This window comes from Linepithema humile, chromosome 2 (genome assembly GCF_040581485.1).
Source record: "Linepithema humile isolate Giens D197 chromosome 2, Lhum_UNIL_v1.0, whole genome shotgun sequence".
In the NCBI taxonomy this organism is placed as follows: Eukaryota; Metazoa; Arthropoda; class Insecta; order Hymenoptera; family Formicidae; genus Linepithema; species Linepithema humile.
The window spans coordinates 14,509,802-14,581,890 of record NC_090129.1 but is presented as its reverse complement, the minus strand read 5'-3'; the positions used below and the strand labels follow the sequence as shown (position 1 = coordinate 14,581,890).

The 72,089-nt window shown below is 37.5% G+C and overlaps 9 protein-coding genes across 9 annotated transcripts; 3 read left to right on the top strand and 6 right to left on the bottom strand.

The window, feature by feature from the left end:
- Positions 1 to 5,229: 5,229 nt before the first annotated feature.
- LOC136997734 (uncharacterized) lies at positions 5,230 to 6,147 on the bottom strand. Its single transcript, XM_067348843.1, has one exon. The coding sequence runs from the start codon at positions 6,010 to 6,012 to the stop codon at positions 5,230 to 5,232; it is 783 nt and encodes a 260-aa protein (XP_067204944.1). The 5' UTR covers positions 6,013 to 6,147.
- On the bottom strand, positions 6,075 to 7,737 carry LOC136997872 (uncharacterized). Its single transcript, XM_067349270.1, has 2 exons — positions 6,203 to 7,737; positions 6,075 to 6,159 (listed from the first exon to the last, which is right to left on the bottom strand). Exons 1-2 carry the CDS (start codon positions 7,735 to 7,737, stop codon positions 6,075 to 6,077), a joined length of 1,620 nt encoding a protein of 539 aa, XP_067205371.1.
- Positions 7,738 to 7,865: 128 nt separating this feature from the next.
- LOC136997733 (uncharacterized) lies at positions 7,866 to 9,296 on the bottom strand. The gene has a single exon (XM_067348842.1). It carries the CDS (start codon positions 8,931 to 8,933, stop codon positions 7,866 to 7,868), a length of 1,068 nt encoding a protein of 355 aa, XP_067204943.1. The 5' UTR covers positions 8,934 to 9,296.
- Positions 9,297 to 36,272: 26,976 nt separating this feature from the next.
- LOC136997871 (uncharacterized) lies at positions 36,273 to 37,580 on the top strand. The gene has a single exon (XM_067349269.1). The coding sequence runs from the start codon at positions 36,273 to 36,275 to the stop codon at positions 37,578 to 37,580; it is 1,308 nt and encodes a 435-aa protein (XP_067205370.1).
- Positions 37,581 to 43,176: 5,596 nt separating this feature from the next.
- Positions 43,177 to 43,899, top strand: LOC136997870 (uncharacterized). Its single transcript, XM_067349267.1, has one exon. The coding sequence runs from the start codon at positions 43,177 to 43,179 to the stop codon at positions 43,897 to 43,899; it is 723 nt and encodes a 240-aa protein (XP_067205368.1).
- A 5,145-nt stretch (positions 43,900 to 49,044) lies between these two features.
- LOC136997779 (uncharacterized) lies at positions 49,045 to 57,598 on the bottom strand. Its single transcript, XM_067349054.1, has one exon. It carries the CDS (start codon positions 56,843 to 56,845, stop codon positions 49,070 to 49,072), a length of 7,776 nt encoding a protein of 2,591 aa, XP_067205155.1. The 5' UTR covers positions 56,846 to 57,598; the 3' UTR covers positions 49,045 to 49,069.
- Positions 57,599 to 58,141: 543 nt separating this feature from the next.
- On the top strand, positions 58,142 to 59,216 carry LOC136997869 (as-peptide 126-like). Its single transcript, XM_067349266.1, has 3 exons — positions 58,142 to 58,146; positions 58,296 to 58,727; positions 58,826 to 59,216. The coding sequence occupies exons 1-3, from the start codon at positions 58,142 to 58,144 to the stop codon at positions 58,923 to 58,925; spliced, it is 537 nt and encodes a 178-aa protein (XP_067205367.1). The 3' UTR covers positions 58,926 to 59,216.
- Positions 59,217 to 59,575: 359 nt separating this feature from the next.
- On the bottom strand, positions 59,576 to 65,081 carry LOC136997786 (gephyrin-like). The gene is made up of 8 exons (XM_067349076.1): positions 61,557 to 65,081; positions 61,203 to 61,484; positions 61,065 to 61,140; positions 60,878 to 60,983; positions 60,505 to 60,780; positions 60,206 to 60,339; positions 59,916 to 60,106; positions 59,576 to 59,833 (listed from the first exon to the last, which is right to left on the bottom strand). Exons 1-8 carry the CDS (start codon positions 61,653 to 61,655, stop codon positions 59,576 to 59,578), a joined length of 1,422 nt encoding a protein of 473 aa, XP_067205177.1. The 5' UTR covers positions 61,656 to 65,081.
- Positions 65,082 to 71,245: 6,164 nt separating this feature from the next.
- On the bottom strand, positions 71,246 to 71,968 carry LOC136997868 (uncharacterized). Its single transcript, XM_067349265.1, has one exon. The coding sequence runs from the start codon at positions 71,966 to 71,968 to the stop codon at positions 71,246 to 71,248; it is 723 nt and encodes a 240-aa protein (XP_067205366.1).
- Between the last annotated feature and the right edge of the window lie 121 nt (positions 71,969 to 72,089).

Sequence of the window (72,089 nt, the reverse complement as noted above, 5' to 3'; positions counted from 1 at the left end):
TGGTATTAACGTTGGGACGAAGTGACAATGGATAATCTTGCTCTTCACTTTTTCCTCGTTTTTGCAGTATCGCGCGTTTCAGATAAGAAGCAATGGCGTCCAATTCGTACGATCCTTCGGGAATTGTAATTTCTTCGTCATTGTCGTCGAAATAAAATTTATTGTTCGCTACCGTCACGTTCGGAATCGTGTTGTAGGTCTCCGGAATCGTGGTTAGGCCGAGCTCGTAGTCCCCATCGCTCAAGTCTATCGGTGGAAAATAATCCACCGTGAGAACGCTGCTTTTACCGCTTAGAGTGAGCGTCAGCGACATTGCCGAGATTCCATCGACGACTGATGTCGATCGATGGCGGATCGATTTTTATATCTATTTTCTGGAGGAACAGGAGGCACAATTGTCCGCAGATCGTTTGATCGTACGTCTGGTAGACCGTGCGATTGTACGTTATCGTTGTATCGGTGTCTCCGAGGTAGCGTGTAAGCTCCTTCGGCGGTTGCAAATTGCCAAAGCTGTCAAAGTATACGGCGCGATCGCCTCTCTTGGCGTACGCCACCCAATGCGTGCCCGGCCCGTCGACATCGTCCAAATTCACGATACCGCTCTCATTTTTATGTATCTTGTCGGGTAAAGCGTTACGCATGTAGACACCTCGGAAATACGGTATTCGCATACGCTTCGCTATTCGTGACAACTGTAGATTGGTGGTGGCATCCGTGGGCATCTCTATCGTTTTTTCGACGTTTTTTTTTTTCTCTTCAATCCTTTGCCCCCTTGTACGGAGCGAGATAAATCCTCCGTCCTTCCATTGCTTTATTGTGACGTTTCGTCTCTTCGAGTTGTCGTCGCGCGGCCTTAGAGTCGTTCACCGCCTTTGCAACACCCGCCGCTCCACCGGCAAGCGAACCGATGACTCCCAAGAGCGGTAACAACGGTAACATACCACCGCGTTTCGCCGTCGGAAGCGTTCTCTTCTTGGTCTTCTTCTTCTTTCTCTTTGTCATACCCATCCCCAATTTCGTCTTTGCTTTCATAGCAGCCCATACGGCGGTAGCAGCAGCCCTCTCACCGAGAGTCGCGTCCGCAGCGGTGATCCGCACCCGCGCTTTATCGGCGAGAACGCGATCGGCTGCGTGGCGGTCCGCTGATTCGCGGTTTTGCGAGTACGCGATGTCGTGATCGCGACACGCCGCGTCCAACGGATTGATACCTCGATCCCCTCGCGCGAGTCGTTTCCGCAGACGAGTCCCCGGCCCGCAAAATTGGTAGCCGGGTATATGCAGCTCCAACGGTAGTCGATTTATCACACTGTTCAGTAAACCGGCACCTTTGTATCGTTTCATAGAGCGCGAATTCTAACGTATCGCGTGTAAATCATATTTCCAACTGAGGTGTGTTTCGACAGCGCTCACCTATAAATAGGAGGCGCGTATCGATCATTAACCAGTAGAATATCAAAGTTTGTCGGACGACAAAGTACAATGAATAACCGGGATAATAAGAAGGAACGGAAGGAGGTAAATGTCGCAAACGTGTATCGCTAATCGTGTGTTTGAAACAATATTTTTTTTTTTTTCAGGATAATGTCCGAATCATGTATGGAAATAGAGATATTTTAGATCTAGCGACAAATATCCGAGCACCGCTCTTTCCGACATCCGATGCTGCGCACTCGTCGCGTAATAACAAGGATGAGAAAGAGTCTGGTAAAAAATGAAATTTGTACAACAACCGTACACGATCCGTGTGAAAAACATGGATGATAAGAGTGGGCAAGGGGTTTGTGAGAAGGCGTGCAGACACGGTAAAATGCTGCCAAACACGATACGCGGTATCATTTGCGGTCCCTCGAATTGCGGTAAAACTAATGTAATGATTAGTCTGCTGGAAAGTCCGAACGGTGTACGTTTCGAAAACGTGTACGTGTACTCGAAATCGTTGAATCAACCAAAGTATCGGTATCTCGAAAGATTGCTCGGATCGATCGATGAAATCGGCTACTTTACATTCTCGGACAACAACACAATTGTACCGCACAGCGAGGCGTTACCGAATTCCGTATTCGTCTTCGACGATATAGCGTGCGACAAGCAGAATGCGATACGCGAGTACTTTGCTATGGGTCGACATTCGAAGGTCGATTGTTTATATCTATGCCAAACGTATGCAAAAATACCGAAACATCTCGTGCGCGACAACGCGAATTTACTCGTAATATTCAAGCAGGATGGAACAAACCTTAAGCACGTCTACAACGATCATGTGAATACGGACATGACGTACGAAGATTTCGGTACATTGTGTCACGCATGTTGGCAGCACAAGTACGGATTTTTAGTGATAGACAAGGATAGTGCAATTAACGATGGACGTTACAGACGTGGTTTTAACGAGTTTGCGGTACCGCGGAATAGTTAGTTGTTCTCGAGACGTTGACGATGACGCTCGACACGAAAGATATCGACGAGAGGGAGAAGATCGCGAAGGAAATCGCTCGTACGAGCGAGTCGATTCGCAAGAAGCATCGGACGTTGAAGACGGGTAGAGTGGAGCAAGAGGAGCAATTGGAGAAACGGTTGAAACCGATCGTAGAGCCGTTGAAACGAATCGTCGAGAACATCAAGGGTGACGATGATTCGGTTGACGATCTCGAGATTAAAAACGAATCGGACATCAAACGAAAGCGAACAAGCTCTGAGAAGAAGAAGAAAATCAAGCGTACCTCGTTGACGACACCGATACAGACCCCATTGACGCCACCGATACAAGCCTCGACTCCGTTCCAGCCGCAAAAATTGGTGTTTGAAGCGCCGACATATTTACCGACCGAAAACGTGTTCGAAACCACGGACCCGTCTTTCGTAACATCCGTGAGACAGACGATGTAAACATCCGATGGTCGGGAAGCTCTGTACGGCCAAATGGGTCCGCTGGGTCAAGAGTACATCGGGGAGCTCTTGAGCGGTGACAAGAAGAGAGGGATCGACAACGTGTACGGTGTATACTTCAACGATGCGGGAACGTTTCTCGGAGACAAGGCCTTCGACATTGATAGAGACGACAATGTGATCGTGGACGGTGTGAAATACGCTGGCACACCCGGCCTGTTTGAATTAATATTCAAAAGACTTCCCGACGATACGCTGTGTACGGAGGCTGACAAACAAAAGTACAAGAGCATACTACTCGCTACTAACGCTCACAGACGCGGTCATAACGCGCATTTACCTGTTTTGGGAAACAAAGGATACAAATACAAACATATCATCACACCTCTGATATCTAAGAAAGGTGGAGGTGTTGCACATCTCGACAAGAGAGGTGCGGGTCGCATGTTACCCAAGTGTAACGTACCACACACCATGACTGTGACCGACAACGCGGTCGATTACGTGCACTGGGATGATCCGAACGAATTGGTGGATCGCCTTCGATTGCTGGACGCCTCCCGTCAGGCGGGAAACAACGCGCACGACAACGAGTTTCTCTCGATTATCGAGGAACTGCGCGAAGCTGGTCTGATTATAAATTGATCGTCGTTGTCATCGCTGTAGCCAGTATTGCTCGTGTGATGCTACAGGAATGTCTATCAACAAATTCGGACTACAGCTAGGAGGAGGAAGCGCCAGGGTGACGAGACAGAGCGGCGAAGTCTCGAAGAATTACGTGCGCGAGAATTGTCTCTGCAAGGATGGTGAGGTTTTCAACGCCAAGTCACGCGTGATTAGACATCTCGCCGACCCTGAAGCGGACACCGACGCTGTCAACAAGCTGCATCTGGATCATCACCTCAAGCTTATGAGCGATCGTGAGAATCGAAATCGTATGCTCTGTGAAAATTTTAAGCGAGCAGTACTTTCGAGACTCGAAGATTCGGAAAATACCGAGCGGACCTGGAAGAGAGACCACGACGATTACATCGAGACCAGATACGTGGCGTTGGAACGACAGATTCACGATCTGAGAGGTCTCCTCGACGAGAGTGTAGCGCGACTCGATGGAAAACTCGTCGATCGCGAGCGAGAGACGAAGAGTCTTGTCGAGCGAGAGATTCACAATCTTCGTAGAGCTGTGAGAAAAAATTTCATCGAATACTACGATGAGGCGATGAAGAAGAAACAGAACGAATCGCAATGAGCGAGAAGGAAGCGGTGAGCCTGGAGAGGAGATCGCTCGTGGACGAGCTCCACGCACCGGCGAGAAGAAACTTTACGCGTCGGTCAGTCGTCGTGAAAGGATACGATGATTTGTGGCAGGCTGACATTGTTGAGATGAGACCGTACTCGCGATCCAACGGCGGTTACAACTATATTCTAACCGTTATCGATGTGTTGAGCAAGTACGCGTGGGCTATGCCCTTAAAGACCAAAGGTGGAATTGAAACGTCCAAAGCATTTTCCGCGATATTTAGGGAGAGAATTCCGAAAAATTTGCAGACCGACCGTGGAAAAGAATTTTACAACAGAGATTTCCAAAATCTTGTCAAGAAACACGGCATCAATCATTATTCGACATACTCGGTTATGAAGGCTTCGGTGGTGGAACGATTCAATCGCACGTTAAAGAACGAAATGTGGAAGTTTTTCACGCTCACGGGATCGTACAGGTGGATCGACGATTTACCGCGATTGGTCTCGGAATACAACGGTCGTAAACATCGTACGATCGGTATGCGCCCGATCGATGTCACTCCCGAGATCGCAAAGGGACTCTTGAGCACCGTGTACGGTAATATAAAAATTGCCGCGCCGGCGAAATTCAGGGTGGGTGATCCGGTGCGCGTGAGCAAATTCAAAACTGTATTCGAGAAAGGATACACGCCGAATTGGTCGACGGAGGTGTTTAAGATCGCCACGGTGCAACGTACCAATCCTGTGACGTATCTGATTAAAGATTATCGCGGAGATCCGGTCGCGAGAGGCTTTTACAAGCACGAATTGCTCAAGACCGCACAACCCGACGTTTATCTCGTGGAGAAGGTGTTGCGCCGAAAGGACGACAAGGTGTTTGTAAAGTGGTTGGGATTCGACAATTCGCACAACTCTTGGATAAATAAAGACGATGTATTGTAATAAACTATGTATATTTTACATTGCATTATAATAAACTATTATACATTTATATACAATGATGTTCTTTATTACTACAACATGTTACAATATATATACATTTAAAACTAATAAAGACAATAATACATAAAATATTAAACTATATAAATTACTAAGCATTATTTACAATTGTATCTTGTAATGTCCCCATGGTAGAGTATCGGTGGATTCGGATACGACGTGTCGCTTATCATCGTACGGACTGAGCGCGAGCTTTGACTCCGACACGGTGTACACCTCGTGCATCTTTGAGCGGATGCACGATTGACGCCGTGTTAGCTCGATTTCGTCGTTGAGACACCGAGTGTAATCGTCGAACATTATAGTTCTGGCGACTACATTTTTCTTTACGCCTTTAACTTTTTTGACATCTTTTTGTCCGGTGACTCTCAACGCGTACATCTTCGCTCTCAGTCCGACAAATTCCGTCATGATCGCGCCGTTGTTCTCGTCTTTCATCAGACCGGGTACTTTCTTGTTGGCGCGCGGTATACCGTAAACGTTGTTCTCGGAGTAGTCGCTCGTGTCAAATTTTGAAATATCGCGTTTCATATCCCGATACGCGTCCTCGCATTGTAGAAAGTATATCAGACTGTCGGTATCGGTATACATAATTTTGCAATTGTCGCGGTAGAGAGGCGCCATGTACTCGTAGTGAAACTCGTACAAGCAGGTCTTGGATATGTCGAGGATGCACATACCCACGTAGATCGGCTTGTCGAATTTCACTTCGAGTTTTCGCAACTCTACGGCGACTAGATCCTCCGAGAACACGCTTCGGCTGTGGAAATTCGGTTTCGCGATCATAGCCTCCGCTCCGTACCGACCCTCCCACTGTGTAACGAGCCGTACATCCGTATGATTTCGCACATTCTCCATGGTTTTGCCGAAAACCGCGTTGTTCATCAATTTGTATAAATTTTTCTCGAATTCATTACTCGCGAGTGTCCGAAACTGTGTATTCAGTTCTATGTATCCGCGGAGCCATGGAGATTGCGCGAATTGCAGTACGCGGTGAATCTTTGCAATTCGCAGGCCATGTAGCACGCATTGCTGCAGATTACGGTAGTAAATGACATAACGCTGCTTATCGTACAGCGTTGCGAGTAACTTGACCTCCAGCTTGCCGGGCGGCTTATCGCGCGTCGGGCAGAACGGCAGGTCGGCGTGCGCGTCGTGAAGATTCACCGGATACTCGAGATCGACTTCCAGCACGTAACCGGTAGCCGAATCGGATGCAACGGACATTACGTCAAAGCTCGCGACATCATCGACCCATCGAAATTTGGCGTAGGGCAACGGTTGACACATTGCCCAGCCGTACAAGTTGTTTACATCATAGTACAATAGGTACGATGACGGTTCCGATGGATCATACGATGACATGTATTTGTTGTTGGCGGCGGCGTATCGGTTGGAGCATTGGCTGAGACCGCCGCGTATACCGCGCTCGACAAACAGCACCATATCAATGTCTGTGAGCAACTCGAACTTGATGCCCGTGTACTTCAACATAGCGTCCCACGTGTACCCCGGTAATGTGTAATACTGAGCGGGATCTAAACCGTAACTCTTTATACACGTGTTTCGGAAATTTTCGAAAATATCCGCCAACAAAAGAACGTCTGTTTTCAAATACAAATCGCTGTATTGACCTAGATCTTCGATCGAAAAGGTTTGCCAGACGTTTGTCGCGTGCGCGTAATCGCTCTCGGATACTGTTTCTCCGGTGAGCGAGCTGTAAAACGATTCGCGCGATGGTAGGCTTGTGTCCCGGAGCTTGTCGACGCTGTCGACGTACTCGTAGGGAAACACACCTTTCCGAGTAAGCAGATTGAAATGTTCCGCGGATAAATGGCTAAATTCCGATCGTGTAATTTTTAATTCGTCCGTTGTCAGATAAGATGCTAATTTTTCAAGACTTGTACTGAGAAATCTGAATGAATCGATAAATCGTAATTTCACGCAAATTTTGGAATTTTCATCCTCCGTATCTTTAACGTTTTTAGTGAATGAAATGTAACGTTCTTTCGTCAGCGGCAGTAAATCAATGTTGCCTTCGAAAGCATTGGCAACATCTTTGATGATGAAATGCGCGTCGTAACCGGATAAATTGTGAAATATCACCGGGATAACGTGGGAGTCTTTGTAATTTAAATTGCACGACGAGTGCGCGGGACCTCGATAACGCCCGGTAAGATGACAATGATCGCGCACCCGCGTATCATCCGGTGTAAACGGTTTCTCGCACACGTGACACGTCGCGGTGCTACGGAATTTTTCCGATTCCTCCGGCGTAAGATCCGCCATGGGGACGATGGTGGTGCGGATCGCTTTCACGCGGTGCGCCAAATTGTGCAGTTCATTGACGAGCCACGCCACGCAATCCTCACCGCGATACGACTTATACCCGGATAAAGAATTATCGTACGTGCAACTTACATAATATCCTACGCTAAACACATTGTGATGCTGATAGGCGTATGTGGTGCCGTCTTGTCCATCCTTCTTCTCGAGCGTACATTCGAGATCGGCGTATACAACAAACGGGAGCCGCTCCTTCCGGTTGTAATTGCGGAACGTCAGCCACTTGTCGTCCTCGCTGGGGAGAACGACGGCGCAATCGTTCATTTTCCCGCAATCGACGCTGTGGACTGACAACTTCTCCCGTGTATAAAAGTAGTGTAGACACCTGTAATAATTTATTTGATTAAAACTATGAATAAAAATATTGATTTATTTTATACGCATCTTTTTACTTACCGATCGCAAATGTACATTTTATGTGTGTGCTTGCTCAGTTGTGAGCTCACCAACCGCGACAGGTTCTTTATACACGCAAAGTGTGCATTGTTGTTTTTACACACGTAGAGCAGGTTGACGTGCTTCTCCTTTTTGTCGTCGGTGAGCCGCAGAGGGACGATTTTGGAGTCTTGGGTGGTAAAGACGTTGACGGAGATGGTGTTCAGTTTCTCGAATTTTGATATTTGCGGAAGCGTCACGGGGAACTCTATGCCGCACAGGTTGAGCACCGTCGAGTAATGTGGGTATTCTATCGTCCTTTCCGAATTTCTTTTCGTCGGATATAGAGCGGCGACGACTGCCCACGCGAAGCACGCATTATCATTTGATTTCACGTTGACCACCGCCTTTTTTAACATAATTTTCTGCGGTAACTCGATGTGGCATCCCGCGCGTAGAGGATTCAACTTGTTGACGTTGATTGTTAGGTTCAGGATACGTGACAACGCCCATCCGCTATCACGTTCCTGAAACTCCTCCAGAGATGCCTGTATGACGTCAACCACATGCTTCGTGTACCACTCGTTTAGATCAGATGTTGGATATATCTCTTGATTCTTCGTGGCGATGGTCTTCACGGCAGTCTTGTCGCCCGCGATGAATTCCCCGTTGAACGCGGTGTTAATCTTGACGCTGTTGTGTTCCATCATGACGCCCTGGATCCGTTCGATGACGGTATTTCTTATCTCTCCCAAAAATTCACGAGGATTGATGTATTCGTGATTGACAACCGCACCCGTCAGCACACGGTTCCTAAACGCCGTCTCGATCTCCTTCCACGTGTAGCCCTTCTTCTCGTATCCGCCGTATCCAGCACCGATGGGCACAAAACGCTCTTGAATGATCTTCCTCACACCCTCCAGACGCACAATTTGCGCCACCAGAGAGTTCACTACTCCGGTTCGTTGTCTCTTGCGACATTTTTCCCTCAGAGAATCGAGGTACTCGTCGCACTCGTAGTCCCATGGGAGAAACTCTCCCAACGTTTTGATATTCACTGCTCGTACGGTGAGATCGCGCTCCATTTTGAACAACTGTGACAATTTATATTTTTTCACGAGCTTTTTATACCCGCTCGTCGCACACGACACTAATTAAAAATATCGATGATGTCACGCAAATTGAAATCTGGCAACATGGCGCCTAAAAGTGGCTGCCTAAGGGCCTATGATTTAAAAATAGCGATGATGTCACGCTAAAACCTGCACGAACCTGCAAAGGATATAAACAATTCTCGGAACTATGAATCATTTTTGTATAAACAATCCTTATCTCTCTATGACTCATGCTTATATAAACAATTCTTATCTTATCTTTTACAGGAATTTATGTAATCCGATACCTTCTCCGCACCTCCCCCTCACCTCCCTCGTCACCCCCTCCACTCCAAAAGTGCTGACGCAGTGTAATCCGATACCCTTTGTATAAACAATCCTTATCTCTATATGACTCATGTTTATAAATTATAGCAATTTAATATGAATAAGTTTATTTTAATAAAACTTTTGAAATTGTTTATTTAAATGGTTCGCTACAACGGTGTAACTTGACTCGCGATAAGTCGGTACAATCGACGCGTTCTCTTATATTACTACAGCGGGATGATGATAAAAAAAAAAAACTTACATTTTAAATATAAAAATTTTTTATTTTAATATTCGCATACAAACATTTCCGACATTTCGTCGGTATCGACACAACACATCAACTGTATGATGCCTAAGTACTCGGCTTGCGTCTTACATTTTGGTAACAATTTTTCGACGCGATCCCGACCATACGTCTGATACAATTGTCGAATACACTTCTCCGGAAGCGGTAGATCGCTCAATAGGTATCTGCTTGCAACGTTCTGGTTTATGACCTTCCCGGTGAGTTCAACGAGACTCCTCGGCTGTCGCATCGTGGTGATCCTGAAACATTTTACAATACACCTAAATATCTACTCGCTGAATATTTCTCACTTTCTATTTTTAGAGATATTTTTCTTACCTAATTCGCACAGAGTGCAATCTTTAACGTATGGCGCGGGTCCGTCGATGTGGTCGCGCTGCCACGGCTGGTTGTAGTGCAACGAGCACCGACGGTAACCCTGCACTTCCGGGTCCACTTTTACGTGTTCCGGAAGTTTCTCTCACACTTGATCCACGAACCGAGCAAACTTGCTTAATAAAATCACCTTCGGCACAAATTCTAACTCCGCTGCTGTTAAATTGAGAATATCGCGTTCATCCGAGAGTGCGATGAACATTTCGACTGTTATACCACTCGTTCTTCGCGGGTCTTATATACCCTTATTGTATAAACATTGCGGTGATGCATTCCGACAACATGGCGCTCTACTTTGATGCGCAGAGAAAAACCAAAAGATGTAAACAGTTCTCGGAATCCTTATCTCTTCCAGGAATCCTTATCTCTCTATGACTCATGCTTATATAAACAATCCTTATCTTATCTTTTCCAGGAATTTATGTGATCCGATACCTTCCCCGCACCTCCCCCTCACCTCCCTCGTCACCCCCTCCACTCCAAAAGTGTTGACGCAGTGTAATCCGATACCCTTTGTATAAACAATCCTTATCTCTATATGACTCATGTTTATATAAACAATCCTTATCTTATCTCTTCCAGGAATCCTTATCTCTTCCAGGAATTTATGTAATCCGATACCTTCCCCTCTCCCCCGCACCTCCCTCGTCACCCCCTCCACGCCGAAATTACCCCCTCCCCTCCAAAACAATGACGTCATTACCCCCTCCTCTTCAAAACGATGACGTCATTACCCCCTCCCCTCCAAAACGATGACGTCATTACCCCCTTCCCTCCAAAACGATGACGTCATTACTCCCTCCCCCTCAACCTCTTCCCCCCCTTCACCCGCGCACCCCCTCAGATGCCTGAGTTAGAACCGGCATAGCTATACTACTTATACTATATAAGTAAATAAAAGTAATGCATTATTTCCATAACATTTGATTTATATTAATTCGAAATTACATAATAACTTTACGGGTTTTAGCTATAGCGAAATCATGAATAATATCTTCGTAATCTATTTCGAAACATAATTCTGCTTCTATACACAATAGAGCTATAGCATTTAGCCGATTGTTTCCCTGAATTGTCCTTAAATAGTTTTTAACTCGTCGCAATACAGAAAATGACCTTTCCCCCGAACAATTTGACACCATCATACAGAGATACATGGAAAATGCGATGTTAATATTTGGATAAAGAGTCACAAAATCCTATTCGCGAAAAAATTTACACAAATCTGAATTTGACATTTTTACCGTATTGACTGCACGCAAATGTGCAGTTAGATGCTGGCATTCAATATCTAGAGTATCTTCTAAATCAACGGAATAGTAAGACCTCAATTCACGTGCTTTTTCTGCTATTACTTCTAATTGCATGGTATGTAGCTTTGATAAGAATCCAAACCGATTATTTAAATTAACATAAGACTGATTTCGCTTCTCTAAATTAACTGAAAGACAATCTAAAATTGTGTAAAAAATATTGATCCGAAAATTATCGCTTCCGGACAATGAAGTTTCATCGTTGTCGGTACACTCGTCAAAAATTTTACGCTTTCGTTGTCTAAATGTGTCACGCCGATACGAATTTATTCCGCACTTATCAATAGCTTTCCTTTCATAAAAACTGAAAGACTTACGCATATCTTGGATAAACTCAATTAACGATTGATATAATTCTACAACAGTAGAAAGTTCAGTATTCGGTGATTGTAAAATTTTGTTAACAGTATTAAATCGAGCAAGAATATCATTCCAAAAAATAGCTATAAAACAGCTTTCTAAACAATTAAAAAATTTGTGAATACCCTTAGCTTCTGCGCGCGTTGATGGTTTTTCGCATACATTGTCAGAAATTAGAGCAGATAATATTTCTGGCCATGATTGACACAAACTTTTACATGCATCATATCGTGCTGACCACCTAGTTTGGGAAAGACTTTTTACTGTAGAGTTAGATTTCAAATGAGATGTAAGAATTTCCCATCTGTGTATAGATGCTGAAAAAAGGTATATAATTCTTGCACAACAGTAAAAAAGCGAACAGCTTCTGGGCAACATTCAGCAGCACATGTACCAACAAGGTTCAGAGAATGCGCAGAACATGGAACGTATTCAGCAAGAGGATTCACCTCTTTAATGCGTGCTTGAAGTCCTGCATACGCTCCAGACATATTGTTAGCATTGTCATAGGACTGTCCACGACAATTTTTAATATCCAATCCAAGTTCCTGGAGAGTGTTAAATACGGTTTTAGCCAAATCTTCTGATTTGTGGCCACAGTTCGGTATGAATTCGTAAATCGCTCCTTTACAGTGCCATCTTCGAATACATAACGAATTATAAAAGTCAGCTGATCAACATGTGACATGTCAGGACTTGAATCAACGCTTACTGAAAAATACTTTGCAGTATTTGCTTCAAGTGCAATTTTTTTTAATACTTTATTGGCCATTAATTGAATAAATTCTTCGCATACTGTTGATGAAAGATATGAAATAGATCCCTTGCCTTTATTCGCATGTGATTTTATATGTTGAGCAAGGAATGGATCGAATTCGGCAATTAATTCCAAAAGCATTATGTAATTTCCAGAATGGAGAGAACCCAAGCGTTCATCGGTTCCTCTAAAAGCTAAACCTCGACTAGCTAATGATTTAATTACTGCAACAATGCGTTTTAAAATGTTACGCCAATATTCGATCTCATTTTTGGTTTGATCTACCAAATGTGTATTTATTTGTTTTAGTTTGCTTCTTTCTAAAAATTTTATCATACTAGTCTTATGGCACATAGAATTCTCGTGCTCTTTCAGACATTGGTGGATATTCTTCCAGTCGTTATAACCGTCGGTTAATGGTGACTTTTGATCAAAAAGTTTGCAAGGACCGCATACAACAGCTAATAAAGTCTTTGAATATATTAACCAAGTTCGATGCTGAGTTTGACCATTTGCAAGAGTCCGCGTAAAAAGAAATTTTGACATATATCGATTTTTATTTGAGATAAGGCGCTTTGAAAAAGTAAAATCAGCGTTAATATTTTGTTCAAAACCACGCTTTAAAATTGTATCGATAGTAATGTCGTTAATCTTCCATTTAGCAGGATCGTCGCTAATTTGAAAATTGCTGACCTCATTACAAGAATCTTTAATATTAATTGATCTTGTCTCATTGCTTAGGTGTAAAACGGGTTTTTCTAGATGCTCAGAAGATGAAGATTTTTGGTAATGAATCAAAGGATCGGGATTTGGTACTTTTGATTCTTCGAATACAGGTGATAACGGTAACAAATCATGAGGATTTGGACAGTCTGGAAAAATGATTAAGAAATTATATACATTTATTTTTTTTTTAAATATGACAAAAGGGTACATTTTTTAAGTGAAAGTTTATTATTATTAATTATATAAAAAAATTATACAAAATTATATATAATATATTATATAAAATTAATAATTATAACGCGTTTAATTCGTTTAATTATAAAACAAAAAAAGTAATGTCATGTAAAACAAAGCAAGACATACATACAGTCACGATGTAGGCAGGAATGATTTTTCCAACAGATCGGAAACAATAATGAATTTTCTACTTTTAGGAAGAATACATGCGCGTGCCAATTATTCTGTTATATCTTTGAAAATATTAAGTTCAAATACTGGAATATATCTAATATAGTTAAAAATTTATAGTTTTTAAAATGCCAGAAAAGTATGTGTATAATAAATAAGAAAGGAAATTAAATTAATAATATCGGTTAAAATCGGCCAATCACGCCAAGGCTAATTTATATTTTAAAACGATTAACGAAATATATGTAATGCACAATAGTATTAGAAACAAAATTAGTAGAAATTCAGTTTGAGTTACCGTTTGGAGTAAGTAATGTTAGACTTGAATTTTCACTTGTTCTTGCAAAACTGTTATTCTCAATCTCTTGATCTATATTCGTTTTTATATTCGTTGTACTATTCGAAAAAAAATACTCCAACTTTGGAGTTTTAGCAAGGACTTTTTCTTCTCGATCTAACCTCTCTTTGGCAATTTTCTTATACTATACACCACTTAACTTCTCACAACAATTACTCATTTCGATTTATGTAAACTACAAGTCAGATTTTACTTTTTTAAGTAGCTATCGTTCACGCAAGGATATTCACTTCAACACAATGCAGACGCGAGCCATAAAACAAGATTTTACATAATGAGAATGTACCATCAAATCGACAGAAGCATCACGATTGTTTTAGCACTGCTGAAAGATCAACCATACTTTGTTTTTTTAAATGCTTAACGAAGTATGCATACACTGGGTTCCAATGATTTGTTCTTAGGCCCCTCTCGCGCGGCAAGGGAAAAGTAAAAATATACTCATAGCGCCAACTGCTGAGCGACGCTAATTTTGATTTTTTTATTGACTATTTCGCAGTGTCGATAAAAAAATCAAAATTAGCGTCGCTCAGCAGTTGGCGCTATGAGTATATTTTTACTTTCCCCTTGCCGCGCGAGAGGGGCCTAGGAACAAATCATTGGAACCTGTACATAACAATTCTTAGTGTTTTCTTTTCCATTTAAAAAGTATTTATATTTATAAACAAAATTCGAGCTTGAAAATTTTAAACACTCACCTAATAACAGTAAAAATATCGCATAAAAAAAATTAAACATTCAAAAATTTTGCCGCCCTTCTGCAGTTGCCGCTCCTAGGCCATGGCCTTGTTGGCCTAGGCGATAATACGGCTCTGTATGATTGTATAATTTTAATTTTACCATATATCAAAAAAGCACATGATTCGAGACTTTAGTGTATGATTTGTCTAAAATAAATAAAATTAAATATCAAAGTTTAATATTTCTGTTCTATGTATACTAAATTAGTTTTAACAATATTTATAATTTCTAGTCAATTTCATTTTGTGTATTACAAGATTTCTTGTCGAGTTTGTGTTAATATTTTTTTTCTATGGATAAATAAAATTCAATAATATATCTAAAACATAATATAAGAATCCATTACCACAATCACTCAATGGAGTATTTTCATTATTATATATTCCCAAGCCTCAAACACTCGTTACTCTCGTTGTCTTGTCTTGATTTTTTATATATGAATAACCTGCAAATTATGAATAACCTGCAAAAAAAAAATCAAAGATGCATATAGATTAGATACTTACTAGGACATTCTCATTAACCAACATATTACATACACTTATTTCACTTAATACGAATTTCTAACAAATTTGGTCACTCGCACTACACTGCTCTGGATAAGCAGTCTTGAGTGTACACCAAAGTAACAGAGCAATGTAGTGCGAGTGACCAAATTTGTTAGACCGAATTCACTATTATTACTTTTTTTTATTTTAATACTTTCTGATCTGAAAGGTTAAAAGTAGTATATGGTAGGTATGGGGCGTTACAACAAACCCCCACCACCTACCCCATATTTGACCTATTGACCTACATTTAGTCTGGCGCCAAAATAAATGACGTCACAGGGAGGGGAGGGAGAAAAGATGGCGACAGTGGGTCCAACATGGCGGACGTCTACAAGATGGCGGAAATTTTTATTTTTCCGAATTGAGAAAATCCAAGCTGGGTTCGAACCTGGATCGCTGGATTTCTAGTCCTGGTCCTAGTCTGCTGGGCTACCTATAGATCTAATGAAGTAAGTCGTAGGGTTGTAGTTATGGCAGGCGGACGTGGGATGACGTAAACTTTTATTTTTTTCCGAATTAAGAAAATCCAAGTTGCGTTCGAACCTGGAACGCAGGGTTTCTAGTTCTGCTCCTAGTCTGCTGGGCTACCTATAGATCTATTGAAGTAAGTTGTAGTGTCGTATTTATGACTATGGGACCTGGTAGGGAAGGGATGTATATATGCTGGGACCGCGTCTATATGAGGTACCCCGGACTCTCTGGCACGTATAGCGAACAAAAGAATGACGTCGCAGCAGCGATTGATCATGCGGCTTTTAATTTGATATTTGGTGTGATGATTAAGGGGCCGCGCGCGCGATATTGCGTGAACGGGGTGAGCGTCAGCCACCCGTTTTCGCAGATTGAGCGTGCTGTAAAGGCGTAATCACACTATAGGTTGCGAGCTCGATTGCGATTGAGGTTACAATTAACAGTTTCAGGTTGATCAATCACACTATAGGTTGGCAATACCAGTGTGGTTATTGTTGATTAACCAAGCCGGTAATGCCAGTCATTATGTCAAATATAAGAGAAATAATTTTAAAAGAGCGAAAACGTAGATTTTTATCTGCGTGTCTAATATTGTGTCTAGCAGTTGATCAAGAAAAACGTAAAGTAAAACGTTCTGTGTGGACCAAGCCATACTTATTACGAAGAAAATGTAAAAGTATGCATCATAACCTATTTCTGGAACTTGCGTTTGAAGATCCAAATCGATTTCGTAGGTACTGTACACTTTCTATCAATCAATTAATATATTAAATACATTAAAAAACTGTAAACAATAAATAAGGACTGTTTTTAATGAATAAAAGTAGTAACAATTTGAATAATATTTGCAGATGTCTGCGTATGAACAGCGATGTCTTTCAATATCTTGTTGAAAAAGTTACACCTCTTATTCAAAAGAAAACAACGCATTTAAGAGAAAGTATACCTTCTTCTGAGAGACTCTCCGTCACCTTGCGTCATCTAGCTACTGGTAAAATATATAAACATAAAACAATAATACTTAAAAAATTAAAATTTATATTTTTTAAAATTGAAAATCAAATCAACTAAAAATCAACACAATAAAAACAATACGTAATTTATACTTTACAATATACTTTATAAAGTATAAATTGCACACTATCTTCCGCGCTTGATTCTTACTTGCCGTTTTTTAATTGCTTTGATATTACTTTTTTCTTGAAATAATTGTGTTTACAAGAGAATCACAAGAATCACTTAGCCTGCAGTTCAGAATTGGTCAGAGCACAATATCAAACATAATAAGAGAAGTATCTGCAGCGCTTATCAATGTTTTAAAAGATGAATTTTTGCGAATATCATCATCTGTAGAAGAATGGGATATTGTTGCTAATGATTATGGACAAAGATGAAATTTTCATCATTGCATTGGTGCAATAGATGGGAAGCATATGCGAATAGATCCTCCTCTTTCATCAGGATCAGCCTATTACAACTATAAAGATTTTTACAGCATTGTTTTAATGGCTGTTGTTGATGCACAGTTAAGATTTATATACATAGATATAGGTACCAATGGAAGAATGAGTGATTCTCACATATGGAACAAATGTAGTCTCAAATCTCATTTGAGTAACAATAATATTCCTTTGCCTCAACCATCTCCAATTGCTGGATGTGTCGATAATTTTTCTTATGTACTGGTTGGTGATGAGATTTTCCCTCTCACAAAATACTTGCTCATTCCATTTCCAAAAGATCAGTGTCGTAATCGGTTAGATAGAAGAATTTTTAACTACAGGTATGAATGTAAATCTGTATGATCTTTTAATCAAAATTATGAAATAACATGACAATTAATCAATTATGAATATTAATGTTAATTAAAGAAATGGAATTATGTGTTGCATTATTTTGATAGGTTATCACGTGCCAGACGCTGTTCAGAAAATGCATTCGGTATACTGGGCAAGATTTCAGATTTTTCGAACAGCTATGAGATACGACCCTGATGAAGCAACTCGAATCACAATGGCTTGCTGCTGTCTCCATAATATGTTGCGTAGTCTAAATATAGGTCGTGCTATGTATACTCCATCAGATTTTCTTGATGAAGAAAATGAATTAACAGGTTATATAAGACCTGGTGAATAGAGACAAGAAGCAGCTAATGGTTTAGCACAATTGTGTCATCAAGGTGGAAATCACCATGCAACTGATGCTCGCATCCTTCGAGACAGGTGGACTATATATTTTAACGGACCTGGAGCTGTATCATGGCAACAGAGAGTAGTACTTGGCCAAAATACATGAACATATAATGATTTGCAAGAAAAAAATAATTCAAATATATCAAAACTGAAAAAAGAGATTTTAATAAAGAAAAATAAAATGTTCGCTTTACATATTTTTTATTATTACTCATTTTATACTTAAAAATAATTTTCTTAACTTAGTATATAAAGTCAAAAAGTATATCTTATGTATTAAATCTTATAAAGAGTAAAATAAACATTATATTATCAGTAATAAAATATTAAAAATAAATATTTGATTCTTTTATTAGTCTTTGTGTGTGTGCGCATAATACATAATAAATAATTAAATATGCATATGTTACTAAATAAAATATTATTTCATTATTTGGTGTCGATTACTAGTAGTAAGTCCATTCATTTATTAGAAAAAAAATTATCTTATTATCACAGTTTTTCATAATTAGTCAAATATGAATAGAAGAAAATTCTACATTAAACTTCGAGAATAATATTTTTACTATAGGAATCTTTACGTTATACAAAGTTATTATTTATCTGAATATAACATTTATAACAAATTTAAAATTAATATTTTAAACAGTTTACGTTACGATCACAGACCTTTCAAATATGAAATTATTTCACTTTAACATATTTGTGTAATACAATATTTAATAAAATGCTTTGACGCAAAATATAAAACAAAAAAATAAAAGCAAAATAAAACTTAATAAAATCGCATAATACATTAAAAATTAAAAATTGCGAATTGTAAAATAAATCCAATTAATGTACAGAATGCTTATTTTGCAACTTGAAAGTTTTGTTCGAGTTAATTGGATTGTATTTTATATCTAGAAAAATAACTTTATTTCGGTGAAGAAAACTTCCAACAAAACGTTTTGTTAAACACTGTCAATTAAATAATTTTAATCTTTATGTTATGATTAAATTCTAATCTTTAATTCGTAAGTTTTAATTTTCAATGCGTGGTTCATTAAAAAGAGTTTTGTTAGCGCATATCACAAAAGTATATATTATGGGTGTATAAAACACACACATGCATGCGTGATCTCTTTTTCACAAAAATCTTTAGTTTTTTAGAAAGACAACCTCTTATGCACACCTGCACACGTAAGCATACATTATATAGATAATATGCGCTACAAAGATGTGCTAACAAGACATTGTATAAATTTTAGACAGAAAAAATTATATAACTTTTTTTTGTCTTAATTAGTAGTAAATAGTAGTTTCATAATTTCTTCCTCCAAACACTTTCTAGTCTCAGGGGATATTTCTCTCAACTTAGCCCCAATGTAAGCTGTAAAATAGTCAATAGCATCCTGCCGATCAGATTGGGGAAAATGCATTGGCTGTGTGGCTATCTGTTTTATCGCTTCAACAGCTTCATCCATAGCTGATTCACTTTTTTGCTTTTTGGATGTTCTTCTTTTTACATAAAGTGCTTCATCTTCTGTGCGTTTCTTTCCCCTTATACCGGATGCGGAAGTAGGACTCTCAGGATCGCTTAAAAAAGCTTGAGAAGTTAATGGGGATATAGTTGAAGATGATGAAGTGTAATTTGCAATAACTTGTGAAGATTTGAAAGAATTCTGCGAAGATTCAGAATATTGGATATCTTGAGGAATTAATGTAAACGTCTAAAAAATAAAAAAAAAGAATAATGATTAATTTAGTTGTTTATATTGTTTATATTATTTATGAATAAATAATGTAAAGAGTTTATAATCAATTTATATTCATAATCAATTTAAATTATAACTTATTACTTTCGAATTTTCATCAAAATAATATTGCATTTCTTTGTCAATAACGCAAGTTTGTTGAGATGGATTTTCAATGTTATCAGTTTGAAGAGTGGGATCCTGATTTTCTTTTTCATTTTCAAATTGAGATGATAAACGTACTGTAGGTAATAAATTGGATACACTTGGTGAACACGAGATTGATTTTTTTAAAAATTCAAGTTTTGTATATAAAGGCCATCTCGGCTTAAAAATTTCCTCAGAGCCACTACCACTTCTTTTTGAGTCTCTTCTTTTTTTGTCATTATCAAGAAATGTACCTCTCATGTTATTCCACCGTTTTTTTACATGCTCAACTATAAGAAAATAAAAAATATGAAATAAATTATATTTTATGTTACTAATTAATTGAATATTACATTTTTTAGGGACAAATCAATTGCGAGTGAAAATTCATGCCAATGATGCATTTTTATCTGAAGTGTTTTTGTATGTACAGTATAAAATAAAGTTTCAAGCTGTGTCTGGACAACAGTTAAAAAAAACTGCGTTTTACTTACTTGTATAATGTGTACCCATCCTTTTACTAATTTCTTCCCATTGCAATTCTTTTAAATCGTTTCTCCGGTAATTATTTTGCGTTATATCCCATAAAATCGGTCTTGCTTTTATTAGATCTATTAATAAGTGCTCGGCTTCACTTGACCATATGTCCTTTTTTGGTGGCATTTTTACAAAATTACATTCACTAAGTTGTCACGAAAACAGTACATTAGTTTAGATTAGGTTATCTTATTGGCTACGATTGCAACGTTAAGATTGAAAAATAGACTCGGCTCTAAATTATAACCTGTAACCTAACCGGCAAACTGCTTCTCACTGATTGGTTGATTTTCAATGCTTAACAGTAACCATAACCGTAACCGAGTTCGCAACCTATAGTGTGATTACGCCTTAAGAATTGACGATGGCGAGTGGAGCGTGCAGGAACATGCGAAAAGCGGAAGGAAACGAATGCAAGAAATGGAATACAAAAATATGTTTATTTGCAACAATTTTTCTTAAAAGTACATGGTTGAACGTTATAGACAAAAATCTTTCATTTATTTGGAGAGTATTCAAAGAGTCATAAACAAATCCGTATATGCAAGAAAAATGTACGTTAGTATAGATTACAATTTTCGCTGCAACTTGATTATCCGTACAATTTGATTGAAGTAAAGTGCAATTAATTCTAAAAATATTATTTTGAAGTACGTATCGAGAAATGTTAAATCTTTTAGTTGCAAACGTACATTATGTTGAATATCGTGACAATTAGTGTTTATAGTGTGTTTTACAATGTTACTTTCGATGAAGTTCTTGTTGAGTAAATTTACCTGTATTTCATTAATAAGATATTTAGAGCAATCATTAACACTATTTGCGATTATATTTAACTGATTTAAATTAGCGTTTACGCAATCGAGTAAGTTTTCCAGTCCAAGAAAAGTAGTCTTTTGCATTGCTATTGCGTAGGAATATGTTCGTGGTTTCTTCGGAGTATAGATGATTTCTTCTGCAGTCAAGTTACTTCCCGAAGAAGGCTCTTCTTGCTCCTGATATTTCAATAGCAGGGCTCTTGCTCCATAGGCGGTGGTGAAATTTATAATTATCTTCTTGATAATAATAGAGTTAGACTTAACACTATTTCCATTTAAATAATCAGCCATAAGTTCCATGTTTTCTTGAAATTGCTGCCACTCCACCATGTTGAAGCAAATGCCTTCGGCTCCCTTGGAAGTAAATTTAACAGCGGGTTTGAAATCAAACTCGTCATCGTTGATTGAAGTTTGCAACCCAACATGAATTTTTTTCGTATATGAGGAATTGAGTCCGTAAGTGGTGTTGGCTAACAGCATATAATTCTGCTCAAATTTTTCTCCATTGAAGTATCTTGCTCCGGAAACGTCACCGCGCACTTCGTGATGTTCAGAATTTAAAATTTCTTTGCGTTTACTCATGATGCTAGTTTTCACGTAGACACAAAATGAAATACAAAAATGCTGTATCTTCTTTTTTGTTGCTGCTGCTGTTGCTGAACCCGCACGTTCGAATGTCAGAAAACAAATGATTAAAATTTTCCCAATTGTATGGAGTAGAAAATCGGAAAAGTAGTGGGAAAATGCGTGCGCATAAAAATTTAGAGTCATCTGATTGGATACAATGTTTATTGCTTTTACATTTTTTCAAACTCTTTTAAAAACGACCGTTGATAAAAGAAGGAGTAAGGACATCGGTTCGTGCGCTGTTACATCCTGCACAGTCTCGCATTACAATTATTCGGAAAAAAATCAAAGGGTACAAAAAGAAGAGAAACTGAGGACTGAGGAATAAGAACAAATTAAAATATTGCAGTCAACGGAATTTTTAGGAACTTTCATCCTAAAAATCTTTGAAAATATAAATCTCCAATCCGATAAAACTATTTATTTACACCTGGACCCTGGAAAACTTACATTTTAAACATATGGGATCTAAAGGGTTAGACAAAAAAAAAGATCGGAAATGCCCGTACCGTCCTAAAAAAAGAAGCAATTTACAATAGGGTAAGCATATGCAAACCTTTTTATATTGCACGTGAAAGTTTATTACTGAGTTTTCGAAATTAAGTTTTGCTCACGTACTAACCCTCAATTAAGTTGTAAAAAGTTATAAGAAAAGAATATCGACATCGTCCGAAGGGTATATGATGTTTCTTTGTCTGATAAACCCTTCGAACACTAAAGTAATATACATCTTGTAAAGTTGCCGCCAATGTGCGGAAATCTTTGTGAAAGATGTACAACCTGAAGTCGATTGATTTTTTTAATCCGACTGAAGGTATAAATAGGAGTTTGAGACGGGAAAAATTGCATTTCAAAATTCTCAGTGTAGTGGACAACTCGTGTCGTGTTTCTTCGTATCGTGAATTCGGGCGAGATTATCTTGAGTACGCGAAAATGGTTGAGAATTTAAAAAAAAACCGTCGAGACATGCTTACTACTGTCACGCGCTTTGTGCGGACTCGATGTGAGCAGATATTTATCGCTGTTATCAGACAACGATGAAATAAATTTTGAAGTGTTTGCGAAATTTGCGGGGGTGTGTCCTAGTGCAGTGCTAGCGGTGCTATTTCGCTTGGGGCATTTTGCCTCCTATCAGAGACTTGCAATCTACGCGGGTGAAATTATCGAAATGAGAAGTATTTTCGGTGATGGAGAAGTGGAGGATGCGGGTGGGCATATAGCTTTTTTATTATTTCATTTTCATCGATCAATTTCGGAAGCGAGTGAAAACGGTGAGTTTATATATTCCAATTTTTATTATATATATATGTATATATAATTTTCAAAAATTAAAAGTAAAATCTTTTAGGAGTAGAACATCGGAACGCATCGCCTCACAGGATCGCGGGGAGTGCAACGTATTGCACGCCCTGAAGAGTATACTCCTCCTCACAGTATAAGGCGGCGGGCTGATACTTCGCCCGAAGCCGGACCCTCACGTGAGTCTTTGCACACATTCTTTTATGAAAAATAAGCATTTCATATTGGTAAATTTTTTAAAAATAATGAAATATTAAATGTTTTTAGGACGTGCACGTATCGAGCTCACACCTGAGCCATCTCTCGTTAACTTGGATAGCGAGAGCGAGGAAGAAGTTGGAACTCACAAAGTGAGTTCATTTGACGAAGAAGAGATTTTTTCACCAGGTGAGTAATGAGAAATTTATCGCAGTAAGAAAATGGATAAAAATTTTTTATCCGCTAAAAGCAATGGTGAATTTTTTAGAGTTTAACCAGCGAGGTGAAAATACAATAATAATAGAAGATTTGGAGGAGGAGGAAGATAGGGAGAATGATGATCAGGTGCAAGAGGAAGATACGGGAAAGGAGCTGAGTGGAGCAAAAGAACAGAATCTAGAGAAACTTTTGAGGGGAAGAGGTAAATACAATTATATATTTTTGCACAGATAACGCTTTCATACTCGAATACCTTTATTCTAACAAGATGAAATTTTTAGGAATTATTTTCCCGGAAATTTCTTACTCGCCCGAATATTAGTGATTAATGATCAACACGATCAACGGTGAGCAAAAAAGGGAATAATCCTGTATAGAGGTGAGAAAATTTAATATGAAATGTATTACTATTTTTAATTTTAACAACGCATAAAATTCGAGTATGGAAGTGTAAAAACAATAATTTTTCAAATTTTAAAGATAAACTAATTCGTTTGTTTTCGATTTTTCCAGTTCAGTTCGGTGGAGGAGGGTGAGGAATGGAAGAAAATACGCAGCAGCAGCAGTCGGCGGAAAATCAAGCCGAAGAAACCGACGACAACGAGATAGGAGTTCGTGGGGAGGGGAGACTGGAGAGAGAAGAAGAGGAGGAAGCGCTGTTTCCGGAGAATCAGGTTGGTGCGCCGGAACAGATCGCGAATCATAACGGGGATAATTTTAATTATTTAGATTTAATAAGGGAAAACGTGCGTGAATTTAGAAATTTTGGTGTAGTAGAGAGAGAGGCTGGTTTTCGCCTTCGATCATTACCAGAGGAAGAGGAAGTTTACGCGTGGTTAGAAAACGCGTTTCGCGAGCTTCACGCGTACGCGGTACTTTCCTGTGTTCCCGGTGATTACATTGGACTTAGTTTCGATTCCCCGAATCTTTCGCACGGGCCCGCGGGTATTTCGTTCCGACCATCTCGTGATTTGACTCACGAGAATATCTGGAACCTCGTGAGTTCGTTAGCTCAAAGCTCCGGGGGCTTGAACGTAGCGCAAGAATTCAATATCCGCGTTTTCCGTGTCACTTCTCCTACGAGTCGTACGGGTAATGCGCTTGATATCGCTGGTAAACGCTCAATTTTAACGATATCCAACTCGGATAACTTATGTTTTCCTCGCGCACTCGTAACGGCGCAAATTTACAATGAACGTGGTAATTTACGTACGGGTAATCTACAAGAAAGATGGAACGCCGTGAGATACCGTCATTCCTCGTTACAACGTGGTTGGCACGTGATTTAACGAGGAAAGTCGGTATTACAATTCCAGAAGAGGGTTGCGGTATTCGCAAAATCGAGCATTTTCAGCAATATCTAGCCGCGGAAAACATCGCGATAATGTTTATAGCGCGGAAACTTTTGGTCACGGGGGTAAAGTCTTATTTGATGGAAATGCGATACTAGCCTCACTACATCGCGAACCGGTCGCGTGTTTAAACCTATTACATCACGCTGAATTACGACATTACAGCGTTATTTTAAATTTAAGAGCCGCCGCGGGTAGCCGAGGTTATTGCGTACCGTGTAATGTCGGTTACCGCAGCGATGTAAGGGGACATCGATGCTCAAATAAATGCCCTCGGTGTTACGCGGTACCTTCGTGCGAGCAATTCGACGCGGAGCGTATTCATTGCGAAAATTGTAATCGCGAATTTTTCAATCACGCGTGTCTTGAGCATCATCGTGCGCAAAAATCATACGATGGGCAATCGTCTCGTAGTGTTTGCAGCACCGTATGTTTTTGCGAAGAATGCGGTCGTTTAATCGAGCGTAATAGACAACACGAATGCGGCGTGACTTACTGTTCGACGTGTCGTTCTGCCCAGCCATTGAATCATTTTTGTCACGTGCTTCCTCTCCCTCACAAAACTAATTTCCGTACTAACGACACGGAGCACATTTTGGGAGAGGAAGGAGAGCAACAACAAAACGCGGGTGAGTGTGTACTTAAAACAGAAAGTCGCATCGCATTCGTGTTTTACGATTTCGAGACAGGATGACACGCTTCAAGGTACCGCGAGTGTAAATATTCACGTACCTACACTGCGTCGCGCAACAGATTTGCGAAACGTGTGCCGAGATAGAGGATACTTCGGTGCGCTGTCGGTGGTGCAGTATTCGTGAATACATATTTCGTCGTGATCCTGTAAAGGAGTTTGTAGATTTCGCGACACGTCCGACTAAATATTTTAAACACATAATTTGTATAGCTCATAACGCGAAAACATTCGATGCGCAATTTATCCTACGTTATATTGTTGAGAGCGGAACCGCTTTAGAACCGCGGGTAATCTTAAACGGGACGAAAATTGTAGTACTAACAGTGGGACATACAAAATTTATCGATAGTATTAATTATATGCCAATGCGTTTATCAGAATTACCGAAGGCTTTTGGCCTGACGAATACTTCGGACAAAGGCATTTTTCCGCATTTATTTAATACCAACGATAATCAGTCATATGTCGGTCCGTTGCCGGATATTCTATATTCACCCGATAGTATGAATACGAACGAGCGAGAAAAGTTTTTAGCGTGGCACGCGGAAATGATTCGTACGAATTATGTGTTTGATTTCGAATGCGAGATATTGCGTTACTGTCGCAACGACGTGAATATTCTGAGACGCGCGTGTATGTCTTTCAGAAAGATTTTCTTGAAGTGCGGTCGCGTGTGTCCGTTCGAGGAATGCACAACCATCGCTTCCACGTGTATGAAGGTTTTTAGAAAAAACTTTCTACGTGAAAGAGAAATTGGAATAATTCCACCGGGCGGGCACAGATGCGCGAATACCCAATCGCGGAAGGCGCTTTAGTGGCTGGTGTGGAAGCGCGAGCTCGGACATAACATCACCCACACAGGACGCACTCGGGAATATCGTCGTATTAAATAAATGCGGAAAAATGCCTTTGTCCGAAGTATTCGTCAGGCCAAAAGCCTTCGGTAACTCTGATAAACGCATTGGCATATAATTAATACTATCGATAAATTTCGTATGTCCCACTGTTAGTACTAAAATTTTCGTCTCGTTTAAGATTACCCGCGGTTCTAAGGCGGTCTGCAAGACGGCACGCTAGTCAATGGTTATTACGATTCGGTGGAAAACGGTATAACACACTATCACGTGTTGCAATTCCACGGTTGTTTTTGGCACGGATGTCCGTCGTGTTTTAAGATTAATCGCGATAGGGAACTAGCGGTAAACAACGAACGCGACGATACGATTGATTTGCGTTATGAGCGCACCATCGCAACAACGTATCGTCACAGTATATACAGTAGCGCAACTCTGTGTCGGCACCTTTGATGTTTATGAAGCCTAAAATGAGTGCGCATGCGCGAAGTCAGCGAGTAAATCCAGTACCGCCATCTGAACTTCCTTCTCATTTTTTCTCCTTGCTTCGTTTTTTTTCTCTTTCCCACTTATTTCTAAATCTAAAAAAAAACAAATTTTAATAAAAATTATGTTGTTGTTATTATAAAAATAAATTGTTATTAATGTAATATACAGTAAAAAATAAAAAAGTTGCAAGATTTGTAAAATAATATATAGTATAATGTAAATGTATATTAGAGAGAGAGCAAATAATGAAATATATGCCATACATAAATATAAGTAACAAAAATTAATAAATTAATAATAATGTATATATATTTATATACTTAATAATTTATTAATAAAGGAAAACACAATTATAATACAATATTAATTTATAATACAATATGTTTATTTATTAATTGTAATACAATATTTATTAAGCAAAATAAAAATGTATTTTTCAATAATATACTACATTTTATAATAAGTATTTTATTTTGCAATTAAAATAAAAGTAATCCATATTAAAATTTAATATTAATTAAATATTTTCTTAAACTATAAAACTTACAAACTTACAAACATTTACAAAGTTACAAGATATAAGAAATATATAATGTTTAATATAAGTCATAAATTATTTTAACTCTTTCTTCTTCAACTCTATCAATTGTTCATACCTCAGCTACTCGATCCACCTCGATATGAATGAAAAAAATAGAGAAAAAGAGAAAGAGAAAATCTTTATCTATTACATGAAATTAATTGTTTTCTTCAATTGTTGATTTCGCTTGCTTGTTCAATCCTAGAGAAATAACAATTTAAAATTATGACAATTATAGTATACATATTTAATAAACTATACTAATAAACTATATGTTACAGCACACACATGCAATAAAATAAAATAGTGTGCACTTATCTAATAAAACTATAGTATAGTAGGAAGAATTTAAACATAAAATTATATTAAAGCACTAACTTATAAACCTTTGCAATTAAAGAATATTATAAAATTCACAAAATGTAATTAATGAAATAAGTTATTAAGATAAAATGTTATTAATAAGCAAAATAAGCAAAGCATCTTAAAGCATTAATATGAAACATATTTAATAATACTATATATATATTGCAGTACACAACATGCAAAATCAAACGCACACTTATCAAATAGAAATATATAATGTAATAGGTGAATGCAATAGAAACAAGTGAGAAGTTAACACACAAACGCATATGCATAAGCATAAATGCATATTATAAAAATAAGACTGTAAATATAAAAATCATCAAATATTATACAAAATTTATAGATGTAAAATATTTAAAAGTTTCATATTTCTACTAGTACTTTTGCAAGATTTATTATGTTCAGATAATGTATAATAAATACGCATTCGGAGAAAGTTTTATCAAAAAGTCTACAGGAAAATTTGGACATGTCGGTTCAAAAGAGACAGCTTGCGCAAGTTGAAATAAATAACCACCAATATTTTTTTTTAAACAATTATTTTCAAAATTTGTTACAAAGATTTCTTCCAATTTATGTATATAAGAACAAAAATTATTATTTGCTACATGCAAATTTCCAAATTCATTGTCTTGTTCATTTATATAAGCTCTAAAAGAACAATATAAAGTAGTATCATCTAATACAGTCTTATTTTCATTTACATAGGTTGTACATGTTGACATGAATGAATTTCCGTACATTTTTTAATTAAATATCCGTATACATATTTAAATGCATTTTCCTCTGACAGATCCATAGCATAATAATCATGATTTGGAATATCTATAATTTTGAGGGGTGGAGATGAAATAATTTCTGTACATTTATTTAAATATGGTGTTCTAATAACATTTAACATTTGATCTCTATCTTCACTGCAATTCTGTGCTTCTGAGTATTGTAAAAATTTAACACTGAAAAGTTTTTTAAAAGCACGCTGAAATTGTATAGGTGTCGGATTTAAACAATTGCCACCTTATTGCCTTACAGTACCAAAGAAATTTTCCAAGCAATCTTGATTAATTCTACGTGTTTGAAGAAAAGGAAAATCATTACATTTTAATTTATCCCATAATAGCATTATACTTCTAATTGTAATCTGCCAGGATTTAAAGCATTTTACTGTCACGTGCAAGCCATTGGCTTTAATAACTTTAATATGTTTTAAGAAAAATAACATTTGTTCTAAAAATTTAATTTGTTTTTCACTACCAGTAAAAACTTTTCCATATTCTTTTGGACTATTAATAGTTGAAGAATTTAAAATATCAAACAGTTTATCAAAATGATCTATTAAATCTATAGTGCCAACTGCTTCACTTGGTAGAAGACCGCAAGACATTTGCGTGCACATTCCAGCAGCTACTCGATTACTAAATATTTGGACAGCATATTTCACCTTTATTCTTTGAAAATTATTTGGCTCAATATGACATTTAGATAATTTAGGAGCCATTTTCATCCATTGCTTACTGTCTCTGTTATAAAATTCAACAATATGAGACCATGAAGCTTTTTTATTATTAAATTCAAAATCATATTTCAATAAATTGTTACGCGTTGCTTTCATTAAATGAGGAGTATCAAAAATATAAAATACTTCTTCTTTATCTACTAAGAAGGTCGAATTTTGTGTCGAAATGCCCAATTCTCGAGATAGCTGTATAAAATTAGATCCCATATCAGTAACTAATGCATGCACTACAGCACCACAATCACGCAATTTTATTATAATATTAAATATTAAATCTTTTAGAACAGTGCTCTGACATGTTGTTTCTACAAAACAATAGCAAACAGGAAGCTTCCAATTTCCTGCAATACTACGTGCCATTATAACTAATGTACTTTTAGCAAGTTTACTTGATTTTTCATAACCCGTATCTTGAAAACCTATTATTTCATCACGCGATACATTATAAAATAAATGAGCTTTTAAACTCATTTCATCTACGCATAATATGCAATGCTTTTCTAATGATGCTGATGATTTTAATTTTAAAGTTAGAGCATCAAAAATTTTATCATTAATTCCAGGAATAATATTCCACGATTCCGTGAATAAGTGAAGTGAGCGAATTGAAGGCAAAGCAAATTCCTTCACCATATTTTTATAATTACGCGGGCTAGAAAAGAATAATGATAATGCAAACTGTTTAAAATCGTTATCATATCGTCTTCCACGTTTATTTTTCTTCAGAGTATCGATCTGCGCAGTTAATAATTTTTCAAAATTTCCGCTAAATACCTTATTGCCTAATTTGCGAATCTTGATTATGTCGCTTTCTTCTTCTTCCGGTGTCTTTATTTTCTGCTGTTCCAGTTGTTTTCTCAGCCGTCGAACAGTCTGTTGTAATTTCTTCTTTTGCTTCCTTAATTTAAAGATTTTGGATTGCAGCTTCTTCTTTCGCGGACTATCCTTTCCTGTAGATTTCTGCTGCTGGCTGCATACTGGACGTACTCTATAATACATCCAAAATTAGATAACAGCAGAAAACAAAATTTATGAAAAAAATTAATTTTACAAATAAAAGCATTAAAATATAAAAATATTTTTATAACACTTATTCATTAGCAAATTTATATTTTATATGTAATTATATTTAAAAAAATTTATATTTATTATACATAATAATTTCTTATAATACATAAAAACTTACGGTTCAATTTCGGCAATTACATCAATATGATCAGGCGATGATTGAACATTTTGTGCATGACTGAAAAATATATAACATAATTTAATGATACTATTCTCACATTTGAAATAAAGAAAAAGTATTTCATATATATTACACATTTCATCAAGAGACACGGCAGTGTCTCGCGCCAAGTTCACGCGCAGCGCAAGACCGACCGTGTCTCTTTACGCGAGACCGAAAGTTGAGACGAGCCGAGATTATCGGATCTCAGTAATGCCTGAGCCGATCGATTTAAAAATAGGCTCAATCGATAGCGCATACCCAAAATATATAATAAAAGTATGCTTGTTTTTGCTCTATATGCTGTATAAATAAAGATATTAAAGTCTAAAGTCGAAATGTCATGAAAACTATGAAAATTATTTCAGTCGTCTGGGATGTACTTTATAAATTCTTGCCGATAGATGGCTAGTATCTCAGATGTACACATATCGGCATGTATCACCGGCAACGCATGCGCAAGCCATGTACATGCGAAGCGCGGAGCTCACATGTACAATGTGACTTGCGCATATATGCGGTAATCCTTCCATTCCTGCTGCTGCTGCTGTTTGTGTATCAAATCTGACCACACAGCGGTATACGTGTGTGAAGTAAAATATATGTAATACTCCTACATTGCTGATTGTGCTTGAGAGTTTCGAAAAATATTACGGTGCGGATGATATTTGTTTCTCACTCTAGAGCAGACTCTGTGCGTTGTGCGCAAGCGTTGTACCTATACATATATCCCGTACGCAGGCTACAGACGTCGCGCACGTGCAGAACGGCCAAATCGTGGTAATATAATGTAATATTTGCTAGTTTCTATTTTTCATTGTCCTTATTGTCAGTATAAATTGTGAACATGTTAAAAATAATTATATGTAGTATATTGTTTTTAAATAACTAATCAAATGAATAATACGTACTAACATATTTAATTAATTATCTAACTCATGTACTCAATGTATTTGAATATCGTTTTTGAATGCCACTTATAAATTGCAAATTTAATTTAACTATGTAATACGAGTTTGTAATTCTATTTATAACAACTATAATTAAATTATTTATTAAACTGAAAGAGATGATAATAGGTCAGGGCCTAATAGAGACTAAATGAAATAGATAATTATAAACGTTGTAATATATACAGGGTGTCCCATTTAACTTGAGACAACTAAATATTTTGAAAAATAAGCACTGTACGAAAAAATGTCCCAAATAAACTTTAATATTATCAAGGGGGACGTCTGCCTGTGTAAAAATTAACCTGCCGCCACCGCCCCTTGGAGGTGGGGCGGGTGGCAACTTTGAAATTTCAAATGGACCCCCATTTTTTATTGCAGATTCGAATTCCTTGGAAAAAAATACGTAAGTTTTGTCCGAGACATTTTTTCGAATCGTGATAGATGGCGCTGTAATCAGTGAAAATTAGTTTTTGTCATTTTCTCTCACCATCGGGGTGCTTTATTTCGGTGAGTCCCCTCGCCTCTCACTATTCAATTACAATAAATGCTCGAAATGATGACTTTCCATTTCGATGCATTTATTAACTCGAGCTTGGAATGCTTGTACACATGTAGAAAGTGTGTCTGGCGTTATTTGTGCGCAAGCATATCTAATACGTTCCACCATGTTTTCTCGAGTATTTGGTACTTTTGTATACACTTTTTCTTTAAGGTAACATAAAATTATTTCAACTTTCAAAATTATTTTAAAATTATTTCAACTTTCTTCTCTAAAGATAAATAATCCATTATTTATTTGCTGACATAAAGAACGCGTCCGTAAAAAAACAAGTAGCTAGCGTACGTATTACTGAAATTTACTTGACTTGAAATTTAAAGAATCCAGTTATTGAAGAATTGTTCTGACTTAATTTCTTTCATTTATTTTGTTTCTCCTTTTCAGTATTTTTAGTATTTCAGAAATTTACTACATATGTAGATGCCTCATAGTTTTGGTACGCTAGCTACTTGTTTTTTTACGGATGCGTTCTTTATTTCAGCAAATAAATAATGGATTATTTATCTTTAGAGAAGAAAGTTAAAATAATTTTGAAAGTTGAAATAATTTTATGTTACCTTAAAGAAAAAGTGTATACAAAAGTACCAAATACTCGAGAAAACATGGTGGAACGTATTAGATATGCTTGCGCACAAATAACGCCAGATACACTTTCTACATGTGTACAAGCATTCCAAGTTCGAGTTAATAAATGCATCGAAATGGAAGTCATCATTTCGAGCATTTATTGTAATTGAATAGTGAGAGGCGAGGGGATTCACCGAAATAAAGCACCCCGATGGTGAGAGAAAATGGCAAAAACTAATTTTCACTGATTACAGCGCCATCTATCACGATTCGAAAAAATGTCTTGGACAAAACTTACGTATTTTTTTCCAAGGAATCCGAATCTGTAATAAAAAATGGAGGTTCCTATTTGAAATTTCAAAGTTGCCACCCGCCCCACCCCCAAGGGGCGGTGGGGGCGGGTTAATTTTTATACAGCCAGACGTCCCCCTTGATAATATTAAAAGTTTATTTGGGACATTTTTTCGTACAATGCTTATTTTTCGAAATATTTAGTTGTCTCAAGTTAAATGGGACACCCTGCATAGAGAAGAAAATGATTGGATTGAAGCTGATGATGCTTCAATTAGAAAAACACAATGGCCTAGAAACAATATGATACTTATAGAATGTTGTATTTCTGTAACTTAATTAATTAAAGAGGACCGTCGTATGCTGTATACTGAAAGTACGACTGGGGTGATAATGGGCCGTCTTTAGAAAAATCTAACTAATATTTCATTATTTTAGCTTTAAAAAACAGTCGTATATATATCATTAAAAAAAAAATATCTATCAATTACCTTTTTTTAAAAAAAAAGGTAAAATAAAGGTGCCAAGTACACGCTCTTGTCACAATCAAAACAAATTACTAAAAAAAAAGAAATAATATCTCAAAAAATAACCTTTTCAAAAAAAAAAGGTAAAGAAAAAGGCGCCAAGTACACGCTCTTGTCACAACCAAAACAAAACAGTATTGTTTTACATTTAAAAAAAATTGCCGTATATATTAAACCTATCAAAAAACCAGTCGTATATATTACCCTTTCAAAAAAAGCTGTCGTACATATTAAAACCTTTCAACAAGTAATGCTATTGTGTATATTAAAACTATAAAAAAATATGATATCAGGAAATGACGCCAAGTGGGATTAAAGAACTATGAAAAAAGTTGTACACTATTTCTATAAAACTCTTCTATAAAACTTTTGTACATAAAGCTGTCGTATATATTAAATAAAAAATCTAAAAAAATGCTGTCGTACATATATTATTATATTGCATACTATATTTCACCATATTTTACATATACTATACTATATGTATTATATATATTATTACATATACTATACGATATATATTATTTATAATATTACATATACTATATATATTATAAAAAATTAAACTCATAAATAAAAAAAATTAAAAAAATATTAAAAAAACAAAAATATTTTAGCAAAAAAAATTTTAAAATATTTAAAAAATTTAATTAAAATAAAAAAATATTTATTAAAAAACGCAAAAAAACTTGGCGTTGCTACACCTCAAAATATTATAAAGCAAAAAAATTAGTAATAATATAACAATTGACGATTAATTGACATAATGTAATAAGTTGACATCATGTAAGTTAACATGTAGTTTACTGTAGCAACGCCAAGTTTTTTTGCGTTTTTTAATAAATATTTTTTTATTTTAATTAAATTTTTTTAATATTTTAAAATTTTTTTTGCTAAAATATTTTTATTTTTTAAATATTTTTTTTATTTTTTTTATTTATTAGTTTAATTTTTTATAATATATATAGTATATGTAATATTATAAATAATATATATCGTATAGTATATGTAATAATATATATAATACATATAGTATAGTATATGTAAAATATGGTGAAATATAGTATGCAATATAATAATATATGTACGACAGCATTTTTTTAGATTTTTTATTTAATATATACGACAGCTTTATGTACAAAAGTTTTATAGAAGAGTTTTATAGAAATAGTGTACAACTTTTTTCATAGTTCTTTAATCCCACTTGGCGTCATTTCCTGATATCATATTTTTTTATAGTTTTAATATACACAACAGCATTACTTGTTAAAAGGTTTTAATATGTACGACAGCTTTTTTTGAAAGGGTAATATATACGACTGGTTTTTTGATAGGTTTAATATATACGGCAATTTTTTTTAAATGTAAAATATATATTACTGTTACCTTTCTTCATTTTCTTCTTGTTAGTTCTCTTCTCTTAGTATAGGCTCTATTTTTCCACATGTATTTCTACAAAACAATTCATGTGTTATAAAATGTCATAAAATATTTTATCATTATTATATCATAAAATATGTTATCATTATTATATCATAAAATATTTCATCATTATATAAAAAAAGCTAATAATATATTTAGATTTTATTTACTGATATCTCTCCTCTTGTTCAACTACCTTTTCTTCTTTTTCTTGCAATTCTTCTATTTGTGTTTCTTTTTTTACCGCAGGTTGTATTGCAGCTTCTGCTTCTGTATTTAAAAAAAAAATAATACATTAAAAATTTTTTAATTTTATATTTTTTATAAGAAATTCAAAAAATAGCTTATTTTTTTATATTGTCTTTAATTAATTAAATTATTACTATAACTCTTTAATATTTTAATAATATATCAAATACTATATATATATATATTATAAAACTAATATACTTTTAACAACAAATAATAAAAGTTATACATAAAAATTAATTCAAAAACTTACCCCAAAAATATAGTTGGTACAGCATCTGGATGTAAACAAACTGTGGTCTTTCTAATAAACCATTTTTCTTCAAAATGCAGGTGGCATAGTCTACAATTGTTATACGCATAACTTAGACCTTTTTGTTCTAAATCCAGTCTGTTAGCTGCTTTTATCCATTGCAACCACCTGTATATACATATAATAATAATAATTTGTTAATATAAAAAGAAACGTATATAAATTGACAAACTTGTAAAAACAATTTTTAAAACTTTATGTATAATATTTTTATAAGATATATGTGATTAAAAAAATACATTTTTTACAAATAATAAATAAAAGAATACCTGTCATGTTCCTTTGGAAATCTAAAAAAATGTTTTTCCACATTGACATTCATACATTTAAATACAGCGCACCACTGCTTTCCTTTTTTGTTCATTTTAAAAAATAATAATTATTTTTTAGAAAACACGAACAACAGCAACATCTGAAACAAAGCTAAGATCAAAATGCTCCTACAAGAAAATAGAAAATCTATATAAATATTTATATATAGGTTAACTATTTTTTCTAAGGATAATGCTTTTATCAGCTTTCACTATCTTAGTAATGTCACTAAAATCACTTGCACTTCCACTACTTTACTTTTACTACACAACACAACACTATTTTTGATCGCTTGCTTTTTTTAACTCTGCATTTAAATATCTTGCCAGTAAGAATATACAAATATTTGTACGGCCTTTCAATGCTGAGAAAGAGTAACAGAGAGAGAGCGTAACGAAGAAAGAGGAAGTGAGAGAAAAGTTCAGATGGCGGTACTGGATTTACTCGCTGACTTCGCGCATGCGCACTTATTTTGGGCTTCACAAATTTCCGAGAGTTGCGCTACTGTATATACTGTGGTATCGTCTTCGAAGACGGGGGTACTCGGTGATAGAGAAGTGGGAATGCGTCTTTGATCGCGAAATGATGGAAAATAGATGGGAAATGCGCGAATTTTTACAGAATCACCCGATGATAGAAATTGAGCCGCTCAACCCGCGCGATGCGTTCTATGGTGGACGTACGGGGAACATCGTGACGCGGTACAAGATTACGGGTACGGAGAAGATACGTTACGTGGATGTGTGTTCTCTGTACCCGTACGTACTGAAGACCGGGGTTTTCCCGATCGGACATCCCACGGTGTACGTCGCGGAAGAATGCTCGACTCTAATTGGCATAGGTCCGTGTTACAATTTTGATTCCGTCGAAGGTCTTGTACGTTGCAGGGTACTCCCTCCGAGCGATCTCTTTCACCCCGTATTACCCTATCGCGTACGTGGAAAGTTGCTATTCGCGTTGTGTCGCAGTTGTTGCGAAACATTTTCACACGATGAATGTACCCACGAGCTGTCCGAGCGAGAATTCGAGGATACGTGGGTATTGCTTGAATTGCGCAAAACCATCGACAAAGGTTATCTCGTAACGAGGGTTTGTGAGATTTGGCAATACACCACAGCTCGCTACGATCCCGATACACAGCAGGGTGGATTATTCACGGAATATATAAACACATTTTTAAAATTGAAACAAGAAGCCAGCGGATGGCCGAGCGAGTGTGAGGATGACGTGTCTAAAGAACAATATTTTCGCGACTACGAGAAAACCAAGGGTGTCGTTCTCGATAAGCAAAACATCGCGAAAAATTCTGGTTTGCGCTCGGTCGCAAAGCTATGTTTAAATTCTTTTTGGGGAAAATTTGGTCAACGATCCAACCTGCCGAATACCGAGATCGTAAAAACTCAACAGCGTTTAGCGAGTTTATTCACGAGTCCTCAGCATGAGATAATCGAAATATTACCCATAAACGAGGAAGTGATATATGTTTCGTGGCGACTGCGAGAAGAGCTGGACGTACCCTCGCCTCTTACCAACGTAGTTATAGCGGCTTTCATGACGGCACAGGCGCGTCTTGTATTATATGAATATTTAGATAAATTGGATTGTCGCGTTTTATATTACGATACCGATTCGTGTATTTACGTGAGCAGCGGTGTCTCCGATGAATACAAAGTACGTAAAGGTAATTTCTTAGGCAATATAACGGACGAACTCGAGAGCTATGGTCGCGGTAGCTATATCGAGGCGTTTGTATCGGGTGGTTCGAAATTTTACGCATACGTGGTTCGCACAGCGGAAGGGCAAACGCGAGAAGTTTGCAAAGTAAAGGGCATAACTCTAAATTTCGAAAACTCACGCTTAGTTAATTTTAATAGTATTAGGGAATTATAATTACGTAAAGAGCGAGAAGGTCAAGAGGAGGAGAAGGAAGGGACGGAGTCGGCAACGGTAGAATCACGTTCGATAAATCTACGTTTCAGAGCAATTCGACGTACAGCCTTTCACGAAATAATAACACGCGACGAAGTGAAAGCTTGCACACCCGTGTTGCTAAAACGTAGATTTCTCGTCGTTGTTCCGTCCCTTATGGATATTTATCCGAACGCTAATTGTTATTTCACGATACAGTTCCTTCGCTCTATTTTATCATCTAAATAATTGCACGCACGTTTTCCCCATCTATGTAAGTTTATAAATTTTTTGTAAAAAGTAAATAAAAATTGTGTTGTAAAAATAGAATAAGAATAGGCTAAAAAAATGATAAAATTATAGAAAAAAGTCATGTAAAGATTTAAGAAATAATAAAATTGTTTATATTTTGTATCGTTTTTGCCTTGTGTTTATATTCTAAAAAAATAATTCTTCAATGATTTTTCTCCAAGTTTATTTTCCCCTTTCTCTCTCTCTCTCTCTCCCCACATACATTCACGTAAAGCGACTATTTTTGCCCAATTCTTTCCGTGGAAAGCAACTTTTCATCGTGGGGGAGTATCATAAGCTCATGAACTCACTCTCCCGCGCGCGCAGGCGCTGACGCGAGCAATTCCGCTTGTTCATCATTTACGCTTGTCCAGCTTCTCCGGTCCGAATCAGCTCGTAAAAGACCACCGCGAAGTACGCTGGCGCGCGCGCATCTCCGCCGCGGAGTGCCCCCTGCCGCGAGGGTAAGCTTACTTCATCGTACCGTTGCACGGCTTTTTTTATGTTAGTGAAGACACGAGCGGTGTTCATTTCACAAGATGGACGTACGCTGGAAACATCCCTGGACGGCTATTGTCAGCGGTCCCACCGGCTGTGGTAAAACGATCTTTGTAGAATCCTTTCTCAAATATTTACCCGAAATGGCCGATGTTTCTTTTGAAAGAGTCTTATTTTATTACGCCGAATGGCAAGACGCATATCGTCAACTACAATACATGTTTGCGAAAACAGAAGAGAAAGTGGGAGGACATGGAAGAGGGGAGGGTAAAATAAAGAGAAATATAATCGAGTTTCGCGAAGGGCTACCGCAAACGGACGATTATTCTAGCGATCCTCTCGCACCAAAATTGGTGATAATCGACGATCTTATGAGAGAATCATCCTCGTGCGACGTAATCGTGGATCTTTTTACAAAGGGTAGTCATCATAAGAATCTCAGTGTTATACTCATCACGCAAAATCTATTTCACCAGGGGCGCGGGCAGCGCGACATATCTCTTAATTCTAACTACATAGTCATCTTCAAGAACCCGCGCGATCGCGCTCAAATTCGCCATCTCGTGCGACAGGTGTACCCCGATGACCCAAAGTTTCTAGAAGAAGCATACTTTGACGCAACCTCGCGCCCTCACGAATATTTATTACTCGATCTGAAACAATCGACTCCGGACAAATATTCATTTCGGACAAGCATCTTTCCCGACGATGCGTTGCATTACGTCTACGTACCGTGCAGATCATTCTCAAGCGTATAAAAATTATGTACTAGCGCTCGCGTGACGTCAGTTGCGAGAGACTTTTACACGATGAAAGAAACGGTAGCAGCGTCAGACAGTGCAACGAAAACCGTTAGACGTTCGATCGGAAAGAGAAACGTTTGTCTTCTAGAGGTGTGTCATCTGAACAAAAATCAACGCATCTCTTTCCTGTGAACCGCGGATGAAAAATTTATTTGCTGTATTTGCGAATGCGTTTTCAACACACTCAATGGTAACGTTGCGCTCGAACGACGCGAAAAAAATCGTCTGAGCAAATACAAAACGGCGCTGCGTCGTATCGCGTCAAAGCGTGGAAATTGGAAAAATAAAAGAAAGCTATTGGTACAACGAGGTGGATTCTTATCCTATATCATTGTTCCTTTATTAGAGGCCTTATTTTCGCGAATTATAGACAGGGCGACGGATTAAAACACAAGAGAGAAAATAATATTGAACGTTATGGAAAGGGCGAAAAAAATGGTTTTAATTTCTACGGAAAATCTCGAGAGAATGCAGCGTCAATTACATCAACCGCAGCCGACTACCGACGGTGTACCTCTGGTGGAAAACACATCGGAGAACAACGAAAGCGCTAATAATAATAATTCCGTGCGAACTCCCGGGACCCCTTTATCCAGACTCGATGCGGAGTTGAGTCAAATTCTTAATTCACCCTATCCGAAGGACGAAGCCGAGAGATGGAAGATGTACAAAGAGGTTCTTTGGCGATATCTTCACTTTGTACGAGTAGCACGAGGACGACGAAATCAAGAGGACGACACGCGTAACGCCGAGAAAGAAGAAGAAAAAGACGAAAATGCGTTGGACACACGTGAAGGAGTACCGGTGCACGATCTCACGGGCTCATTCGCTCCGGACTCTAGTCGTACGAAAAGCCTCCCGAAAGAACACGACACAAGTCTCGAGGTGATGAAAAGCGTCAGAAGAATAGTGGAAAGCGTACCGAAATCTTACCGTGCCAAAGCTCGCTTACTAACAAAACACCTGCTCGATAAAACATCGTCGAGTAGAGTTAGCTGGGATGAGCATGGAGTCGTGACTATAGACGGTAACGTCGTAAAAGATTTAAATAACTCAGACCTGATAAACGAGGCGATGTGCGATAGAAAAACCGTGAAAGCCGTGGAAAGAGTTCAATTCGCGCGGTTATTTCGCGACTTGAACATTCCCTCCACACTAGTGAAAAATAAAAAATTATTAGCAGCCGGTTCTTCGCAAAATATTGCGAAACTTAGCGGTCCTACGGCGAGTTCCACTCCTAAGAGAAACACGGATTCTCCGATAGCGAGACGCCTGCTCGATTGGAATAAATTGGAATGACGGGTTTTCTTGAAAAATTGTACTATGATCTCGCGCATTATGCTGGTTATTCGGCTGTCGATAATCTGTTTCACGCGGCGAATTTATCCCGTAACAATGTCGTGCGATGGCTCGAAGCGCAAGACGCGTATACACTGCATCGTCCATTGCGACGGAAATTTCCACGAATGCATTACAACGTAACGAATATCGACGATCTGTGGGAGGCTGATTTGATCGAACTCCGAAATCTCAAAAGTTACAACGACGGATATGCGTATTTACTCGTGATTATCGATGTACTTAGTAAATACTTAGTAAATCTGGGTAGAACCATTGCACGACAAGACGAGTAATTCCGTAATGGGAGCTTTCCAGTGCGTGCTCTCGAGAAGTAACGGTCGCGTGCCCGTATACCTACAAACGAACAAGGGTAAAGAATTTGTCGGGCGACCGCTACAAAAGCTTTTGGAAGAAAATGACATTTGCTTTCGCGTAGCCCGCAATGCGGATGTCAAAGCCGCCATCGTCGAGCGCTTCAACAGAACGTTGAAAGAACGAATGTGGCGTTATTTTACGCATAAAAATACACGACGCTACATCGATGTTTTGCAGAATATCGTAAACGCCTATAATCATACCCGTCATTCGAGCACTAGAATGCAACCGTATGTCGTTACGAGAGAAAATGCACGTATCGCGCGTGAAAATATAACGCGTCAATAGAGGAGCGACGACGACAAAGCGAACGAGAAACGTCGAAAGGCTAAATACCACGTCGGTAATCTCGTTTGTATCAGTAGAGCAAAAGTCGTCTTCGAGAAAGGATACGAGACACAGTGGAGCGAGGAGATATTTCGAATTCACCGTATACTCGATTGGCGAAAACCACGTGTGTACGAACTGAGCGATTTAGCGGGAGAAGTCATAGACGGCATTTTTTACGAACAAGAATTGACTCGGGTTGAGAAAAACTTGCAGAAGGAGGAGTTTATCGTCGATTGTGTGATAAGAAGTCGGGATCGCGGTAATAATAAACAGGTGCTGGTTAGCTGGCGTGGTTATCCCAGCAAGTTTGATTCTTGGATCCCTGCTTCGAGTTTAACCCCGCTTGTTCGAAATGAGGACGGATCAATTTCTCTTGATTCTTCCCAGCAATAGTAGTATGCGCTATTTTCCGGACAATGCAACCACTTCCTTCATTACAGAATTACCCCATCCTATACACTTACACGGCGAATGGGAAGTCGCGCTTAACGAGATCCAATTTCCCACTACTTTTTTACACATAAATCACGGTGAAAATGTCATTAGATTCGTCGATATTGAAAATGGTCGCGAGACGAGGAAAGACGGGACGACGTTAACGTCGACGCAAGGAGTAATACCGAATGGTATTTACAAAAATATCGAGGAACTTATCTCCGCTATTAATTCGGCGTACAAAAATGCGAATTCGCATATTAATTTGACACTAGAAAACGCTAGTGGTGGTAAAATCTTGTTCGAGATTACATGCGATGAAAATAAATGCAATCTGATTCATCATATGAACGTTTCCGATAATCTTCTACGAATACTCGGTTGCGGTGGGGCCCTAACGACTAGTGAAATCGCATTCTATACCACACTTACTGCAACTAATCCTAATTCCAAAGATATTTTTACAGCGCTTTTTATTAAACTCGGGTTTAAAAGGGAACAAGGAGGGCGCGCTGGAAATTTCTATACTCTCGAATCGCACGGATTGCTGCGCGGTATTCCCGATAAACTCTTTGTTTATTGTGATATTTGTGAACCTTATATAACCGGCGATGTGCAAACTCCACTTCTTCGAATAGTACCGATCGAGCTGCAACATTACGGTCATTATTATGCGTACGGAGCGAATCAAGTGAAACATTTCTCTGTTCCGCATTATATATCATTACGACAAACGTATTTCCGTAGGATTGAAATAGATATAAAAGATCAATTCGGAAAAAAAATACCATTCCAATCGGGAACGCTGACGGTGACGTTGCACTTTAGACGTTTCTAGTAAGAAAAAATCAGTCGGAAAAGCAGCACGCTATGACTAGACCGGAGGACCACGAATATTACGATATACAAAACGGAGGTCGGAGTGGAGGAATCACACGAGTTTTCGTCGGAGCACCCTATCAACGAAGACACGGAATCGGTAGTTTTCTCGGAGGATTATTCAGGAGGGTGCTTCCTTATCTGAGTAAAGGTGTACGAGCGGTTGGTAAAGAAGCTTTACGCGCCGGCATTAACGTGATGGAGGATGTCGAAAATAATACTTTGTTCAAAGAGGCGGTCAAATCTCGTCTCAAGGAATCGAGTGAAAATCTCAAAAAAAAAGCCCAAGAAAAAATAACTAGCTTGATGAAGAGTATAGGTTATAAAGTATCAGCGAAAACAGCTGCGCTTCAGTTTCCTTTCTTCAGTCACGAAAAACGCATCGCGGTTCCTAAGCGTCGTCGTCCTCATCGTCAGACGAGCAAAAAGAAATCGTCGAAAAATAGCAGCGTGCGAAGGAAAATCACGAAGAAAAAAAAGACAACGAAGAAAAAGAAAATTCGCACAGCGGCTAGAAAGACCAACAGCAAAAAGCCATCCGGCACCACGAGGCGTCGTCGAGTCAAGAAACGCAGTGTAGCCGACATATTTTCTTAATCAATGCGTGAATTAGGAATTTACGGAGCATGTCTTTTCTTCATACACATTCAAACGAGTGTTTAAAAAGTGAACTCGATCTCTTTTCTTTACCACTCACACAAACCAGCATCGAGAGTTCGCAATGGATTTATTACAAACCCGTAACGTCGCTCGCGGACGACGCGCCTATAGAATTTGTCATACCCGGTCATAAGGAAGATTATCTAGATTTCACGCATACCATGCTGAGTCTTCGCGTACGCGTAGAATCTTCCCCCCTAGCAGGAGACGGTACCGCCGTTGGCACCCCCAAATTCAAAGTAGGCCCTGTAAATCATTTACTGCATTCCATGTTCAACCAAATCGACATATATTTTAATCAAAAACTCGTGTCGCCCCCAAACAACGCTTACGCGTATCGGGCTTACATCGAGGCGTTATTAAATTATTTTTCACCCGCAAAAAACTCCCATCTGGCCTGCTGTCTGTGGGACACGAATACCCCAGGTTTAATGGACGCACTTCTAGAGTCGCAAACTCCAAATCAGGCTCTCGTGAGACGCTCGCGTTACATTCGAGACGAACAGGCGCTAGATCTTATAGGTCATCTTCACTGCGACGTTTTCAATCAGGATAAATTCTTAATCAACGGGGTGGAAGTTAGAATGAGGCTCGTTCGCTCGAAAGAGTTGTTTTGCCTTATGGAATCTAATTCACTGTCAAAAATACGCCTTCTAGACGCTAGTCTGCTCGTTGAAGAGCAAAGATAAGCCCTGGTGTGTTACTCTCGCATGCGAGAATGTTGAGTAAAACCACCGCCAAATATCCTCTCACAAAAGTCGAGGTTAAAATATTTACGATTCACGCTGGACTCGTAGGGGAATCGATAGATAATATAATACTCGGACAACTGCCAAAACGTGTAATAGTCGGTTTTGTCGATAACAGAGCGTTTAATGGTGATAGAAAACTGAATCCGTTTAATTTCAAAAACTACGGTATAAATTTCTTTTCTCTGTATGCCGATGGTATGCAAATTCCCAGTAGACCGTTACAACCAAACTTCTCGAAAGACAAAGGCCTTTACGTCGAAGCCTACCACACGCTCTTCTCGGGAACCGGCATTCACTTCTTGAACAAAAGAAATTCTATAAGTAGAGAGGATTATGCCCAGGGCTACACTCTTTTTGCTTTTGATCTTACCCCCGACTTGTCCGCTCATTGCGCCGGACATTGGAATCTCGTGAAACATGGTAGTTTGCGCTTAGAAGTGAAATTTGAAAAGGCGCTTACCGCAACCGTTAATTGTATCGTTTACGCAGAGTTCGATAACATTCTAGAAATAGACTTCTCTCGACAAGTTATCGTCGATAACCGTTTTGCCGGTTAGACTTTTATAACGCCAAACCCCCACCTCCCACCACTACTACTACACACATTTTTCCCTCACGCCTGTTTTCGTAAATGGCGTGTGAAGCAGCGGAAAGAGATTCAGTCCTGTTCGAGACACGAACGTCGTCGCTTCGTTTGAAAATAAAGAGTGAGTACTTGGACATAACTATGGATATAGTCATTGATATACAGGGTTTCCGCGATGCCGCCGAGAAGTTTATTCCGAAAAAAGTAGCTGTCGTTGCGATTAACTCACCAATCATCGGACACTGGATTATGACGCCTCCCTATCCCTTTGACGATTTACCCGATAAATCGAGACGAAAAAACAACTGGCTTTCGCGAAATTATCACGGAATCGAGTGGTTCGATGGTGAAACCGATCTTAAATGTTTCGTAATACAACTACGAGAAATAACACGTCGAGCGCGCTACATCTATAGCAGGGGGCAGGAAAAGGCACGCTATCTGCGGCGTCTACTTTCTAATAACGTATATAATCTAGAAGGAACTCCGGCATTTAAAAATTTACCAGAAGTCAAAGAGAGCGGACATCGGTGCTCTCACCACGGCTTTCGATTTTGCTCTACAGACAAATTTCTTTGCGCGTTACGCAACGCTTGCAAATTGAAACGCTGGATAGTCACTCAAAACACTAGCAGCGAGTGTAGCATCGTTTCGAGCTGCGATGATCTTTCTCATGAGAATTGGAGCGTAAGCGAAAAAACCGACAGTGCTGTTTTTATGAAAAAGAATAAAAATCTTGATATAATTTACAATATCGAAGCGTGGCGTAACGCTACGGAAGAAGAAGAAGAGACGGAAGAAGAAGAGAAGAATCAATCACTTTATTACATTGCAAAAGACACACCGTACGTAAAGAAAGAAGAATATCCTACCGATAGCAACGCTTAACAAACCATCCCCGTTAACACGCAATCATTCGAGAACGTCTACTCTATGCGTAAGGAGGTAAACCCCTGCGACTCTACTATACAAATAATTCCTTGCATGCGAGCACCGTCTTGTTACGCGACAAATGAATTCGTTGGAAATCTTACACGCGTTGCATCGTCTCAATGTCAGATATGCGGGAGTCTATCCTGCCGACAGACTACCGAGGATGTGGACGAGGTCGACAGCCATTGTCGCTAATACAGACGAACATGACCGCCCCGGAAGACACTGGATCGCCTTTTACATCGACGAGCATGGTACCGGCACATATTTCGATAGTTACGGAATCCCGCCACACTCGGATCAACGATTTCATCTGCGACTTCGACGAAATTCCACCACGTATCGATAGAACACCGAGCAGCTACAAGGATTTTTTTCGCAAACATGCGGTCAATATTGCTGCGTGTTTCTTTACTATTTGTCTCTTGGTTACAGCCTTCAACAATTTCTTCGTCTTTTCACCGATGATTATAACCAAAACGACAGACTGATAGTATGCTTATATCGCAAAATTTTTTTTGCAAAAAGAATGAACAAACGAAACTACGTACTAGTTGTAATATGTAGTACTTGTTGTAATATTCAACGATGTATTTTTAAAAATTTTAAATAAAACATTTTTTTAATATATTTAACATTTCTTGATGCGCGCTTTAAAATAATATTTTTAGAATGTATTCAGTAAGTCGAATAAAATATTTTTATATTTTGACTGTAATATTCAATTATGTGCTCTTAAAAAAATTCCAAATAAACGATTTTGTATTCCATTTCTTGCGTTTGTTGCCTTACCTTTTTCGCATGTCCCTGCACGCTCCACTCGCCATCGTCAATCCTTACAGCACGCGAAAACGGGTGGCTGACGCTCACCCCGTTCACGCAATATCGCGCGCGCGGCCCCTTAACTATCACACCAAATATCAAACTAAAAGTCGCATGATCAATCGTCGCTGCGACGTCATTCTTTTGATCGCTATACGTGCCAGAGAGGTACCTCATATAGACGCGGTCCCAGTATAAATGCGCCTCTTCCCTTCGCATACTAGAGGCGACTGTGTGACGTCGTTTGTTTACATGCTCCATACCTGCCAGAGAGTCCGGGGTACCTCATATAGACGTGGTCCCAGCATATATACATCCCTTCCCTACCAGGTCCCATAGTCATAAATACGACACTACAACTTACTTCAATAGATCTATAGGTAGCCCAGCAGACTAGGAGCAGGACTAGAAACCCTGCGTTCCAGGTTCGAACCCAGCTTGGAGTTTCTCAATTCGGAAAAATAAAAATTTCCGCCATCTTGTCAACAGCCGCCATCTTGTAGACGTCCGCCATGTTGGACCCACTGCCGCCATCTTTTCCTCCTCCCCTCCCTGTGACGTCATTTATTTTGACGCCAGACCAAATGAAGGTCAGTGGGTCAAATATGGGGTAGGTGTTGGGGGTTTGTTGTGACGCCCCATACCTGTCATATACTACTGTTAAAACTATATGCACAAACTCAAGAAGAAATCTTGCAATACACAAAATAAAATTAACTGGAAATGATAAATATTGTTAGAACTAATTTTTTAGTATACATAGAACAGAAATATTAAACAAATATAATAGAATGGCATCGAGAGCCGTCGCAGGATGTTAGTGCTACATTTTTAATTTATTTTCATAAAGAATTATTTAATAAATTAGTCTACAAGAGACAGTTAAATTGTACACCGATCTCACATCGAGATAACTAATGTGTACGAAATTATAAGTATATTGTTCTCATATCGAGAAACATTAACTTACATATAGGAATTATTGGAGAGAAAGGAAGAGAGAAAAAATATCGCGTAAGATACAGGTCGGTCTTGCGCTGCGCGTGAACTTGGCGCGAGACACTACCGTGTCTCTTGATATATGTATGTTACATGCAGGGTTGGGAAGTAACGCGTTACTTGTAACGTCGTTATTATTACTTTTTTTTGGTAATTGTAACGGTAACGGCGTTATAAATTTTTTTTGTAACGAAAAAAGTAACTTTGTTACATTTTTCGGTAACAAGTAACGAATTTAACAGTTATTTTTATTGTTACATTTTTCAAATTTACTCTACATATATCTACGAATTTATAAAAAAACTAACAATAAGAAAACTTTTTAATTTATATTTACAGCATCTAAAAATTTTTAAGAAAGCTGGTTTACAACTTATTAAAAATTTTTCTTATTTAAAATATCTTATTATCAAAATTATTACTTTTATTATATATTATTAATATTATTACACTTTATATTAATAGCGATATCATTATTAAAATTATATCATTTTTTTTACTTTAATAAAAAATAATGTTCAAAAATTTTTAATGTTTACTGTAAATTTGTAGTGTTTAATTTAATCTTGTATTAGAAAAATTGTGCATAAAATTTGTATTATGCATAAAAAAAGTAACGGAAATTGTAACAATTCGTTATTTTTTGAGTAACGACAACGGTAATGAGTTCCTTTTTAAAATTGGTAACGAGTAACGATAACGAGTTACTTTTTAGAAAAAAGAACGGTAACGGTAACGAGTTACTTTTATAAAGTAACTTTCCCAATCTTGGTTACATGTATATACGTGGAATGTACACGAGGTATATTCTATGTATATACAGGCAGCGATCTCGTTCGAATATACATTGTATGTATATCCATACGATATCCTATGTATATCCATAAATGTATCTACCTCAGCGTATATCGTATGTATATACGTTTGATGTATATACATGAAATGTACACGAGGTATATTCTACTTTTTTTAAAAAGGTAATTTGTTGAAACTTTTTTGTAAGGTAAAATACACAACAACTTTTTTGTAAGGTTTACGTGTTTATATATACAACAACTTTTTTTGGGAGGTTTGCGTGTATACAACAACTTTTTTTTGGTATACAATAACTTTTTTTGGAAGGTTTGCGTGTATACAACAACTTTTTTTTGGAAGATTTGCGTGCACTTGGCGTCTTTTCTTTACCTTTTTTTAAAAAGGTAATTTGTTGATATAAAATATACAACTTTTTTGTAAGGTTTGCGTGTTTATATATACAACAACTTTTTTTGGAAGGTTTGCGTGTATACAACTTTTTTTTGGAAGGTTTGCGTGTACTTGGCGCCTTTTTTTTACCTTTTTTTAAAAAGGTAATTTGTTGATTAATGGATATCATTTCTTTTTTTCAGTAAAAATATTACTAAATATATAAACTTTATATTGATATTTCAGAGTGAAATAACAAAACAATTGTGAAATAATTATTAGATTTTACTAAAGAGTCCCACCACCACCCCCGTCATATAAAACGGTCCTCTTTGATTAATGTTGTAATAATACAAAGTTATATATAATTATGTAAATATAAAACAAATCGTTTCTAGGCCATTGTATTTGTCTAATTAAGCGTCATTGGCTTAACTTTCTTTATTTTCTTTTTTTTTACATATATTTGATTATCCATAAAGATTTTCGTCATCAGAACATATTTTAATAAAATATTTGATTATATATGACAATTCTTTTTACCATTTATTATCAAAAGATATGATCAAATAATACCACCAATTACTTATCAATTTTCTGTAAGAAAATGATACAGATATCTTTAGCGCCTCTAGGCCATTGTCTTTTTCTAATTTGCGCATCGTCAGCTTCAATCCAAGTATTAGACATTTCTTCTCTACATATACTTGTGTAATGACCATTTTCGATACATGATCCATGATGGAATATAGCACTCATAACTTTGTAGAATTGTCCAGCAATATTTATTTTAGTTGTTGGGATAGCACGTAAAGTAAACTTATCTGTTTTTGTTGATATACCGTCTTGAATTGCTATTAAATGCATGACAATTATATCTCCGGTTAATATTAATTCACTTTTACATAATATGTCATTTCCTGTACAATTTTCACATGATTCGTTGTGTAATTGTTGACACCAACGAGAAAATGTTACATTTAATAATTCATTAAGATCAAAACTTTTTTTCTTCCGTTTATTAACAGGAATTGAAAGAAGGATATTTTTATTAACAATAGTCGTCGTATTATGACAATTTTTACATCGTTTAATGGAAGTGACTTGATGCTCAACTAAATTTTTTATATAATCGTATTTCGTGCAAAGAGCTATAAGAAATTCACATGCATCTCGTTTAACATTTTTGGAGAAAAATTCTCCTAAACTTTGTCGTATTACATATGTATTCAAGTTAGGCAGTTTGTTTTCATATTGATTTATTAAAATACCTAAAATACTTAATTTATCATACTCAAATATTAGTTTTCTAATAACATTTAAATGTAAAAAGCATTGCAATACTGCATTTGCATAACACGAACCCTTATCTATATTTTGAAAACCATGCGTGACCCAAGTAATATTTTTTCGAACTTTTTTATGTGATTCTTGAACAGAACTAATTATTTTGGGTTGTACCCATAAAATATCTTTTATTTTATGATACTTTTCTTTTGAAACAGAAATTATATCTGTTTTGGGTTTGTGTATTCGTTTTAATCGATTATATTCAACAATAGCTTCTTCACTAGCTTCTATAGATGAAGGGTCAAAATTGATCAAATGCAATCCATCTGAAGATGTTACTCGTGACAATGCAACATAAACTTGGCCGTGACTAAATACAGAATTACCTATGTCCATAATAGCATTCTGCAAACTCAGGCCTTGGCTTTTATGAACAGTAATTCCGTAACTTAAACACAATGGAAATTGTTTTCGAATGACATATGCTTTCTCCATCACCGCAAATTTGACATTTACTCTTTCAATTAAATATTCTAAACCTGATGGCAAAAGAAGCTTAATTTTTTCTATATAACCGTTAGAAATATCTTGTACAACTGAAATGACTTTAGCAATTGTACCATTAACAAGACCCAAACTAGCATCAATATTACGCCTTATCATAACTTTTGCCCCAATTTTTATAACAATTTGTTTCGAAAGCCCAGCTGTTTTAGAATTATCATCATCATTATTTTCCAACACTTTTAATATTTTCTTTTTTATATATAGAATACATTCGATTGTATCTTCAGCAATTAATAATATTTCTTTCGAAGCAATACGACTTAACATTGCAGCATTCAAAACGTCACACATGTGACAAGTGGGCAATAAACAAACGGTATCTGATGGCAAATTGTTAATAAAATTACATAATTCATTTAATCTAGATTCGAAGGAATCTTCTGTAAAAGATATTTTCCTATTTTCCAAAATTTCATAATCAGACTTTGTTAATAAACCAATACGAATTCTTGACAATAATTCACGATAAGACTCATCTTCTTGCTGGCGCATATTAATTGTCAACTCATCGTAATCAAATAATGTAGTCCACAAATTTACAGTCTGTAGGCAACCGATATATTTGTTAACTTTTTCATTTGACAAATCTTTAAAGACAGAATCTTCATGTACAGGAGGCAATTGAAGCAAATCTCCAAACAAAAGAATATGCCTTTTACCAAACCAGCCATCATCACAATCACTTGAATCAAATATTTCAGACAATCGAAGATGTATGTACATTAAAGTCAAATTAGATATCATTGATACTTCATCGATTATAAAAAGAATAACATCTTTAAGTTCCGCTCGTAAAAGTTTTAACACATGATCAGACAATCGTTTATATTTAGGAGTATTACCATGTTCAACAGGTAATTGAAGCAATCTATGAACTGTCAAACCGTCTATATTAAACGCTGCTATGCCAGTAGGTGCTGCTACAGCAGTATCTTTTTTGAGATTTTGTTTTATCCAGCACTTAACAGTTTTAATTAAATAACTTTTTCCAGTACCACCTTCTCCACTAACATATAATCGCAATATTGATTTATCTGACTCTATAATAGTAATAACTCTATCGAATACTCTTTTTTGATCTATATTTAATTTCGCAATCATTTCTGATACATCAATATCTTTAATATTTTTATCATCGAGATCCTTAAAATCTTGCATCGCTTCACCAGCTTCTATATTTTGAACACCTATTGGATTGTCAGGATCATCTTGCGACTCATGTTTTTGTACTTCATCTAAATGTTGCTGCACTAACTCTTTAGCATTTTCAAATGCTTTTTGCAATTCTTCTAGTTTTTCGTAATATTGTAATGCTTCTGTTAAATGTAGTTTTACCTTGTGAAATGATTCTGCATAAGTATCACATCCATTTCTAAGCTCTTCTAATTCTCTCCACGGTTCGAACAGAAGTAATAACGCAAAGAAATACTTTTCCGGTTGTGTATTAACATTATATCTATAATGATTAATAAGATATTCACGCTGTCGTCGTCTAAGATATCCATTTTTAAATTTATAGAATTCAACAAACTTATTTTGTGGTTTGATTTTTGTAATATCATACCATTTTGCAAACTCATAAAGAGACATACATTCTAATTCTTTTGGTCTCTGTGGATAGTGGTTATCTATCAAAGATTCACAAAATATATCTGTCGATTGATCATCAAGTACTTCAATCTCTTTACGAGTTTTCAATTTTCTACATCTTATTCGATTAACATCTAACCATCTAATAGTTGTATTTGGATCAGTTCCATATAAAGCAATACCCAGTAATGTATCAGCAGCTTCAAGAGCTCCACATTCTCTATTACTCGTGAATCGCAAGGCAATACTCCAAAGATAGCTCATCAATGATTTATTCGTATTATTTTTAGTATTAATAATAGTATCAGACAACTCACATTTTCCCGCTTTATTCATATATTTAGTAATGTACCAGGTAAGCAGTGACGACTTTTCGCCAATAAATTGTATATCCATATTTCCTTCCCATGCAGTAAGAAGAACAGGATTATAATCATTTATATTACTTTCATCTTCAGTTCGCGGAAGATCATAAAGCCTGCTTCTATGTTTTAATTGCTTTCTACCTGCTATGGCAGTTGTGACATCTCTTATACTTAACGTCTCAGTGACAGGACGAGGAAATCCAAAACGACATCTCCGAACAACTTTACGTCCAACTTTTTTAGAACGGAGACAGTAATCATTATGTTTGTGTCGTTGATGCGTATTAACACGTCTGTACAATAATGGTGAAATATTTTTATCTGGCATTTTACAGCTTATATATTGTAAAATAAATTTGGAAACTTCTTCAATAGAAGATTCACCAAGAATTGGAGCATTTTTTATCCAAATTAATAAATGAAAATGTTGTATGCCTCTACCTTGGTATTCTCGTCGCCAAAAATAATGAGTGACTTCTCCGATCGGATGATCTTTGGAACAAATAAAGTCAAGCATCGCACGAAACGTATTATCGAGAAATCTCGATGTTGACACAGGATCTCTAGCAACAAGTACACTGGTGCATGCCAAAGAATCGCACCATCCATTTACTTCACGAATATATTCACCTAACTCTTCCCATAACCATTCAGCGGGACTTAATGTTAGAAACCATGTTGCAGGTCCATAATGTTGTGTCATACAATTTAAATTATTTCGCGGTTTACTCCAGAATTGTTCCGTTTTCCTTAGTGTCGAAAATATTGTGGTTAAATCGGATTCTAACAATTCTTTGGACATTGCTTCTAAATATTCCGCAGCCGTATAACGAACTTGTGGATTAGTTACATTCATCTTATGAAAAATTCCATGATTTAATTGACGGATATTCGTATTATTTAACAAAAAGAATAGGTATTGTTGATTTAATCTATACTGTGGATGTTTAGACATCAAACGACATTTAACAAATTCATGATCATGAAGCTTGACCTGCCTAGTTTCGTGCTGTCCATTAATACCAAAAGAATATAAATCTGGAAAACATAACAAATCCAAACATTTCTCACGATTATCCAAAGGTAAATCATAGACTTTTAACATTTGATATAAAGCTGTTGCAGTTTTATTTGTTCTCTTTTCATATAATGGATATATAGTATATTGCTCATAATAACCATCATTTTCATCATTAATAACCTGAGTTAGCATTGCCTCATGCTGATTGAATGCAGCATCTCCAAGATTTTTTGTTCCCTGTATTTCGGTTTCTAAATTATTACTTAATGACACATGCTCCTCATCCAATACATCTTTTGCAACATTTTCATCCTCTTGCATCTGGAATTCCAGATTATTTAATTTTTCCAAAGATAATTCATTATGACTATTTGGTAATATTATTTCAGAATACAAAGGATTATTATTCTTTAACCATATTAATGCATCAAATACTTTTTTAACATTTACCATCTCTTCCCATATAATTTTTGATTTTGTGGGAATACCTCTGACTAAGATATATAATTCATGATTAATATTTATCGCATCGGTATTAGAACATAATTTGTTTAATGTCTCTTGTATAGGAAGTGGTAAATGAAATGTTCTACCTTTAACTTTTTGTATCATTTGCCTTTCAGGTAATTTTTTGTTCATAACAGTTGTCATTTTAACAACAGTTTGAAATGCTTTAGCTCTCTGTATAAGAATCTTTTCAAATGTATTAAGAGATGATATTACTTCAGGCACATTATTTGTAAAAAGATTATTCAAAATGCAATACGCAGGCATTAAACCTTGACAAAATTTTTGTTTACAATAAATACATATATATTGTGCATTAATTTGTTGTTTCTTCACATGTACCATTAAATCTTTCCAAACTGGATTATCTATTTTTGCTTTAATGATTTCAGAAACATTTTTTTTATAACAAAGCTTTTCGCATGATACACAAGCATAACGCGGTGTATCCATTAGACGTTTTTTCAAGGCTTTAAACGCATTCTTATACTTAAAAAAGATATCATCATCACTTATAATTGCATCGGTTTGTTGATGTTTGTATATATCTGCTTTCTCTTGTGCAGCAATAACAGTTTTATTTAATGCTTCCAAATCAGCACAATTTAATGCTTCATCTAAATTCAACATTTTTTGATACAAATTTATAAGTTGATAAATCAAACGCCTTATATTTCTCACTTTCGGAAAATGGGGCGATAACAATAGAATTGGTAGGAACATCGCTCCACAAATAGTGAAATTAATATAGCAACTCTGTGCATGACCAAGTTTCGTATTTGATGTTTTTACTGTACATGTACGAATACTTTCTATCAATCTAGGAACATTCTTTACAGTACATGTACTAACAGTTTCAAGAAATTTTTCATATCGTTCAATCAAAACTGGATTGTCAATTTTACATGAGGTACTGCACGACCACGATTTTTTTGCTAGTGCTGTTATCAAAGGTAACACATTTACAATTTGCCCTTCCATGTTCATTACTAAAGATTCTTCCAAAATTGCATTACGATATGTAGACTCTACAAAATAATTTTCAGATGATGCTGTGTGTCTAGATATCCCACATAACACATCTAATTTTTCATTAATTCCACAACACTTATCAACAAGAGTCAAGCATACTTCTGATTTCTTTTTAAGTACAGCTAATATATTATACATCTTGCGAATATAACCGTTCCTAATATGTATACACCAACGTATTATTTTCTCGGCTTCTAATTGTTTTTCGATCTGACCTGTAATATTTAATTTATTTGAAATATTTTTAATAATTATTGTCAAAGAAGTATGAAGTTTTATTGTTGAATTCTGACACCGAAAATTTTTATATTTTTTAATAATTTTATTTGCAACATTGCATTTATTTATTACAAATTTGCTTTTATTCTCTTTTCTTCTTTCTTCTCTTTTCTTCTCGTAATATTGTCTGTTACAACATTTACGCTCTAATATTTTTTGTTTACTTTGTTCGTTTTGCATAACTATAGCACAACGTTTGCGTTTTTGTGCGCGTTGTCTTACAAAATCTATTCGTCTTCTTTTTTTAGCGCAATTATTTTCTAAATCTGTATATCGTTTCCGTTTTAGAGTACAAATGTTTTCTACATTTTCTTTATATGGAAACTTTTCTTTTTGATTTTTATGTTTATTTTCATTTTTCTTACTTAAATCGTTTTTAAATTCACGATTCTTTTGCAATCGATTAACTTTTTGTTGTTCTGCCTTATTCTGATATATGATACGTTTACGATTTGCTTCAACTTCTCTTCCTCTTATTATCGCTAATGGAAGCACTTTTTGAGGAACACCATATTTAGAATCCTGAGGGAAATGCTCAATCACATTAGATTCAAAAATTTTCATTAAATGCGAACGCATTAAACTGTGGTTATATCTCACTTTTTCGGGTTTAATATTAAATAACAATGAAATTGCAAAAGCTATTGCAAAAACACCACAATCGTAATCATTCGGTTGACTTTGCACAGTAGGAAATCTAACAGGCCGTTTATCAAAAGGATAAGTTGGAAATAATCGTCTTAAAAATTGTTCATGATCTTTGTGCAACTTTTTTATGTTTAACGAATCATAGATAAATAAGTTTTTTCTATCATAATGACTATATATCCAATGTTTATTTGAGCTATATAATATCTGTATATGTTTCTTATGTTCTGATACAGGTTGTATTTCATGAAGAAGATTTAATTTCCACGTTTCAATAGGTTTATAATCAGAACAATTTGTTAAAAGTTGTGCAAAATAATCCATATGTGCATCGTCTAACATGTCGTTTCGAGCAATAATATTTTTCTGATCTTTAAATTCATGATTTTTTTGTAATAATTGCTTTGCTTTTACTTGCTCTGTCTTATTCTGACGTATGATACGTTTACGATTTGCATCAACTTCTCTTCCTCTTATTATCGCTAATGGAAGCACTTTTTGAGGAACACCATATTTAGAATCCTGAGGGAAATGCTCAATCACATTAGATTCAAAAATTTTCATTAAATGCGAACGCATTAAATTATGGTCATATCTCACTTTTTCAAGTTTAATATTAAATAACAATGAAATCGCAAAAGCTATTGCAAAAACACCGCAATCATCACCATTTGGTTGACTTTGTACAATAGGAAATTTAATACGCCGCTCATGAAAAGGATAAATTGGAAATAATCGTTTTAAAAACTTGTCATGATCACTGTGCAACTTTTTCAAATTTAATGAATCATAGATAAATAAGTTTTTTTTATCATAATAACTACATACCCAATGATTATTTGAGCTAAATAATATCTGTATATGTTTCTTATTTTCTGGTACAGATTCTATGTTATCAGGAAAATACAATTTCCACGATCCTTCAGGTCTATAATCAGAGCAATTTTTTAAAAGTTGATTAAAATGATCCATATGTTCATCATTTAACCAGTGACCTTGAACAATAATATTTTTCTGATCTGGTTTCAACGCCATCTGTTTTTCTGTTTCTTTAGACATTTTTGTCTTATTAAAATAAATATATATATTATTTTCTATTATATATCTTTATAGGCGCACAGCAGCCTTTTTTTATAGGCGCACAGCAGCCTTTTTTTATAGGCGCACAGCAGCCTTTTTTTATAGGCGCACAGCAGCCTTTTTTTACAGGCGCACAGCAGCCTTTTTTACAGGCGCACAGCAGCCTTTTCTTGCAGGCGCACAGCAGCCTTTTTTTGCAGGCGCACAGCAGCCTTTTTTACAGGCGCACAGCAGCCTTTTCTTGCAGGCGCACAGCAGCCTTTTCTTGCAGGCGCACAGCAGCCTTTTTTGCAGGCGCACAGCAGCCTTGTATCGGCGCACAGCAGCCTTTATTAAAATAAAATAAAAAATATACTTTACCAAAATCCTTGAAACACCTTGATCCTCCAGGCACCTAAACCCTCCAAGAGTCCTATAAAATAAAAATATTTAACAGAAATAAATACACACCTTGGTGATTATACAATTGACATAAACCACTTAATATAATTATTTAAATAAAAATCTTACCTTCTTCCAAATCTGATTTTTTTATCACTGCAATAATAAAAATAATATAATAAAATATTAACTAATTATAATAAAATTAACTAATAAATACGTTATTAGATTTGAACATACCTCTATAAGTGTACTGCTGTTTCCTCTTCTTCCAAATTTTATTATTATCACTGTAAAAATCAGATTCTTTTATTACTGCAATCATTAATTTGATATAATAACTAAGAATTATGTATAAATACAAACAATCAAAATAGAAAAAATCGTGCATCGTTGTTTGTCAACTATTAATATTAATACATTATTATTAATTTTACACATACCTCGAAGTGCGTTAATATACAGCTTATTCTTCTTTTTCTCTTATTCTCTTATAAATACACTTGATGACTGTCAAGAGACAAACTTGGCGCGAGACACTACCGTGTCTCTTGACATTAATAACAACAGAGTTAATAAACACAACATAGAGTCATATCTACATAGATAGACTACTATTTGTTGACAAACTGTCATATATATAAAAGTATCCAATTGGGTTTTAATAATTGCATAGAAAAGAAATGACATATCAATCTATTACATTCGCGCTGAAAGTTGGACCAATCACAAGGCACCGTTTGCGCTTATAAGATTTTAGGCAGACGGGGCCCATACACAGCCAATCAAGAATCGCGTATGTGTGGTGTTATACAGAACGCTTCGCGCATAGGTATACGCCACTCTAGATTGAATGTGTGTAAGCCTCGGTGTTATATTTGGCCATTTTATTCGATGACGTGTGTGGTGCGGTCGGCTTGGCGCGAGACACTACCGTGTCTCTTGATTAATAAGTTAATAAGAACACGTGGTACGAAAAGTAAGTAAAAATTAACTGATAATTAAAAATTAAAATGTTTTTTTATTAAATTATTAATATCTTTTTTAGTCATGCAGACGGAAGAAAAGTTGTCAAAAACACTGCCGTCGCAGCCTCCACTGCCTTCGCAGTCGCCACTGCCGTCGCAGCCTCCACTGCCGTCGCAGCCGCCACTGCCTTCGCAGCCGCCACTGCCGTCGCAGCCTCCACTGCCTTCGCAGTCGCCACTGCCTTCGCAGTCGCCACTGCCGTTGCAGCCGCCACTGCCGTCGCAGCCTCCACTGCCGTCGCAGCCGCCACTGCCTTCGCAGCCGCCACTGCCTTCGCCTTTGCAGCCGCCACTGCCTTCGCAGCCTCCACTGCCGTCGCAGCCGCCACTGACTTCGCAGCCGCCACTGCCTTTGCCTTTGCAGCCGCCACTGCCTTCGCAGCCGCCACTGCCGTCACTGCCGTCGCAGCCGTCGCAGCCGCCAATGCCACAAAATCAGGCTGCAGCACAACGTAAGTATAGCAACTAAAAGTTACATAACTTAGTTTTTGTAGCAAATTAATCAATAATTAATTAATTATTTAATTTTAAACAATTTTTTCTGTTACAGCCAGAAGATGGAAAAGAGCGGGCCAACGTGGCAGCCGCAAATATTTTCGGAATCGTGGTCGGGGCGGAAAAAACAAAAGCGGAATATCCGTAACAAATAATTATTACAATTAATGTAATAATTATGTATTAAGTGCATTAAGATATGTTCTGATATAAATAACTGATATATCGCGTATACAATAATAATAGGAATTTCGAGACAGAATTATTTATATTTGTTTTTCACAGCATTTTTTAAGTTAGATTTTTGTTAGTAAATCCAATTTTGTTTTGAACATGTAATGAACTTTTAGTTTTTATTTTAATTTAATTAGTTTTAAAGTGTTGATTCGCAATGTATTTGCAACAAGTTTTTCTTAAAACAGATAATATATTTATATGTGCGGAAGGTGTACGTGATGTATTACAGGAAAAATCTAATGCAATAGTAGTCTTTTATAAAAGAAATAATTATTATCGATTTAAAGCATTGTCACATAATTTTTATTCTTAGTTATAGTACATTAAAAAAATATTATTCGTAAACACATTACAAAATATTCAAATATCATAGAAATATTAATACTAGAGCAACATATTAATGGAAATGAATATGCTATCTGACGTACATATTGTATCGTACACTCTCTCTTGTTGATTATGTTGTAAAAATTGTTCTATTAAAGTAATAAAAGAATGTATAACGATTGTCAAAGTGTATAGACTGGTATTTTACTTCTGAATGATACTAACTATTGAGAAATCTGTTTTATTTATATATATTTGAATTATATATAGTTGGAAATTTGGTTAGTATTGCTGGTACAAATTTTGAAACCTCCAGCGTATCTATCCCCGGTTCTTTTGCTGGTAATATTAAGAGTGCATTAGCATTTATAATATTGGATAATTTATTACTGATCACATAATTTGTTCTGTAAGCAATTTCTGCAAATTCTTTTTCCTTCCATAATAAAGTTGTCCACATGTATCGTGGACGTGAATGTAAAGGCAATTTTTGTTTTATCTGCAACGTTATAACAATATTATTATAAGCATATTCATTGGAAATCTTTTATTTTTATTTAGCTATATAAAGACAATCTTACCTTAACCAACACTTTAGTGGACTTCTCTTCGATATTGAAGTGTAGTATTTTAATAAGAGGTAAAAGAAATAAATGCGCGGTAACGAGAACGGATTCTGGTTTACCTGGCAAACATAAGATATATTTGGTTTTGCCTTCGAAATCGCACGATGCAAATGCCGTTGACTTTCCTGGTCTTATATCAACATTTTCTAAAAAGCACACAATACATCAAATAATATGCATAATAATATGCACTTTTTTATTCAGCATTGATATTATAACAAAGTCTAATATGAAGAAGAAAATACCAAAGTGCAATGCGGCATTAAAGTTGTTCTTTAAAATAGTCTTCAAACAGTCTTTATCATTAGAACAGCCAGTTGTCACAAGTAAATCTACAGTTTTTAGAGCTTCTTTGATTTTCTGTATTATAATTGTCGAACTGCGTAATTGTTTTTTATTAGGAATTATTTTAAAAATGATACAAGTATTATAAATTTAAATATAAAATATAAATATAATTTAGTAAGTTAGATGTAAATCGAAATATTAATTATAAAAATTGTAATAAAATATAAAAAATTTCCATAAATTTCGTTTTACTCACTTTCTAGTGGAAATTCCAAAATCCGAAGAATTAAAACCATTTTCTTTTAATAGTGAAATTAAAATTGCCCGATTGCTGTCATATGAATATTCTGGTTGTAAAGGTCCTCCATGTTCCTGTAACTTATCTCCAATAGTCAATACACCAATAGATATTTCTTTAATAACATTCACTTGTTCCATGCCACACGCTGTCAGAAGTCCTATTTCCATTGAACCCATATGTACATTAGAACGTACAATTACTTCTCCTTCTTTTATATCGCTACCTGGAAATCTTTATACGATGGAAACAAGAAAAAATAATTAAATATATCTGAGTAAGAAATACAGGCTATGTTGAAAAAGGTGTAAAAGAATGTGAATCTATATACTTAATATTTTGTCCATATTTTATCGCGTGTGATGTTGTTTTAATTTTGTTTCCCTTGTCATCAGTAGAAATTGCTACATTGTCCTCTGGTATGACCGCAGTTGCTCCTACATTTAAACGGAAACAATAATTAATTTATCATGATAAGCAAACTAGTATAATTGACAAGTACTAATTGTTGTTTTTACCCGAAGGAATAAATTCTCCACTGTTTACCCATTTAGTAGTGACAGGATCAAGTATAATCGAATTGATTTTGCTTGACTGAAAAGGTTTTGTTTTATACTTCTAGTTCATTGCACATAAGCATTAATATTGCAGCTTACCTCATCTGATATTCCTTCCATTTTTCCTATTTTTTCCGTATCTACTACTACTGCATATCCGCGTTTTGTCGCAACTGAAAATGATGGCACATTACTGCGGCATGTTACTGAATCAAATAATTGTTTGTCAAAGGCGTCTTTTATGTCCACAGTTTCAGTCAATAAGCTTTCATCTACATTTGCCATTATTCTCTCTGACATTATTGTTAATGCTTCGTCTGCAGAAATTATGGGAAGACATATATTTTGGCTTGTAGATGCACATATGTCGTGTTCGTTCATCTATATAAAAAAATTTTAATTACATGTATAATTTGTTAAATCATTATTTTATTGTTTTGAAAAGTATTTTACTTGTGAATTTTTAGGACTACTTGAATAAGATGATATGGACATATTTATTTCTTGATCCTCTTTTTCAAAAGAGGATTGTTCGGATCTACTGCACGACATCCCGTCTTCTCTCTGGACAAATATAATGTCACATAAGGCATAGTGATAAATGGTATGATTGTATAAATTTAAATTTTACCATACATTTTGTCAAAAAAGCACATGATTCGAGACTTTAGTGTATGATTTGTCTAAAATAAATAAAATTAAATATCAAAGTTTAATATTTCTGTTCTATGTATACTAAATTAGTTCTAACAATATTTATCATTTCCAGTCAATTTCATTTTGTGTTTTACAAGATTTTTTGTTTAGTTTGTGTTTATAATCTTTTTTCTATGGATAAATAAAATTCAATAATATACCTAAAATATGATATGAACATTTTCTTACACTTAATTCTCTGCCCACATTGTGATGTGGATAATTTTGTTGTCAACCATAGCGTTAATTACACAGAAGGCGACTTATGCTATATTTTTTTTAATATAAAATTGACTGAGAATTATAAATATTGTTGAAACTAATCTAGGATACTCAGAACAGAAATATTAAACTTTGAGCTATTCAATTTTATTTATTTTAGACAAATCATCCACTAAAGTCTCGAATCATGTATGAATAATAACTTGCAAAATAAAAAATTTTCAAAGGTGTAGTAGATACTTACTAATTGTAAGACATTCACATTCACCAACATATCACTTATTTCATTTAATACAAATTTCTAACAAATTTGGTCACTCGCACTACACTGCTCTGGATTAATAAGCAGTCTTGAGTGTGCACCAAAGTAACAAAGCAATGTAGTGCGAGTGACCAAATTTGTTAGATCGAATTCATTATTATTACTTTTTTATAACACTTTCTGATCTGAAAGGTTATGTAAAAATGTCAAATCGTAAGCGCGCGGCGCACGGCTTCTCAGCGCCATCAGCGCACCTAACGTCAGAAATCGGAACATGGACATTTTAGCCGGAGATTTTTATCGTACTATTTTAGACATTTCGACTTTGGACTATTATAACTTTTTTTCTACAGCACCTACAGTAAAAACAAGCATACTTTTCTTATGTAATTTGGGTATGCGCTATCGATTGAGCCTAATAACAACTCAATCGGCCCAGCCGTTATTGAGATCCGATAATCTCGGCTCGTCTCAACTTTCGGGCTCGCGTAAAGATACACGGTCGGTCTTGCGCCTGCGTTGCGCGCTACGCGTGAACTTGGCGCGAGACACTACCGTGTCTCTTGATATATACAGGCAGCGATCTCGTTCGAATATACATTCTATATATATCTATAAGATATCTTATGTATATCCACAAATGTATCTACATCAGCGTATATCATATGTATGTACATAGTATATACAGCACATTTTTTTCACATTATAGATATTTCATATATATACATAAGATATCGAATGTTTACTGGGAAGTGCTAACTTTAACTTTAAATATCTCAACTTCGGTACGGTTAATTTTTTTCTAACATTACAGAGGTGTAGGTATTATTTTTATTAATATACAGTTAAAATTTAAAAATATTCCTAAGAAATCCCAGTAAACAAAAAGATATCTTTTAGATGCCTAAAAGATGTCTTGCATGTCTTTTAGATATCTTAGAAATTGCCCAAAAGACCTTGAAAAGAAATCTAATAGATGTCTTATGCAACACTTTTAGACTTCTTTAAGAAATTTTAAAGATATCTTGAATTATTTTTTACGATCTTCATAAAGATATCTTTCAAACAATTTCGAGGTATCGTTAAAATATTTTAAAAATATATGTTTAAAATATGTCAAATATATATGTGTGAACGGTGTGTGTAACGGTGACATTGATGAGTGACATGTATGTATATGTCACTCAATGTTACCGTTACACATACACCGTTCACATATATATATTTGACATGTTTTAAACATATATTCAATGCATTGACATTATCGTCGTTTGCCTCGGATGCTTAAGAAACATCAATTTTTTCACAATGTTTCTCTTTCGTATCATTGAAAATTTTATTTTTATCAAAGTCTGATATTTCCTTTCGTCAACGCCATTGTTGAGATCGAGAAAGATCAATATATTTTTTACGCTTTGGCATAATTTTGGCCGTTCTAAAACTTTAATGTTAACAAATCATTAATCATCGATTATTGATAAGCAAATATTTTAAAAAACAAAAATAAAACTAAATGTAAATTTTTTTAAAATATTTGCTATTATCGATTCAATAACTTCAATGTTAATAAATTTATAATAGCAAATATTTTAGAAAACCAAAATAAAGTTTAATGTAAATAAGACTTTTTAAAAATATTTTCTCGTTTTTTAAACAGAATTGTTTTCTTTTAAAACGTATGGTTTGTGGCAGAATGCGCGAGGTTGAACGGAGGACAGCTTTAGTTAGAATACAACTAACTTCCTATTTTAGTACAAATATATCTTCCGCACTGCGCACTCTTTCTCATTTAATTCTGAATTTTGTATCTTATCTCTAATGTTTAACACTACTTAGTAATACTCTTTATAATATAAAAACTGAAACTTAGATGTGACATCAACGAAGGTCTTAATGTAAGTAACAAAACGTGGCGCAGCTACGCTGTATATAAAAACCAAAAACAAAAGAAAAACTCTTAAATTAAGATGCTAACATAGCTAACTTAGATTAACATGCTAACAAGAGTGCAATAAATCTTTGATCTATTTGACTGCATTTGTAAGATGTATTTGACTGCATTGTATGTTACCGTTTCTCCACTAATCTCCACAGTACAGTAACTCTTGCTAATATGCAGTAATTTAAAATAAATAGTTAAAAATTTTCCAGGTGTGTAATCTTTCGATAGAGATAAATGTTAAGAAGCGTGGCTAATCGATTAAGGCGAGTGGCAGGAATATTGAAAATCTTGTGTTTGAAAACTGCTTTTGTAACATTTTTTTTCTTTTTTGATATTTGTTTTTAGCACTGTACCATCAAGTGAATCATTAGATAATGCTTTTGGCTAAAAAATATTATTTTATATTTATTAACAATAATTGCACATGTTAAATTGCACTTTGTTGCAATATGTATGTTGTAAAATGACTTCATTTTTCTATTTATAATAGCAAATCAGTATTCTTTTTAAAATAATTAGTTATTAATTTAACATATGCAAATTATTATTAATATACAAAATAATATTTTTTAGCCAAAAAAACATTATTAACTAACTTACACTGTTAGAAACAAATGTGGAAAAAAGAAAAAAAAAAGTTGCAAAAATCAAGTCTCGAATACGGGATTTCGAATTTGCTAGGCCTTACTCGCCTTACTCGATTAAAAGCGCTTGTTTCTGAGCATTTGCCGTCCGCAATGTGTTTACGTCGGCTCGATGGTAGCAAGACAGAGACGTCCGCTCTCTCTCTATAGCCGAACGGCCGAGCGCACACAGACGCGTGACGTAAGCGCTTCTTACTTGTGTTGGGGCTCGAGAGCCGCGAGCCCGGTAGTAGATATCGCATCACTGCTCTTAATAGTGTAAGAGAGAGAAGAGGGAAACCACACGTCATCTCTCTCTCTCTTCTAAAGGCCAGAAGATGTCTTCACTCTAACACTCCTTCCTCTTCTGGTCTTGGCTCCTCGGTTTCTAGCTCAAGGGAGTCTGAAACAAATAACACAAATTCTACGACTCTGAACTTAATGTAACTCATAATATATTTAATAATTTTTCTCTGAAATAAGTATGTAATGGAGCCGGTAGAGGTTTTGTCAGAATATCAGCTGGATTCTCATTTGTATTAATCCACCTTACCCTAACTTGATTGCTCAACACACAGCTCTTTATATAATCTCCATGTGTTTCTGCTATATGTCTTTTGTTTCCTGTTAATTCTCTTTCTTCGAGTTTTCTCTGAATCTCTGAAAGTTCGTCATCAAAATTTTTTAACCTGTGTGATCCATCCATTTGAGTGCTTGCTCCAGCTGATTTGTTATCGCACCAGATTGTCACTGGGTAAAAGGTTTTCCCAGTAATGTCTCTTATGGCCTTGTCCAAGGATACTATTTCTTGACAAGCTTCACTCATGGCGAGATATTCCGCCTGACAGGTAGATAGACTTATGTGGGACTGTTTGTAACTCCTCCATGATACGGCATTTCCATAGAGTTTTATTATGTATCCTCCAGTTGATGTTGAATCCTCACAATCCTTGAAGCTTGCATCTGCGTAAGCTTCTAATTGTTCTTCTTTTGCTCTGAACGTTAGTCCCATCTCTGTGGTTCCTCTTAAATAGCGAAAGATCCTTTTGACATCTTTCCAATCACTTTCCTTGGGATCTTTTTGTCTTCTGGATAAATAGTTTACTGCAAAAGCTATGTCTGGTCTCGTAGCTCTGGCTAAGTAAAGCAGGCATCCGATAGCTTCTCGGTAAGGTGCTTTACTAGGAGTTGTAGTCTCTTTCAGTCTTTCTGGATTTTTATTTTCTTTATTTTTCATCTGTCGTGTCACCATTAGTGTATTCTGAGCTTTGCTCTCTTTCATTTGAAACCTTTCTAGTATATTTTCTGTAAACTCCGATTGACTCAGTGTCATAACTCTTATTTCTCTATTCCTCTGGATTTTTATTCCTAGATATAATTTAGGTTCTCCTAGATCTTTCATTCGGAATGTGTTACATAAACTAGTCTTGATCTGTTTTATTTTCTCTGTGTTATTACTTGCTAGTATGATGTCGTCAACATACAATACTAACAATACAACTTCTCCATTTTTCCTCCAAGTGAATAGACATGGATCATTTGGTCTTTCTCTAGTCCCAGTTTCAAAGCCTCCTCTGTAAATCTCTGATTCCATTTCTTCGGACTGATCTTTAATCCATACAACGTTTTCTTTAGTCTGCATACTTTATTTCTTTTGGTACTATCATTGACTTCGATTCCTTCTGGAATTTCCATAAATATGTTGTCATCCAACATACCATTGAGAAATGCAGTTTTTACATCCAGTTGTATTGCTTCCAAGTCATATTTATTTATAATGGCCAGTGCTGATCTAATAACTGACAGGCGCGAAACTGGTGCATAGGTTTCACATATCTCGTACTCATTTTTGTCTTTGAAACCTCTAATTACAAGTCTGGCTTTAAATTTTTCTTGACCATTCTCTTCATTTTTCTTCTTGAACACCCACTTGGAATCAATGATGTTTGTTTTCTTACAATTAGCAGATTTTGTTGGTCTATTTACAATTTCCCAAACTTTATTTTCTGTCATTGAATTTAGCTCTTCTCTTATCGCTCTTATCCATTGTTCTCTATTTGGCGATTCCATCGCTTCTCTGTAATTTGTTGGGTCTCGGTTGACACTGGCTAAATTTGCATGTACTATTTCATCTTCAGTCCGCTTATCAATTTCCTCTGTCTCAATACTCTGAATTCTATAAACAAAATCCGGATCTCTCTGAGGATTGCCTTTTGTTTTCCTATCTGGCAATTTTCTAGTTTTCGATTCCTTTTCCTTTTTTTGGTTGGCTTTCCTCTTTGGGGGTCTGCCTCTCCTTTTTGTCATGTTTTCTAGTTCATCTATTTGTTTTGTTTTTGAATCAACTGAGTGATCCTCTCGTCTCTCTATTATTTTATCTTGTTCCTCCGCAGTTTCCTCTCTGGATTCTTCAATTTCTATTTCAGTTGATTCAGCTATTTTAGCCACGTTCTTGTAGACTAATTTTTCGTTGCACTTTACATGCCTAGAATTTAAGAATCTTTGTGTCTATGGATGCCACAGCAAGTAACCTGTTGGCGTATATCCCACCAGAATAGCTTTTATTGCTCTCTCTGAAAATTTATTTTCTGGGACTGGAATTTTTATGTACGCCTGACATCCAAATCTTCTCAGTTCTTCTACGTGGCTTTTCACCTTGGGATTAATTTTTGACAAAGGTGTTTTGAATTCAATACCTTTATGTGGTGTCCGGTTGTAGACATGTACTGCCGCTTCGGTTGCAAAAATCCACATTGTTGATGGTAGTCCTGAGTCAATCATGAGGGCTCTGATTTTTTTCTGTATTGTTTTATTAAATCTCTCTGCTGTGCCATTCAACTCTGGAGTCAGTGCTGCCAGTCGGGCCGGGTTGCCCCTCCAGTCCCTTCCAAAAACCAGGCTATGCCCAATAACGTATTGTAAGCGTGCGGATCCCAGTAAATATAAATCTAAATTTTTATTTTTTTGATAACACAGATTGAAGACTAAATTTATGAAGAATAAGATAGGATAAAAATAATTATTTAAAAAAAGGAATAGGATGAGAATAATTGTAAAAAAACATTCTTGTATAATTATAAAGAAATACTTTATTTGGCAGAAATTATTAAGAATAACAACATTTGTTGCAAGGGTAAGGAAAACTGCCAAAAACCTTACCAGTATCTGTCTGTTCACTGGGATTGTGCCAAAACTGCACCCACAACACGTTACTGTGGTTACCATGGTTACCGTGCGCGCGGCCTTTTTTTTTTTTTTTTTTTTTGATAAGGCAGGGGAAATCCTTTATGGATACCCACGGGATCCGGGGGGAGTCCCGTGGGTTATGTGGGATTCTCCTGGGAAGATGTCCCAGGCATACCCACTAAAACCCCTGCCGATAGCCATCCTAGACCATAAGGAGGAAGGGTGAGGCATCGCCAGCGGCATTCATCTCACCCTTCCTCAATCTTGACCGTTTATCGGTCTCATCTCGGGGGAAGGGAGGGTTCTCAAGTCCCCCTTCCCCTTTATTGTCGCCATCCTTACCGGGAAAGACCGGGCTATCTCGGCCTTTCCCCGCCCTCCCGTAATTGGTGGGGGGCTGAGGCCAGCCGGGAGCCCCCGCTCCCTACTGACCCCCCCCGCCGGAGAGAGGATGTGATTCCGATAAAGCTCGGTATCCACCTCTCCGGCCATTCGCTGTGGAGGATTAAGTCCTCCACGTGCCGGAGGAGAGGTATAATTCCAACAATTGCAGGTAATCTCCCTCCCCCCCGGCCACTGCTCAATGTAAACTCCGAGGGAGAGGCTTTCCCTCTCCCTCGGTTGTTACTGCCCAATTTTAACTCCGGAGGAGAGGTATAATTCCAGATATACCGGACTATATTCTCCCTCCCCTCCGGCTGCCCGATGTAGAGGGGCCCCCTAATGGGCCCCTTCCAATAAGAGTCCTCCCCAGTGGGGTGAGTACCGCCCCCCTGGGAAGGCTCTGCTCCTATTTACCCCTTTGGGGGGTGGGTGGGGGATACATGTTGACGGAAGGGAGGGGAAATCATCCCCCTCCCCCCGCCGCCTCCCCTCTTCTCTCTCTCTCCGCCTCCTCCTTCTGCAGCATTACGCTGTCGCAGAAGAAGGAGACGGCCCTCCATTTCTCCTCTCCCTCCAGCATGGCCTTAACCACTACTGGCAGGGAGAGGTCTCCGCCGACCACTGCGGTCAGGACTCGACGCTCCTCGTCCCATGCGCTGCACTCTTGGAGTGTGTGTTGCGCCGAGTCCCGACCGGCCGCACAGTGGTGGCATCTCGTCGTACGCTCCCTACCAATCCTGCACAGGTAGTCACCGAAGCAACCGTGCCCGGTGAGTACCTGTGTCAGGTGGAACTCAAGTCCTCGTCCTCGCCTGTCTACCCATTCCGGTAGACAGGGCTGGATGGCGTGGGTGGTCCATCTGCCCGTCGCAGAATCCGCCATGGCTTCTTGCCATTGGGATATAGCTCTGCGACGGGCACTCTTCCTAATTTTATCCACGGCCCCTGGTCTTAGACGGGCGCTCCCGGCGCGGTCAGGGTCCCTCGTACGCTGATACACTTCAGCGTACGAGTTCGCCAAAAACTCTACCGGGAGGAGGCCCGCCAGGGCCGTGGCCGCCACGAACGACGTCGTGCAGTAGGACCGAATGATCCTCGAGGCCAGTCGACGCTGTTGGCGATGCACGATCGCTTTAATGCGCCGACTGGCCAGGACTTTATCGGCCCATATCGGTGCCCCGTAGAGGGACACCGACTGCACTACGTTGGCGTACAGACGCCGAACCCTTACGTTCGGCCCACCCACGTTGGGCAGGAGACGGCCTAACGCTGCCGCCATCCTGTCCGCCCTGGGGACGGTTTGCACAAAGTGCCGTTCGAATCCCCAAAGCCCATCCAGGATGAGGCCCAGATATCTCATCTGGGTCCCCACCAGGACTCGGACTTCCCCCACCCACATTTGGATGGGGGGAGGGCGCCCCTTGGCCCTGTCGTAAAAGAACAGGGCCTCCGTCTTCTGTGGGGCGACCTCCAGTCCCATGGTACGTATGGAGCATACGACTGCTCGGGTTGCGGCATTGGCCGCGTCCCGAGCCTCTACCCAACTCCTCCCCCGGGCTACCACCAGTGTGTCGTCTGCGTAACACAGCAGACGACAGCCCAGGGGGAGCGCCGTACGGAGCACTCTGTCATACGCGAGATTCCACAGAAGGGGGCCTAAAACTGACCCCTGTGGAACCCCGCAGTGCACAGGCCTTCTGCTTATACGCTCCAGTTGGTCTTTGTACTGGAGCGTCCTGCCGCGGAAGTAGTCCCAGACTACGTCCCTTAAGTATTGGGGGAGGCCATGATGCTCCATGGCCACCCCCACCCAGTCCCAGGGGAGGGAGTTAAACGCGTTGACAATGTCCAAGGACACTGCCAACGCCACCTCTCCCTCCCCTACAATTTGGTCCGAAAGGGCCCTCAGGTGCATGATAGCATCCGTGGTCGAGCGACCCTCCCGGAATCCAAACTGTTCCTCACTCAAGTCGGGACCGGTCCGCGACAGGTGCTGGACTATTCGGTCAGCAATTATTCTTTCGAACAACTTGCTGACCTCGTCCAGCAGGCAAATCGGCCTATAAGCAGAAGGCTGCTCCGCCGGCTTCCCCTCTTTGTGGATTAGGGCCAGATTGGCCATCTTCCACGCCGAGGGGAAAGAGCCCGTCCTGAGGCAGGTGTTGAACAACCTCCTCAGGCGAGCCCCTACTCCGCCAAAAACCAAGGCCCAGATTCTACCAGGGATCCCATCAGGACCGGGGGCCTTACCAGCTGCCCCCAGTCTCTTTGCTACCTCGGAGAGCTCTCTTCCCGTAATGTCCAGGTCCCCGGACCAGGGGGGAGGGTCCCCTTTCGGAGGGATGTTAACATCCCGTTCGGGGAAAAGGGTCTCCACCACCTGACCGAGAAACTCCGGATCTAGCGTCTCCGAGATGGGGGGCGCCGCCGGTCTTAGCCTGTTTAAGACTATCCGATACGGACGCCCCCATGGGTCCCTGTCGAGTTCCGCAATCAACTCGTCCCAGGCCTTGGCCTTGGCCCTGCTAATGGCTGTCCGCAGCGCGTACCTTGCGGCAAGGTACACACCGCGCGCCACTGCAGTCTCATCGTCGTCCCCACCCGCCCTTCGTCGGGCCCTGAGGAGATCGCGTCTGGCCGAATTGGCCTCTCTGCGGAGTTCCGCGATCTCCTCGCACCACCAATACGCCGCCCGACGAGGGGCGGGTCTCGATCGGGGCATGGCCACGTCGCAAGCACGCGTGACCATGCCCACGATCGCGGCGGCCTCCTCCTCGGCTTCGACGCGGTCGGGGGGTTCCGACCACGTCTCCACTAAGACCGCCGCCTACAACCGGTCCTGGTCCAATTTGGCCAGGACCCATCTGTGCGGGAGCTTATCGCCCCTCTTCCTGCGACGGAGCAGCACGCTCCTGGGGGTGGCAGTCAAGACCACCTCTATGACAAGGTGGTCCGACAGGGACTCGGTGTCCGTCACCCTCCAGGATTCCACCAGTTGCACAGCCCGCGGGGAGGCCCACGTCAGATCGACTATGGACTCCCCACGGGGGTGTACACACGTGCTTGCGGACCCCCTGTTTAATAACAAGAGGTCCAGCTCCGCCGCCCAGTCCTTCACGCTCTCACCCCTTCTTCTATTGCACCGGGAACCCCAATCTGTATGCCAGGCATTGAAGTCCCCGGCCACCAGAACTGGATGGGGGAGGCATCGGCGTATGCCCCCACCCATCTCCCACAGTAGGTGTAGGAAGTCGGGGTGAGACATGCTGGGAGGGGCGTATACTCCCACCACCCGAAAGGAACCCCACCGCGCGATGACATATCCCCTCCCCTTCTCCAATATGGCTAAGGGGGGGGAGCACGGGGAGTTCCTTCTTACAATGGCGGCGGAGCCGTCAGCGGCCGCGACCCAATTGGGATTTGAGTCGGGCACGCTGTACGGCTCCGCCACCACACCTAGCCCTGCGTCACGCCCGTCCAGGTCTTGAACAAAAAGATCTTGGGCCTGACGGGCGTGATTCAAATTCGCCTGCAGGAGTTTTGTGGACATTTTCGGGTCCACGAAACCCTTCACTCCTGCAGGCAGACCATCCTTGTGTCCTCAGCTGCGGGACACTGCGAGGTTGTAGGCTCGCACTCCATTGCTTCGGGGGGGCAGGGCCCCTCCAGGG

Coding starts and splice junctions, on each gene's coding strand:
- LOC136997868 (XM_067349265.1), bottom strand. CDS start 71,968: ATGTCCACAAAACTCCTGCAGGCGAATTTGAATCACGCCCGTCAGGCC.
- LOC136997872 (XM_067349270.1), bottom strand. CDS start 7,737: ATGAACGATTGCGCCGTCGTTCTCCCCAGCGAGGACGACAAGTGGCTG. Junction 6,160..6,202: donor GTCAAGTTACTCGCAACGCT/GTACGATAAGCA, acceptor CGTAATCTGCAG/CAATGCGTGCTACATGGCCT.
- LOC136997733 (XM_067348842.1), bottom strand. CDS start 8,933: ATGGAGCGCGATCTCACCGTACGAGCAGTGAATATCAAAACGTTGGGA.
- LOC136997786 (XM_067349076.1), bottom strand. CDS start 61,655: ATGTCGTGCAGTAGATCCGAACAATCCTCTTTTGAAAAAGAGGATCAA. Junction 61,485..61,556: donor GTAGTCCTAAAAATTCACAA/GTAAAATACTTT, acceptor TTTTTTATATAG/ATGAACGAACACGACATATG. Junction 60,781..60,877: donor AAATATGGACAAAATATTAA/GTATATAGATTC, acceptor CATCGTATAAAG/ATTTCCAGGTAGCGATATAA.
- LOC136997871 (XM_067349269.1), top strand. CDS start 36,273: ATGATGGAAAATAGATGGGAAATGCGCGAATTTTTACAGAATCACCCG.
- LOC136997734 (XM_067348843.1), bottom strand. CDS start 6,012: ATGAACAACGCGGTTTTCGGCAAAACCATGGAGAATGTGCGAAATCAT.
- LOC136997869 (XM_067349266.1), top strand. Junction 58,728..58,825: donor AAATCAGGCTGCAGCACAAC/GTAAGTATAGCA, acceptor TTTCTGTTACAG/CCAGAAGATGGAAAAGAGCG.
- LOC136997870 (XM_067349267.1), top strand. CDS start 43,177: ATGTCTTTTCTTCATACACATTCAAACGAGTGTTTAAAAAGTGAACTC.
- LOC136997779 (XM_067349054.1), bottom strand. CDS start 56,845: ATGTCTAAAGAAACAGAAAAACAGATGGCGTTGAAACCAGATCAGAAA.